This window comes from Oncorhynchus mykiss, chromosome 2 (assembly GCF_013265735.2).
Source record: "Oncorhynchus mykiss isolate Arlee chromosome 2, USDA_OmykA_1.1, whole genome shotgun sequence".
In the NCBI taxonomy this organism is placed as follows: domain Eukaryota; kingdom Metazoa; phylum Chordata; class Actinopteri; order Salmoniformes; family Salmonidae; genus Oncorhynchus; species Oncorhynchus mykiss.
The window spans coordinates 102,395,317-102,467,405 of NC_048566.1; the positions used below are offsets into that span (position 1 = coordinate 102,395,317).

The 72,089-nt window shown below is 46.1% G+C and overlaps 1 protein-coding gene across 1 annotated transcript; it reads right to left on the reverse strand.

Moving 5' to 3' along the window:
* Positions 1–30,740: 30,740 nt before the first annotated feature.
* On the reverse strand, positions 30,741–48,943 carry LOC110501505 (cholesterol side-chain cleavage enzyme, mitochondrial-like). The gene is made up of 9 exons (XM_036961269.1): positions 46,975–48,943; positions 44,287–44,442; positions 43,207–43,406; positions 40,659–40,862; positions 38,812–38,972; positions 38,336–38,502; positions 35,356–35,434; positions 35,049–35,240; positions 30,741–30,944 (listed from the first exon to the last, which is right to left on the reverse strand). Exons 1-9 carry the CDS (start codon positions 47,235–47,237, stop codon positions 30,822–30,824), a joined length of 1,545 nt encoding a protein of 514 aa, XP_036817164.1. The 5' UTR covers positions 47,238–48,943; the 3' UTR covers positions 30,741–30,821.
* Positions 48,944–72,089: the final 23,146 nt, after the last annotated feature.

Genomic DNA, 72,089 nt, shown 5'->3' on the forward strand with positions numbered 1-72,089 from the left:
AGGGAAGACATATTGAGACGCAGGTCTCTTTAACAGCGAAGACATATTGAGACCCAGGTCTCTTTAACAGGGAAGACATATTGAGACACAGGTATCTTTAACAGGGAAGACATATTGAGACACAGGTCTCTTTAACAGGGAAGACATATTGAGACACAGGTCTCTTTAACAGGGAAGACATATTGAGACCCAGGTCTCTTTAACAGGGAAGACATATTGAGAAACAGGTCTCTTTAACAGGAAAGACATATTGAGACACAGGTCTCTTTAACAGGGAAGACATATTGAGACCTAGGTCTCTTTAACAGGGAAGACATATTGAGACACAGGTCTCTTTAACAGGGAGGCCATATTGAGACACAGGTCTCTTTAACAGGGAAGACATATTGAGACACAGGTCTCTTTAACAGGGAAGACATATTGAGACACAGGTCTCTTTAACAGGAAAAACATATTGAGACACAGGTCTCTTTAACAGGGAGGACATATTGAGATAGAGGTCTCTTTAACAGGGAAGACATATTGAGACACAGGTCTCTTTAACAGGGAAGACATATTGAGACACAGGTCTCTTTAACAGGGAGGACATATTGAGATAGAGGTCTCTTTAACAGGGAAGACATATTGAGACACAGGTCTCTTTAACAGGGAAGACATATTGAGACACAGGTCTCTTTAACAGGGAAGACATATTGAGACACAGGTCTCTTTAACAGGGAAGACATATTGAGACCCAGGTCTCTTTAACAGGGAAGACATATTGAGACGCAGGTCTCTTTAACAGGGAAGACATATTGAGACCCAGGTCTCTTTAACAGGGAAGACATATTGAGACACAGGTATCTTTAACAGGGAAGACATATTGAGACACAGGTCTCTTTAACAGGGAAGACATATTGAGACACAGGTCTCTTTAACAGGGAAGACATATTGAGACCCAGGTCTCTTTAACAGGGAAGACATATTGAGAAACAGGTCTCTTTAACAGGAAAGACATATTGAGACACAGGTCTCTTTAACAGGGAAGACATATTGAGACCTAGGTCTCTTTAACAGGGAAGACATATTGAGACACAGGTCTCTTTAACAGGGAGGCCATATTGAGACACAGGTCTCTTTAACAGGGAAGACATATTGAGACACAGGTCTCTTTAACAGGGAAGACATATTGAGACACAGGTCTCTTTAACAGGAAAAACATATTGAGACACAGGTCTCTTTAACAGGGAGGACATATTGAGATAGAGGTCTCTTTAACAGGGAAGACATATTGAGACACAGGTCTCTTTAACAGGGAAGACATATTGAGACACAGGTCTCTTTAACAGGGAGGACATATTGAGATAGAGGTCTCTTTAACAGGGAAGACATATTGAGACACAGGTCTCTTTAACAGGGAAGACATATTGAGACACAGGTCTCTTTAACAGGGAAGACATATTGAGACACAGGTCTCTTTAACAGGGAAGACATATTGAGACCCAGGTCTCTTTAACAGGGAAGACATATTGAGACGCAGGTCTCTTTAACAGGGAAGACATATTGAGACCCAGGTCTCTTTAACAGGGAAGACATATTGAGACACAGGTATCTTTAACAGGGAAGACATATTGAGACACAGGTCTCTTTAACAGGGAAGACATATTGAGACACAGGTCTCTTTAATAGGGAAGACATATTGAGACCCAGGTCTCTTTAACAGGGAAGACATATTGAGAAACAGGTCTCTTTAACAGGAAAGACATATTGAGACACAGGTCTCTTTAACAGGGAAGACATATTGAGACCTAGGTCTCTTTAACAGGGAAGACATATTGAGACACAGGTCTCTTTAACAGGGAGGCCATATTGAGACACAGGTCTCTTTAACAGGGAAGACATATTGAGACACAGGTCTCTTTAACAGGGAAGACATATTGAGACACAGGTCTCTTTAACAGGAAAAACATATTGAGACACAGGTCTCTTTAACAGGGAGGACATATTGAGATAGAGGTCTCTTTAACAGGGAAGACATATTGAGACACAGGTCTCTTTAACAGGGAAGACATATTGAGACACAGGTCTCTTTAACAGGGAGGACATATTGAGATAGAGGTCTCTTTAACAGGGAAGACATATTGAGACACAGGTCTCTTTAACAGGGAAGACATATTGAGACACAGGTCTCTTTAACAGGGAGGACATATTGAGATAGAGGTCTCTTTAACAGGGAAGACATATTGAGACACAGGTCTCTTTAACAGGGAAGACATATTGAGACACAGGTCTCTTTAACAAGGAGGACATATTGAGACCCAGGTCTCTTTAACAGGGAAGACATATTGAGACCCAGGAGTCTTTAACAGGGAAGACATATTGAGACACAGGTCTCTTTAACAGGAAAAACATATTGAGACACAGGTCTCATTAACAGGGAAGACATATTGAGACACAGGTCTCTTTAACAGGGAGGCCATATTGAGACGCAGTTCTCTTTAACAGGGAAGACATATTGAGACCCAGGTCTCTTTAACAGAGAAGACATATTGAGACACAGGTTTCTTTAACAGGGAAGAAATATTGAGATAGAGGTCTTTTTAACAGGAAAGACATATTGAGACCCAGGTCTCTTTAACAGGGAAGACATATTGAGACCCAGGTCTCTTTAACAGGGAAGACATATTGAGACCCAGGTCTCTTTAACAGTGAAGACATATTGAGATAGAGGTCTCTTTAACAGGTAAGACATATTGAGATAGACGTCTCTTTAACAGGGAAGACATATTGAGACACAGGTCTCTTTAAAAGGGAAGACATATTGAAACCCAGGTCTCTTTAACAGGGAAGACATATTGAGATAGAGGTATATTTAACAGGGAAGAGATATTGAGACACAGGTCTCTTTAACAGGGAAGACATATTGAGACCCAGGTCTCTTTAACAGGGAAGACATATTGAGACCCAGGTCTCTTTAACAGGGAAGACATATTGAGATAGAGGTCTCTTTAACAGGGAAGACATATTGAAACTCAGGTCTCTTTAACAGGGAAGACATATTGAGATAGAGGTCTCTTTAACAGGGAAGACATATTGAGACCCAGGTCTCTTTAACAGGGAATACATTTTGAGATAGAGGTCTCTTTAACAGGGAAGATATATTGAGACACAGGTCTCTTTAACAGGGAATACATATTGTAACCCAGGTCTCTTTAACAGGGAAGACATATTGAGACACAGGTGTCTTTAACAGGGAAGACATATTGAGACCCAGGTCTCTTTAACAGGGAAGACATATTGAGACCCAGGTCTCTTTAACAGGAAAGACATATTGAGACACAGGTCTCTTTAACAGGGAAGACATTTTGATACCCAGGTCTCTTTGACAGGGAAGACATATTGAGACCCAGGTCTCTTTAACAGGGAAGACATATTGAGACCCAGGTCTCTTTCACAGGGAAGACATATTGAGATAGAGGTCTCTTTAACAGGGAAGACATATTGAGACCCAGGAGTCTTTAACAGGGAAGACATTTTGAGATCCAGGAATCTATAACAGGGAAGACATATTGAGACACAGGTCTCTTTAACAGGGAAGACATATTGAAACCCAGGTCTCTTTAAAAGGGAAGACATATTGAGACCCAGGTCTCTTTAACAGGGAAGACATTTTGAGACCCCGGTCTCTTTAACAGGAAAGACATATTGAGACACAGGTCTCCTTAACAGGGAAGACATATTGAGACCCAGGTCTCTAAAGCCTCTCTGGGATATGCGGGACGCTTGCGTCCCACTTGACCAATTGCCAGGGAAAATTCATAGCACCAAATTTAAATAAAATACTATAAAAATCAAACTTTCATTAAATCACACATGCAAGATAGCAAGTTAAAGCTACATTCGTTGTGAATCCAGCCAAACATGTCAGATTTCAAAAAGGCTTTTCGGCGAAAGCATAAGATGCCATTATCTGATCATAGCACAACAGTCAACAAAGAGGGTAGCATATTTGAACCCTGCAGGCGCAACACAAAACGCAGGAATAAAATATAAAACATGTCTTACCTTTGATGAGCTTCTTTTGTTGGCACTCCAACATGTCCCATAAACATCACAATTGGTCCTTTTGTTCGATTAATTCCGTCGATATACAGTGGGGCAAAAAAGTATTTAGTCAGCCACCAATTGTGCAAGTTCTTCCACTTAAAAAGATGAGAGAGGCCTGTAATTTTCATCATAGGTACACTTCAACTATGACAGACAAAATGAGAAAACAAATCCAGAAAATCACATTGTAGGATTTTTTATTAATTTATTTGCAAATTATGGTGGAAAATAAGTAAATGTCCATTTATTTGGCGCTTTTGATCCACAAAAATACAGCTTCCAATTTGCGCAACGTCACTACAAAATATCTCAAAAATTACCTGTAAACTTTGCCAAAACATTTCAAACTACTTTTGTAATACAACTTACAAAACTAGGTATTTTTAAACGTTAATAATTGATCAAATTGAAATTGTGTTCAATACAGGAAGACAACAATTTGACGCTACTTTTCGATTCAGGCACCTCTCTCAAAAAGTACACTTCAAATGACACCCCTTCAAGATGGCCGTACTTCCTCATTACACAAAGGAATAACATCAACCAATTTCTAAAGACTGGTGACATCCAGTGGAAGCGGTAGTCTCTTAGAAATCAACAAGTCTCTTAGAAATCCAGTTTCCCAATGAAATTTCATTGAATAGACAGTGACCGCAACAACAACAAAAAATCTGAATGGTTTGTCCTCTAGGTTTTGCCAACTACATAAGTTCTGTTACACTCACAGACATGATTCAAACAGTTTTAGAAACTTCGGAGTGTTGTCTATCCAAATATACTAATAATATGCATATCTTAAATTCTGGGGATGAGTAGCAGGAAGTTGATTTTGGGCACGCTATTTATCCAAAAGTGAAAATGCTGCCGCCTATCCCGAATAAGTTTTTAACAGGGAAGACATAGTGAGACACAGGTCTCTTTAACCTTTTATAACTAGGGGGCGCTATTTTAATTTTTGGATGAAAAACATTCCCGTTTTAAACAAGATATTTTGTCATGAAAAGATGCTCGACTATGCATATAATTGACATCTTTGGAAAGAAAACACTCTGACGTTTCCAAAACTGCAAAGATATTGTCTGTGAGTGCCACAGAACTGATGTTACAGAAAAAACCCAGATAAAAATACAATCAGGAAGTGCCGCATTTTTTAAAACCGTCTCATGGCAATGACTCCTTATATGGCTGTGGAGGAGCTAGAAGTCAGCTTACGTTTTCCACGTTTTCCCTAAGGTGTCTGCAGCATTGTGACGTATTTGTAGGCATATCATTGGAAGATTGACCATAAGAGACTACATCTACCAGGTGGTCGCTTGGTGTCCTCCGTCGCAATTATTGCGTAATCTTCAGCTGCAGTATTTTTCCGTTTGCCTCTGATGAGAAACCAACTGCCACGAATGATTTATCATCGAATAGATATGTGAAAAACACCTTGAGGATTGATTCTAAACAACGTTTGCCATGTTTCTGTCGATATTATGGAGCTAATTTGGAAAAAAGTTTGGCGTTGTAGTGACTGCATTTTCGTTTTTTTTTCTTAGGCAAACGTGATGAACAAAACGGAGCTATTTCTCCTACACAAATAATATTTTTGGAAAAAATGAACATTTGCTATCTAACTGAGAGTCTCCTCATTGAAAACATCCGAAGTTCTTCAAAGGTAAATGATTTTATTTGAATGCTTTTCTTGTTTTTGTGAAAATGTTGCCTGCTGAATGCTAGGCTTACTGCTATGCTAGGCTATCAATACTCTTACACAAATGCTTGTGTAACTTTGATTGAAAAGCATATTTTGAAAATCTGAGATGACAGTGTTGTTAACAAAAGGCTAAGCTTGTGTTTTAATATATTTATTTCATTTCATTTGCGATTTTCATGAATAGGAAACGTTGCGTTATGGTAATGAGCTTGAGGCTATGATTACGCTCCCGGATACGGGTTTGGAGTCGCAAGAAGTTGACTTCTTAGTAATCCCTTCGCGCGCCGTTAACGGGATTGATTTGACAACACCCAATGAAATAGAGGTGCGCCAAATTCAAAAACAGAAATACTCATAACAATAATTCATATACAAGTGTTATACATCAGTTTAATGATTAACTTCTTGTTAATCCAGCCACAGTGTCAGATTTCAAAAAGGCTTTACGGCGAAACCAAACCATGCTATTCTCTGAGGACAGCACCCCATCATACAAACACATGACAATCATATTTCAACCCGCCAGGCGCGACCTTTGAAGATCTTCTTCTGTTGGTACTCCAATATGTCCCATAAACATCACAAATTGTCCTTTTTTTCAGTAAATTCCTTTGTTATATCCCCAAAATGTCAATTTATTTGTCATGTTTGATTGAGAAAATACACTGGTTCCAACTCCCCCAACATGACAACAAAGTATCTAATAAGTAACCTGTAAACTTGGTCCAAACATTTCAAACAACTTTCCTAATCCAACTTTAGGTATTTTTAAATGTAAATAATCGATCAAATTTAAGACGGAATAAAATGTGTTCAATACAGGACAAAAACAAAGTGGAGCGAGCTTTCAGGTCACGTGCCCCAACCACAACAGTACACTTGGCTATCCACCCAGATAGGAAATGGCTACTACTTAAAAACATCAACCAATTTCTAAAGACTGTTGACATCTAGTGGAAGTGATAGGAACTACAAGCAAGTGCCTTAGAAATCTAGATCCACATAGAAAACCCATTGAAATATTTTTTCCTGTTTGGTTTGTCCTTGGGGTTTCGCCTGTCAAATAGGTTATGTTATACTCACAGACATTTTAACAGTTTTAGAAACTTTAGAGTGTTTTCTATCTAAATCTACCAATTATATGCATATCCTAGCTTCTAGGCCTGAGTAGCAGGCAGTTTACTTTGGGCACACTTTTCATCCAGATGTGAAAATAGTGTCCCCTAGCCTTAAGAAGTTTAAACAGGGAAGACATATTGAGACACAGGTCTCTTTTTCAAATGCGCCCTGTATAATGCAACATAAACATACACATTATACATAATATATATACACTGAACCAGGTGTGGCAGACTGTAAAGGACAGTGGCGGCTCAGGTGATACATTATCAAGGGCCATCCACTTTGAAACGCCAGGAAAGGAGGATCGAGTGCCGGGAGGGAGGGCGCTGGTCAACCGTGTCCGTAATTGATTTAGGCTTATCCACGTTTATTTGGGGTATCAGGTGGATTGTGGAGGTCTGCACACTGCAAAATGTATAGTAATTTAGACTAAGAATGCATTGAGATACCGATCTGTCATTACCGCAAGTGATGAGAAAGGTTCATGCTAGAAATGATGAGATAATACTGTAAGTCAATGTAAATATACATTCTGCCAGTATCGGCGTGTGCTAAGTTAAGGGTCTTAAATTAAAGTGATAGAACCAAAGTGAAGCCCTAAGGACTGTCATTCTAAATTTGGATTCACACACATACACATGGATTTAGTACTGTAGATACAGTGCCTTGCGAAAGTATTCGGCCCCCTTGAACTTTGCAACCTTTTGCCACATTTCAGGCTTCAAACATAAAGATATAAAACTGTATTTTTTTGTGAAGAATCAACAACAAGTGGGACACAATCATGAAGTGGAACAACATTTATTGGATATTTCAAACTTTTTTAACAAATCAAAAACTGAAAAATTGGGCGTGCAAAATTATTCAGCCCCCTTAAGTTAATACTTTGTAGCGCCACCTTTTGCTGCGATTACAGCTGTAAGTCGCTTGCGGTATGTCTCTATCAGTTTTGCACATCGAGAGACTGAAATTTTTTCCCATTCCTCCTTGCAAAACAGCTCGAGCTCAGTGAGGTTGGATGGAGAGCATTTGTGAACAGCAGTTTTCAGTTCTTTCCACAGATTCTCGATTGGATTCAGGTCTGGACTTTGACTTGGCCATTCTAACACCTGGATATGTTTATTTTTGAACCATTCCATTGTAGGTTTTGCTTTATGTTTTCGATCATTGTCTTGTTGGAAGACAAATCTCCGTCCCAGTCTCAGGTTTTTTGCAGACTCCATCAGGTTTTCTTCCAGAATGGTCCTGTATTTGGCTCCATCCATCTTCCCATCAATTTTAACCATCTTCCCTGTCCCTGCTGAAGAAAAGCAGGCCCAAACCATGATGCTGCCACCACCATGTTTGACAGTGGGGATGGTGTGTTCAGGGTGATGAGCTGTGTTGCTTTTACGCCAAACATAACGTTTTGCATTGTTGCCAAAAAGTTCCATTTTGGTTTCATCTGACCAGAGCACCTTCTTCCACATGTTTGGTGTGTCTCCCAGGTGGCTTGTGGCAAACTTTAAACAACACTTTTTATGGATATCTTTAAGAAATGGCTTTTTTCTTGCCACTCTTCCATAAAGGCCAGATTTGTGCAATATACGACTGATTGTTGTCCTATGGACAGAGTCTCCCACCTCAGCTGTAGATCTCTGCAGTTCATCCAGAGTGATCATGGGCCTCTTGGCTGCATCTCTGATCAGTCTTCTCCTTGTACGAGCTGAAAGTTTAGAGGGACGGCCAGGTCTTGGTAGATTTGCAGTGGTCTGATACTCCTTCCATTTCAATATTATCGCTTGCACAGTGCTCCTTGGGATGTTTAAAGCTTGGGAAATCTTTTTGTATCCAAATCCGGCTTTAAACTTCTTCACAACAGTATCTCGGATCTGCCTGGTGTGTTCCTTGTTCTTCATGATGCTCTCTGCGCTTTTAACGGACCTCTGAGACTATCACAGTGCAGGTGCATTTATACGGAGACTTGATTACACACAGGTGGATTGTATTTATCATCATTAGTCATTTAGGTCAACATTGGATCATTCAGAGATCCTCACTGAACTTCTGGAGAGAGTTTGCTGCACTGAAACTAAAGGGTCTGAATAATTTTGCACGCCCAATTTTTCAGTTTTGGATTTGTTAAAAAAGTTTGAAATATCCAATAAATGTCGTTCCACTTCATGATTGTGTCCCACTTGTTGTTGATTCTTCACAAAAAAATACAGTTTTATATCTTTATGTTTGAAGCCTGAAATGTGGCAAAAGGTCGCAAAGTTCAAGGGGGCCGAATACTTTCGCAAGGCACTGTATGTGGTAGTGGTGGAGTAGTGAAATCTGTTCATGTATTGTAATATTTTTAAAATTGTATAAACTGCCTTAATTTTGCTGGACCCCAGAAAGATGGGATCCATAATATATACAGATACAATTACCCTTCTTACACCCACACACCCTTTCATCATAAAGCCTCCCATGGCACAGGGTGACAGCCATCTGTTTGTGATTTGATTGTCCTGGAGCTACAGAGAGGTGTGTCGCAGACAGGCCCCATCATGACATCAAAGATGGAGGGAGAAAAGAAGATCCCCAATAGGGGGAGGGAGAAGAGAAGATCCCCAATAGGAGGAGGGAGAAGAGAAGATCCCCAATAGGGGGAGGGAGAAGAGAAGATCCCCAATAGGGTGAGGGAGAAATATAGGGGGAGATGGGAGAGATATAGGGGGAGATGGGAGAGATATAGGGGGAGATGGGAGCGAGAGAAAGGGTCAAAAAGAGCAAGGGAGGGAGGGCCTCTATTTGACCCAGATGGGTTTTCCGGTGTACAGGACCCCTTCCCCCTGCCTCCCTCTCTCTACACCCCCTCACTATCTCCCGTCCCCCTGCCTCCATCCCTCATCACCCCCTCCATATCTCCCTTCCTCCTGCCTCCCTCCCTCTACACCCCCTCCCTATCTCCCTTCCCCCTGCCTCCCTCCCTCTTCACCCCCTCCCTATCTCCCTTCCCCTTGCCTCCCTCCCTCTACACCCCCTCACTATCTCCCTTCCCCCTGCCTCCCTCCCTCATCACCCCCTCCCTATCTCCCTTCCCCCTGCCTCCCTCCCTCTACACCCCCTCCCTATCTCCCTTCCCCTTGCCTCCCTCCTCTACACCCCCTCACTATCTCCCTTCCCCCTGCCTCCATCCCTCTACACCCCCTCCCTATCTCTCTTCCCCCTGCCTTCCTCCCTCTACACCCCCTCCCTATCTCCCTCCCTCTACACCCCCTCCCTATCTCCCTTCCCCCTGCCTCCCTCCCTCATCACCCCCTCCCTATCTCCCTTCCCCCTGCCTCCCTCCCTCTACACCCCCCTCACTATCTCCCTTCCCCCTGCCTCCCTCCCTCTACACCCCCTCCCTATCTCCCTTCCCCTTGCCTCCCTCCCTCTACACCCCCTCCCTATCTCCCTTCCCCCTGCCTCCCTCCCTCTACACCCCCTCCCTATCTCCCTTCCCCCTGCCTCCCTCCCTCTACACCCCCCTCACTATCTCCCTTCCCCCTGCCCCCCTCCCTCTACACCCCCTCCCTATCTCCCTTCCCCCTGCCTCCCCACCCCCTAACTATCTCCCTTCCCCTGCCTCCCTGCCTCTACACCCCCTCCCTATCTCCCCTCCCCCCTGCCTTCACACCCATCCTCCCATTGTCCCCTGTCTCATCTACAATATGATTGTCACCTTGTGCGTGTCCTTTCAATTAGACGCTCAATTTCATCCCCAGGTCCCAGGAGGCCACTACCTCCTCACATCTCCCCTCCCCCATATCCCACCTCCTTCTGCCTTCTCCTCGTTACTCATTGTGTATTTTTTCCTGGTATAATTACACAAGGGATCCTCCCTTTGCTGCTATAACAGCCTCCACTCTTCTGGGAAGGCCTTCCACTAGATGTAGGAACATTGCTGCTATAACAGCCTCCACTCTACTGGGAAGGCTTTCCACTAGATGTTGGATTATTGCAGTGGGGACTTGCTTCCATTCAGCCACAAGAGCATTAGTGAGGTCGGGTACTAATGTTGGGCGAGTAGGCCTGGCTCGTGTACAGCTTTTCAATTCATCCCAAACGAGTTCGATGGGGTTGAGGTCAAGACTCTGTGAAGACCTTGCACACTGATGTCAACAAACCATTTCTGTATGTCTCTCGCTTTGTGCACTGGGGCATTGAAATGCTGAATCAGGAAACGACCTTTGCCAAACTTTTGCCACAAAGTTGGAAGCACAGAATCGTCTGGAATTGCATTGTATGCTGTAGTGTTAAGATTTCCATTAAATGGAACCAAGGGGCTTAGCCCAAACCATGAAAAACAGCCCCAGACCATTATTCATCCTCCACCAAACTTTACAGTTGCCACTATGCATTCGGGCAGGTAGTGTTCTACTGGCAACAGCCAAACCCAGATTTGTCAGTCGGACTGACAGTTGGTGAAGCGTGATTCATCACTCCAGAGAATGCATTTTCACTGCTCCAGAGTCAAATGGCGGTGAGCTTTACACCACTCCAGTCAACGCTTGGCATTGCGCATTGTGATCTTAAGCTTGTGTGCGGCTGCTTGGCCATGGAAACCCATTTCATGAAGCTCCTGACGAACACATTGTGCTGACGTTGCTTCCAGAGGCAGTTTGGACCTCGGTAGTCAGTCTTGCAACGAGGACAGATTATTTTTACGCGCTGCATGCCTCAGTACTCGGTGGTCCCTCTCTGTGAGCCTCTGAGGCCTACCACTTAGTGGCTGATCCGTTGTTGGTCCTAGACATTTATTTTCATTTTTAAGATGCTTCATTCACATTAACAGAGGAAAGATGCTGCATTTACACTAACAGAGGAAAGATGCTGCATTCACAATAACAGAGGAAAGATGCTGTATTCACACTAACAGAGGAAAGATGCTGCATTCACACTAACAGAGGAAAGATGCTGCATTCACAATAACAGAGGAAAGATGCTGCATTCACACTAACAGAGGAAAGATGCTGCATTCACACTAACAGAGGAAAGATGCTGCATTCACACTAACAGAGGAAAGATGCTGCATTCACACTAACAGAGGAAAGATGCTGCATTCACACTAACAGAGGAAAGATGCTGCATTCACACTAACAGAGGAAAGATGCTGCATTCACACTAACAGAGGAAAGATGCTGCATTCACACTAACAGAGGAAAGATGCTGCATTCACACTAACAGAGGAAAGATGCTGCATTCACACTAACAGAGGAAAGATGCTGCATTCACACTAACAGAGGAAAGATGCTGCATTCACACTAACAGAGGAAAGATGCTGCATTCACACTAACAGAGGAAAGATGCTGCATTCACACTAACAGAGGAAAGATGCTGCATTCACACTAACAGAGGAAAGATGCTGCATTCACACTAACAGAGGAAAGATGCTGCATTCACACTAACAGAGGAAAGATGCTGCATTCACACTAACAGAGGAAAGATGCTGCATTCACACTAACAGAGGAAAGATGCTGCATTCACACTAACAGAGGAAAGATGCTGCATTCACACTAACAGAGGAAAGATGCTGCATTCACACTAACAGAGGAAAGATGCTGCATTCACACTAACAGAGGAAAGATGCTGCATTCACACTAACAGAGGAAAGATGCTGCATTCACACTAACAGAGGAAAGATGCTGCATTCACACTAACAGAGGAAAGATGCTGCATTCACACTAACAGAGGAAAGATGCTGCATTCACACTAACAGAGGAAAGATGCTGCATTCACACTAACAGAGGAAAGATGCTGCATTCACACTAACAGAGGAAAGATGCTGCATTCACACTAACAGAGGAAAGATGCTGCATTCACACTAACAGAGGAAAGATGCTGCATTCACACTAACAGAGGAAAGATGCTGCATTCACACTAACAGAGGAAAGATGCTGCATTCACACTAACAGAGGAAAGATGCTGCATTCACACTAACAGAGGAAAGATGCTGCATTCACACTAACAGAGGAAAGATGCTGCATTCACACTAACAGAGGAAAGATGCTGCATTCACACTAACAGAGGAAAGATGCTGCATTCACACTAACAGAGGAAAGATGCTGCATTCACACTAACAGAGGAAAGATGCTGCATTCACACTAACAGAGGAAAGATGCTGCATTCACACTAACAGAGGAAAGATGCTGCATTCACACTAACAGAGGAAAGATGCTGCATTCACACTAACAGAGGAAAGATGCTGCATTCACACTAACAGAGGAAAGATGCTGCATTCACACTAACAGAGGAAAGATGCTGCATTCACACTAACAGAGGAAAGATGCTGCATTCACACTAACAGAGGAAAGATGCTGCATTCACACTAACAGAGGAAAGATGCTGCATTCACACTAACAGAGGAAAGATGCTGCATTCACACTAACAGAGGAAAGATGCTGCATTCACACTAACAGAGGAAAGATGCTGCATTCACACTAACAGAGGAAAGATGCTGCATTCACACTAACAGAGGAAAGATGCTGCATTCACACTAACAGAGGAAAGATGCTGCATTCACACTAACAGAGGAAAGATGCTGCATTCACACTAACAGAGGAAAGATGCTGCATTCACACTAACAGAGGAAAGATGCTGCATTCACACTAACAGAGGAAAGATGCTGCATTCACACTAACAGAGGAAAGATGCTGCATTCACACTAACAGAGGAAAGATGCTGCATTCACACTAACAGAGGAAAGATGCTGCATTCACACTAACAGAGGAAAGATGCTGCATTCACACTAACAGAGGAAAGATGCTGCATTCACACTAACAGAGGAAAGATGCTGCATTCACACTAACAGAGGAAAGATGCTGCATTCACACTAACAGAGGAAAGATGCTGCATTCACACTAACAGAGGAAAGATGCTGCATTCACACTAACAGAGGAAAGATGCTGCATTCACACTAACAGAGGAAAGATGCTGCATTCACACTAACAGAGGAAAGATGCTGCATTCACACTAACAGAGGAAAGATGCTGCATTCACACTAACAGAGGAAAGATGCTGCATTCACACTAACAGAGGAAAGATGCTGCATTCACACTAACAGAGGAAAGATGCTGCATTCACACTAACAGAGGAAAGATGCTGCATTCACACTAACAGAGGAAAGATGCTGCATTCACACTAACAGAGGAAAGATGCTGCATTCACACTAACAGAGGAAAGATGCTGCATTCACACTAACAGAGGAAAGATGCTGCATTCACACTAACAGAGGAAAGATGCTGCATTCACACTAACAGAGGAAAGATGCTGCATTCACACTAACAGAGGAAAGATGCTGCATTCACACTAACAGAGGAAAGATGCTGCATTCACACTAACAGAGGAAAGATGCTGCATTCACACTAACAGAGGAAAGATGCTGCATTCACACTAACAGAGGAAAGATGCTGCATTCACACTAACAGAGGAAAGATGCTGCATTCACACTAACAGAGGAAAGATGCTGCATTCACACTAACAGAGGAAAGATGCTGCATTCACACTAACAGAGGAAAGATGCTGCATTCACACTAACAGAGGAAAGATGCTGCATTCACACTAACAGAGGAAAGATGCTGCATTCACACTAACAGAGGAAAGATGCTGCATTCACACTAACAGAGGAAAGATGCTGCATTCACACTAACAGAGGAAAGATGCTGCATTCACACTAACAGAGGAAAGATGCTGCATTCACACTAACAGAGGAAAGATGCTGCATTCACACTAACAGAGGAAAGATGCTGCATTCACACTAACAGAGGAAAGATGCTGCATTCACACTAACAGAGGAAAGACAGAATAATATAATAATATTAGAAACGGTGAAGATAATCTGGTACAGTCAATCTGTTTGTATCGTATTCATACCTAGATTGGAGAAATGTAGCTCTGACAGAAAAGGGAGGACATCTTCATTTTCTTTTCAGCTCTTTGACATGCTCAGACTAATTGACCTTTACAGTGTTCTGAATAGGCTTGTTGAGGAAAGACGTGTGTGTGTGACTGTGAACTGAGGTGGAGAAGGGGGATTATTTTGTGTCTGCCATGTGAGCCGTGTCTCTCTCGGGTTTTGAGAGGCTCCATGCATGATGCAACATGAGGGTTTATCTCAATGCCCAAAAGGTACAGGATGGGGTTTAACAATCCCCCTACACCAGAGGTGTAACGGGGAGGGTTACATTGTACCTCAGCCAGCCTGGCATTTAACACAATTCTTCATGCGTAAAGACATCAAGGACCCTGAGAAAAGTTATATTAATTATGCAGAACTTAAGCCTTGTGACAAATTGTTTTTCTGTCTGTAGCTGGTCTGGTTGTTTTGTTTGGTGCAGTGAGACCAGAGAACACAGAGAGACTTGCTGTTACTTCATACTGTAGGCTGTTGCAGTCTGACTGCAGAAACCGTCACTCTGGTGACACCTACTTGTGGTGAATGGCATTACACATAGCAACATGGTACTCTGAAGACATCTAGTGGTGGTGAATGGGATTACACATAGCAACATGGTACTCTGAAGACATCTAGTGGTGATGAATGGGATTACACATAGCAACATGGTACTCTGAAGACATCTAGTGGTGGTGAATGGGATTACACATAGCAACATGGTACTCTGAAGACATCTACTGGTGGTGAATGGGATTACACATAGCAACATGGTATACTACTCTAGTGGTGAATGGTATTGCACATAGCAACATGGTACTCTGAAGACATCTAGTGGTGGTGAATGGGATTACACATAGCAACATGGTACTCTGAAGACATCTAGTGGTGGTGAATGGGATTACACATAGCAACATGGTATACTACTCTAGTGGTGAATGGTATTGCACATAGCAACATGGTACTCTGAAGACATCTAGTGGTGGTGAATGGGATTACACATATAAATTATGATGACATTCAGAGCATGTGTAGACAGCTGGCTGGAGTGGTAATGGCAAGGGGTTGGAACCAGTTCAGGGAACAGAACCGAAAACCAGAACATACCAAAATGACCTGAGGAACAGAACCGAACCTGAAACAAAAGTGATCTATGCTATTCCGGGAAAAGAACCATGAGAACTGGTTAATAACATCAGCCAGCAGCAGACCACCCTGCATCCCACTGCTGGCTTGCTTCTGAAGCAAAGCAGGGTTGGTCCTGGATGAGGGACCAGATGCTGCTGGAAGTGGTGTTGGAGGGCCAATAGGCCCTCTTTCCTCTGGTCTAAAACAATATCCCAATACCCCAGGGCAGTGTTTGGGGACATTGTCCTGTGTAGGGTGCTGTCTTTCAGATGGGACGTTAAACAGGTGTCCTGACTCTCTGTGGTCACTGAATATCCCATGGCTCTTATTGTAAGAGTAGGGGTGTTAACCCCGGTGTCCTGGCTAAATTCCCAAGCTGTCCCTCAGACCATCATGGTCACCTAATCATCCCTGCATTACAACTGGCTCATTCATCCCCTGTAACTATTCCACAAGTTGTTGCTGTAAATGAGAATATGTTCTCAGTCAACGTATTTATATAACCTGTGTTTTCTGTCTCTCTGTGCCAATTCGTCATGTTTCCCAAGTCAACCAGCGGTTTTCCATGCTCCTATTTTTTACCAGTCTCTTTTGGTTCTAGTCTTCCTGTTTTCGACCCTTGCCTGTCCTGACTCCGAATTCATTTCCAGCAATATTTCCCCCCATCTGTCTGTGTGGTGCATGAGTTTGTCTATCACTCTGTGCGTAGACAGTTGATGTGATAACAGTCTTGTGGGTTGACAGAAATACTTTTCCCAAATACTTCTCAATTAAATGTTAACACCAAAGTATGCTTACTTGGCAGAAGTATATAATGAGGAAGTATAGAATTTGTATTTATTATTTATTATTTGCAAACTTTGCCATGAAATGAGCATCAGCAGTAGAGAACCATTAACATAAGACAGGACATTAACATTAGACAGCACATTAACATTAGACAGGACATTAACATTAGACAGGACATTAACATTAGACAGGACATTCCTCACTTGCAATTAAAGGGTAGATGCAGAAATTACACTCAAAATATATATAATTTTTATTTGATTAGAAGCATGTAAACATGTGCACGAGCTAGGCATGCGTATGTTCATCTAGTGCGCCTGCTTCAGGTGCTAGGAATCTGAACGTACTACCAGCGCTTTCAACATGTGATGTAATTATACTTCCTGTGGTTAACCGATACCATGAAAGTGGCTCACTTTTTAGCTAGGACATTTCTATGGCAACGAATCCTTCAGAACTAACCTGCTCCGGGGTAGGCTAACTAAGGGGTAACTCCATTTATCCTAAATGAAGTGCCTGAGCCACAAGGACCACTAAAATCAGATACCCTCCCACTCACAAAGATTGAGTCATCATCCCCTTCATTTGAAGAACACATCTGATTCAATATTTTATTAATCTAATGTTTTTTGTGTGTAAATGTTTTTAAATTCTAAAATAACTATAACATTACACATTTAGTAATGACAGCATTTACTTTCCAAACTGTATATTGTTTTGCATTGGTTGCATTTCGAAATTTGCATAAGGCAAACTGACAGCCGCAACCCACCATAGACATGTCCATAGATCCATCAATCTACAATCTACAATGGATCTACAATCCATAGATGGTAGTTCCCATTCAAGTCAAGACTGGCAGCAATTGCTAGTGTACCCATGAGTGTAGCCCTTTCCTGCAGTCTATAACCAAAAGCGCCCTCTTTGGCCTCATGGGTGGAATGTTATTAATATGTGTCGTCATCTGAGCGCAACTTATGTTTATTGTTGAACACTGTTGAACGCCGAAAGCTGAACACTGAACGAGAGACCTCGGTTTATTGTTGAACACTGTTGAACGCTGAAAGCTGAACACTGAACGAGAGACCACAGTTTATTGTTGAACACTGTTGAACGCCGAAACCTGAACACTGAACGAGAGTCCTCTGTTTATTGTTTTTGTAAAGCTGGCAGTGTTTTTATATACTTTAATATTATTTTGAATCCTGCGGCTCTGTTGGGCTAAACGAGTTAGTTGCTGTGAGCGCTGCTGTCTGTCCCGGGATCCCTCCAGATTCCGTACAGGGGGAGAGACACGGAAGCCCAGCTAGCCTAGCTGGCTCGGCGATTTCAAATGGAACCAAAATAAAAATGTATTGGTCACATACACATGGTTAGCAGATGTTAATGCGAGGGTAGCAAAATGCTTGTTCTTCTAGTTCTGACAGTGCCGTGGAAATATGTCGTGGAAATTTCCTCTATTTACCAAATCATGGGAGCAAACCACACACAAGTCAGAGTTAGTTATCAAAGTCCATCTTTAATTATATCATCTCTATCACAATCCTGTGACTCTCAGATAAATTCAGTGTCTCTCAATGAATTCTCTGAGAGCCCCTTCTGCATTGCAACTGCCATCCTTCAACAGCAAAGAACACACATAGTCAGACAGCATAGACTGAATAAATCGTTCAGCTTTGTCTCCTTACTCAAACCCCAGAACCATAAACCAATCCTCCATATCAACAGGCATATATCAAATTGTCATTTAGATACAACCAACTCTAAATACAACCAATCCTATCTTGACAAGATCACAGAGACACACTGATTGGCACACAGACATTGTGGAGCCAAGAGATACACGCTTGACCTCTCCCCTCTCTCTAGCCCAAACAACTTAGTCTTGACATAGAACAGATACTGCAAACCCTGCCACAGTATTATATAAAAATAACATTCTTGATGAGAAGTAATTTACAAACATATGATGAACATAAAACATCTTACATATGTTACCAACAAATTCTGATTATTCCATGAAAAATATCTAAGTAATCTAACAATTCCACAACAACTACCTTATACACACAAGTGTAAAGGGATGGAATAAGAATATGCAGATATAAAAATATGAATGACGAAGGCCGAGTGGCATAGGCAAGATGCAATAGATGGTATAAAATGGAGGACTGGAGGTCGCTTTTGGAAATGGAGATCGCTATTGAATGTTTCCATAGCTGTGTTTACTTTGCTTTGTTCTGGGACAATGTGGACTGAGCTGATTTTCAATGTAGCAACTGCTTGCTGCAGAGGACTATAGGAGCGAAGTAGCTACTCTTAGCAAGCAAGTACCAAACCTACACAAGCTACTGGGGAATCCCGCCTACTTTTATTTTTTTCCAGCCCAGTAGCCGGACGCAGCTCTGGTCTGGTGGAAGTGTCGCCGCCGTGTCGGCTCTCTGTAGCTGACTGGTCGGTGTTCAGCAATTTGGGAGAGGTATTGACATGCTGAATGCACCGAGCTGTTTGTTTGAACTACTGGCACACAGCTCTGACACCCATGCATACCCCACAAGAGGTCTCTTCACAGAACAGACTATGGAAGGTACATGGTACTAAAAAGAGCCAACAGTACATGGAACTATTCCACATCAAGTAACTCATGCAAGCAGTAAAATGTTATTTAGAAAACAGATTAAATTACACCTAACCGAACAGAGGGGACTGGGAAGCAACACAAACATAGGCACAGACACATGCATAAACACACACACACACATGATAACATACGCACTATACACACATGATAACATGGATTTAGTACTGTATATACAGTTGAAGTCGAAAGTTTAGATACACCTTAGCCAAATACATTTAAACTCAGTGTTTCACAATTCCTGACACTTAATCCCAGTACAAATTCCCTGTCTGAGGTCCGTTAGGATCACCACTTTATTTTAAGAGTGTGAAATGTCAGAATAATAGTAGAGAGAATGATTTATTTCAGCTTCTATTTCTTTCATCACATACCCAATGGGTCAGAAGTTTACATACACTCAATTAGTATTTGGTAGCATTGCCTTTAAATTGTTTAACTTGGTTCAAACGTTTCGGTGCGCCTTCCACAAGCTTCCCACAATAAGTTTGGTGAATTTTGGCCCATTCCTCCTGACAGAGCTGGTGTAACGGAGTCAGGTTTGTAGGCCTCCTTGCTCGCACATGCTTTTTCAGTTCTGCCCATAAATGTTCTATAGGATTGAGGTCAGGACTTTGTGATTGCCACTCCAATACCTTGACATTGCCCCTTAAGACATTTTGCCACAACTTTGGAAGTATGCTTGGGGTCATTTTCCATTTGGAAGACCCATTTGCAACCAAGCTTTAAATTCCTGACTGATGTCTCAAGATGTTGCTTCAATATATCCACATAATTGTCCTCTCTCATGATGCCATCTATTTTGTGAATTGCACCAGTCCCTCCTGTAGTAAAGCACTCCCAAAACATGATGCTGCCACCCCCGTGCTTCACGGTTGGGATGGTGTTCTTCGGCTTGCAAGCCTCCCTCTTTTTCCTCCAAACATAACGATGGTCATTATGGCCAAATAGTTATATTTTTGTTTCAACAGACCAGAGGACATTTCTCCAAAAAGTATGATCTTTGTCCCCATGTGCAGTTGCAAACCGTAGTCTGGCTTTTTTATGGTAGTTTTGGAGTAGTGGCTTCTTCCTTGCTGAGCAGCCTTTCAGGTTGTCGATATAGGACTCATTTTACTGTGGATATAGATACTCTTCTACCTGTTTTCTCCAGCATCTTCACAAGGGAGATGTTTACTTCCAGAGTCCGTAGCTTAGTGATGAGCTTGGTGGGCACTATGGTGTTGAACGCTGAGCTGTAGTCAATGAACACATAGGTGTTCTTTTTGTCCAGGTGAGAAAGGACAGTGTGGAGTGCGAGTGCGATTGCGTCATCTGTGGATCTGTTGGGGCGGTATGTGAATTGGAGTGGGTCTAGGGTGTCCGGGAGGATGCTGTGATGTGAGCCATGACCAGCCTTTCAAAGCACTTCATGGCTACCGACGTGAGTGTGAATATAGATACTTTTGTACCTGTTTCCTCCAGCATCTTCACAAGGTTCTTTGCTGTTGTTCTGGGATTGAATTGCACTTTCGTACCAAAATACGTTCATCTCTAGGAGACAGAACATGTCTCCTTTCTGAGAGGTATGACGGCTGCGTACTATTGTTTGTACAGATTAACGTGGTACCTTCAGGCGTTTGGAAATTGCTCCCAAGGATGCACCAGATAAATGAAACCCTGGGTTCAATAAAAGTTGAATAAAAAACACACACCCTAGGCCTTGGACCTGATAAGGGACGGTCAGCCACTGTGCTTATCATCTGAAGGACAGTCTGTAACCCTCACTAAAGGACGGCTGACTGGAAGGACACACAGTCTCCACTGGAAGGACGCTTCAAAACGCCCATTTGAGGCCATCTAAAAGCAAACACCAGATTTGTTTCCTTCTTAATAAGAAGTCTGAGTCCCAAATGGCACCGTACTGTTGTAGACAGACAGGAAGTGGGCTTAGATAATACACACGTATTAAGCATTATTGTAAAGTGTTTCTCAGTCTAGAAATGTGTTGAAATCTCACTGAGTTTCTGAAGCCTTTACTTTAGATCAAACAGCAGCTTTGTAGATGTCATGTGGCTCTGATCTGGCCATGACAGGGACTCAGCAGAAACTTGTTTTTAATGTTAACATGACATAGTTATGGATGTTTTGCTGTAGCGCAGTGTGTGTGTTGACAGTTTGTGTTGTGTATCTCCAGCCCCTATGATGTTTAAGCTGGCCAGTAATTTGCTCCAGAGGCAGCATACTATTATGGCTGACCCTGTAAAACAACACATTTTACTGCACCTATCCGGTGTGTGACAAAACATTTATAAAACATTTTTTGCATGTATATGCGACTGTGGAACACTAGTCACTTTAATAATGTTTACATATCTTGCATTACTCATCTCATATGTATATACTGTATTCTATTCTATTCTACTGTATCTTAGTCTATGTATTACTCATCTCATATGTATATACTGTATTCTATTCTATTCTACAGTATCTTAGTCTATGTATTACTCATCTCATATGTATATAGTGTATTCTATACTATTCTACAGTATCTTAGTCTATGCATTACTCATCTCATATGTATATACTGTATTCTATACTATTCTACAGTATCTTAGTCTATGCATTACTCATCTCATATGTATATACTGTATTCTATACTATTCTACTGTATCTTAGTCTATGTATTACTCATCTCATATGTATATAGTGTATTCTATACTATTCTACTGTATCTTAGTCTATGTATTACTCATCTCATATGTATATACTGTATTCTATACTATTCTATCTTAGTCTATGTATTACTCATCTCATATGTATATACTGTATTCTATACTATTCTACTGTATCTTAGTCTATGTATTACTCATCTCATATGTATATAGTGTATTCTATACTATTCTACTCTATCTTAGTCTATGTATTACTCATCTCATATGTATATACTGTATTCTATACTATTCTACGCTATGCCGCTCAGACATTGCTCATCCAAATATTTATTTATTCTTAATTCCACTCCTTTACTTTAGATTTGTGTGTATTGGGTATATGTTATGAAATTGTTAGATATTACTGCACTGTCGGAGCTAGAAACACAAGCATTTCGATACACCCGCAATACATTTAAATGTAACCTTTTCTTCAGTGAAGAACAAATTCTTATTTACAATGACGGCCTACCCTGGCCAAACCCGGATGACACTGGGCCAATTGTGCGCCGCCCAATGGGACTCTCAATCACGGCTGGATGTGATACAGCCTGAATTCAAACCAATGACTGTAGTGACGCCTCTTGCACTGAGACACAGTGCCTTAGACCGTTGCGCCACTCGTGAGCATCTGCTAAACACGTGTATGTGACCAATATAATTAGATTTCATTTGATGTGAAACGTAGGCTAACAGATATTTAGTCATCAGTTGTTGATGTGGAATGTAAGATAACAGACATCCTTCAGAAAGTATTCACACCTCTTGACTTTTGTCACCATTTGTGTTATGGCTGGTTTACAGTTGGCCTATCAACATGTCTGTAGAGTTGTCTCAGTGACATCATGAACATTCTATTGTCGTCCGACGTCAAACTAGTCATTTTCATTATAAAAAAGGTATCATAAAACGACAACCTCTGCGTGACATCAGCAGCCCGGTGGTCCAAACAGCATTTTCTCAATTTTAACACCAGTAAACCCATCAGTTTAAAATTGTATTTAGTGCATGTTAACCTAGCATGCCAGGCAACTAAAAGCAACTCTTCTAAACAAAGTTTTGGTTTGTTGCTACCTTGCTAGTGAGCCATTTCAAATAATGAGAATAGCTGACAAAGTCTGAACTTGAATGAAGAAAAAGTAGCTAAAAGGAAAATAAGCCCACAACATAATTTGAGGTAATGATGGTGAGCTTACAGAAAATAGCTTACAGTTGTGTAACAAAATAAAAGTCAGTCATTCAGATTTTTTTTTTAAACTCTTGTCACAGATTTGGTCAAGTTGCTGTAGCATTCCAATAACCATGGAAACGGACATTGCAGATACATTAACTTTTTTCATGAGTTTAAGGACCAGACATGAAATGGATGTGAGAGGGAGGATTCAGTGGAGAAATTAGATGGAACTGGATGAAGTCGTAGGTTGCAGATGAGGGGTTGACTCTGCTTGGTAGTTAGGCTGTTGTAGTTATGCTCCTGTGGTGAAAGCAATCCCCCCCAGAAGACCCTTGAAAAAATCTAAGTAAAAGAAAGGTGGAGGAGGGGAGGAGGAAGGTGCAATGGTTGATAGGATGGAGTGGGAAGGGAAGGCAGGGAGGATGCCTGGGAGAGAAGGTGGGACAAGCAGCCTGAGGGATGAAGTTTGTTGAGGCAGGGAGGATGCCTGGGAGAGAAGGTGGGACAAGCAGCCTGAGGGATGACGTTTGTTGAGGCAGGGAGGATGCCTGGGAGAGAAGGTGGGACAAGCAGCCTGAGGGATGACGTTTGTTGAGGCAGGGAGGATGCCTGGGAGAGAAGGTGGGACAAGCAGCCTGAAGGATGAAGTTTGTTGAGGCAGGGAGGATGCCTGGGAGAGGTGGGACAAGCAGCCTGAGGGATGAAGTTTGTTGAGGCAGGGAGGATGCCTGGGAGAGAAGGTGGGACAAGCAGCCTGAAGGATGAAGTTTGTTGAGGCAGGGAGGATGCCTGGGAGAGAAGGTGGGACAAGCAGCCTGAGGGATGAAGTTTGTTGAGGCAGGGAGGATGCCTGGGAGAGAAGGTGGGACAAGCAGCCTGAGGGATGACGTTTGTTGAGGCAGGGAGGATGCCTGGGAGAGAAGGTGGGACAAGCAGCCTGAGGGATGAAGTTTGTTGAGGCAGGGAGGATGCCTGGGAGAGAAGGTGGGACAAGCAGCCTGAGGGATGAAGTTTGTTGAGGCAGGGAGGATGCCTGGGAGAGAAGGTGGGACAAGCAGCCTGAGGGATGAAGTTTGTTGAGGCAGGGAGGATGCCTGGGAGAGAAGGTGGGAAAAGCAGCCTGAGGGATGAAGTTTGTTGAGGCAGGGAGACCTGAAAAGAGACTGTCCAGTATGAGGCAGGTAGAGAGGCCTCCTGTCTTCTCAGAGGTACGCCAAGGCAGCTGAAGGTGGAGAGGCCTCCTGTCTTCTCAGAGGTACGCCAAGGCAGCTGAAGGTATAGAGGCCTCCTGTCTTCTCAGAGGTACGCCAAGGCAGCTGAAGGTGGAGAGGCCTCCTGTCTTCTCAGAGGTACGCCAAGGCAGCTGAAGGTGGACAGGCCCAGGGCGGGAGGGGATGAAGGGATGCCAATAGTGAGGAAATTGGCGAGGAGATGGACAACATAAAGAAGCCTGTTGACATTCAGCTAGACCCAACAGAGGTGTTGAATATTCCAGGGCTCCTCTTACAGCAGGCAGACAGAAGTAGTACCGTCCCTCCCAGCAGACTCCGAAGAGATGCCAGGTGTCAGGATGGAGGAGCAGCACCTTGAAGGCGAAGATGATGTCGGCTTTGGCAGGCCAAGCTACATGGCCAGCAAGTTTAATGACAGTGATGGCATGGTTGACTGTGGCATATTGCAAGGGGAAGACAAGACTGGGTATGAGGCTGTTGATGCTGGAGACAGAAGATTCGTGGGGGGTGGAGAGATTGATTATACGATTCTTGACATAATACTTTCGGGTAGCAATTCCTAGGGGACTGATGTGGTAGGTGGAGAATGGAAGGGAGGAGAAGGGACAAATCAAAAAACCCTGCTTCACCTCTTTGGCCAGGAGGCAGGAGACAACTTCTGGCTCGTCAAGTGCAGAAGTGAGGAGTGCAAGGACTATAGATGAGACGGAGAAAACCCAATTCAGGCCGTCAAGCAAATCGGACAAAGGAGGGGTCAGGGTGAAGGTCCAAGTCCACAGCCACGGCGGTGACATTGTTGGGGGGGCAAGGATTGCCAGCAGTCATTGATCAGCAGAAGAGTGGGTTTGAGGGCAGGAGATGTGGGCGGCAGGACATAGTGCAATGGAAGGCCCTCTGCGGGGCGGAGCCATGGCATCCAATATGTTTATGCTACTGGGCGGAAGCTCTGTGTTCACCACCCCGACCCCCCAATCCGGGATCCCACGTACAGGTGGAACATCTCAGCCTTGTCATCATTACGATGAACAGGATCCCTTTTCCCAGTGCTTCTTCTGTAGGTTGGAGATGGTCCAATCCGACAAGACTAGAGGCCTGGTTTTACATGCCTCGACATGCCGAGACAACAGACCTCAGCCATCTGGTTAGAGTGTCTGGAATTTGGTCTGAAAACATCTCAGAATCCAAGGCTGTGAAATCAATCTCCATTGTACATGAAGCAAGTAAGCTAACTTAAAGTATCACTTTTGATAAGTCAAACGCAGTGTCTTGCATGCAATGCAAAACAGAGAGGAGGAATGACTTAAGTAGGGTGGTACTGGTGATTAAAGAAGTATTGAGGTATTGCTCGCCTGAGGTAGAGTACCTCATGATAATTTGTAGACCACACTATCTACCAAGAGAGTTCTCATATATATTATTCGAAGCCATCTTTTTACCACCCCAGAATGAAGCTGGCACCAAGACCACTCTCAACCAACTCTATAAGGACATAAGCAAATAAGAAAATGCTCAGCCAGAAGTGGCGCTCCTAGTGGCCAGTGACTTTAATGCAGGGAAACTTAAATCAGTTTAACCACATTTTTTAACCAGCATGTCACATGTGCAAACAGAGGGAAAACAATCCTAGACCACCTTTACTCCACACACAGAGATGCATACAAAGCTCTCCCTGCCCTCCATTTGGCAAATCTGACCATAATTCTATCCTCCTGATTCCTGCTTACAAGCAAAAACTAAAGCAGGAAGTACCAGTGACTCGCTCAATGCAGAAGTGGTCAGATGATGCTGATGCTACACTACAGGACTGTTTGGCTAGCACAGACAGGAATATGTTCCAAGATTCATCCAATGGCATTGAGGAGTACACCACCTCAGTCATTGACTTCATCAATAACTGCATCAACGACATCGTCCCCACAGTGACAGTACGTACATATCCCAACCAGAAGCCTTGGATTACAGGCAACATCTGCATCGAGCTACAGGATTAAAATGGAATCCTACTACGCCGGCTCTGGACTACTATTATGGACTACAAAGGGAAGCCAAGACGCGAGCTGCCCAGATGAGCTACATGTCTTTCATGCTCGCTTCGAGGCAAACAGTACTGAAGCATGCACGAGAGCACCAGCTGTTCTGGATGACTGTGTGATAACGCTCTCGGTAGACGATGTAAACAAAACCTTTTAAACAGGTCAACATTCACAAAGCCTCAGGGCCAGACGGATGACCAGGACGTGTACTCAAGGCATGCGTGGAGAAACTGTCAAGTGTCTTCGCTGACATTTTCAACCTCTCCCTGACCGAGTATTTAATACCTACATGTTTCGAGCAGACCACCATAGTCCCTGTGCCCAAGGAAGCAAAGGTAACCTGCCTAAATTATTACCACCCCATGGTACTTACGTCGGTAGCCATGAAGTGCTTTGAAAGGCTGGTCATGGCTCACATCAACAGCATCCTCACGGACACCCTAGACCCACTCCAATTCGCATACCGCCCAAACAGATCCACAGATGACACAATCACACTCGCACTCCACACTGTCCTTTCTCACCTGGACAATAGGAACACCTATGTGAGAATGCTGTTCATTGACTACAGCTCAGCGTTCAGCACCATAGTTCCCATTAAGCTCATCACTAAGCTACGGACCCTGGGACTAAACACCTCCCTCTGCAACTGGATCCTGGACTTCCTGACGGGCCGCCACCAGGTGGTAAGGGTAGTTAACAACACGTCTGCCACCCTGATCCTTAACACTGGGGCCCCTCAGGGGTGTGTACTTAGTCCCCTCTTGTATTCCCTCCAACACCATCATTAAGTTTGCTGACAACACAACAGTGGTAGCCCTGATCACCAACAACGATGAGACGGCCTACAGGGAGGAGGTCAGAGAACTGGCAGTGTGGTGCCAGAACCTCTCCCTCAATGTGAGCAAGGCAAAGGAACTGATCATGGACTACAGGAAACGCGAGCCGAACAGTTCCCCATTAACATTGACGCGGCTGTAGTGGAGCGTGTCGAGAGTTTCAAGTTCCTTGGTATCCACATCACCAACGAACTATCATGGTCCTAACATACCAAGACAGTTGTGAAGAGGGCACGACAAAACCTTTTCCCCCCCACGAGGCTGACCAGTTGCATCATCGCCTGATATGGCAAATGCTTGGCATCTGGTCATAAGCCACTACAGAGGTAGTGCAAACGGCCCAGTACATCACTGGGGCCAAGCTTCCTGCCATCCAGGAACTATATAATAGGAGGAAAGCCTTTCATTATGTTACTTTATATTCTTACTTTTTTACTTAAATATTTTCATAGCTCTTCTTGAACTGCAATATTGGTTAAGGGCTTGTAAGTAAGCATTTCACGGTAAGGTCTACACTTGTTGTATTCGGCACATGTCACAATTACAGTTTGATTTGATTTAGCAGCTGGTGCTTGTTGAATTGCTAGGGAGCTGCGTTCAAGGCAACTAGTTAAGTATTACATTCAAGTCGGGTCCTGTGCAACAAGGAAACTGACAGTCGCAGCAACAGTCTACAGACATTCCACCGAGTATAAATTGAATGACGTGGTTTTGACCAGCGACACACTAAGTTCAGGAGTAAAAACGTGCTTAGCAAGTCACATAATAAGTTGCATGGACTCACTTTGTGTGCAATAATAGTTTTTAATATGATTATCTAATGACTACCTCATCTCTGTACCCCACACATACAATTATCTGTAAGGTCCCTCTATCGAAATTCATGCACAGATTTAACCCCAAAGACCAGGGAGGTTTTGAAAGGGTTGAAAAGAAGGTAGATGGGTAAACAAAAAAAAGCAGACATTGAATATCCCTTTGAGCATGGTGAAGTTATTAATTACACTGTGGATGGTGTATCAATACACCCAGTCACGACAAAGGCTCAGGCGTCCTTCCTAACTCAGTTACCGGAGAAGAAGGAAAGCCAGGGATTTCTCCATGAGGCCAATGATGATTTAACTGAGGATGGATCAACAACATTGTAGTTACTCCACAACATTAACATAAATGACGGAGTGAAAAGAAGGAAGACTGTACAGAATAAAAATATTCCAGATTTTTTTGGGGGGCAAAGAAATTAACTTTTTGTCCTGAATGTTAAGCATTATGTTTGGGGCAAATCCAATACAACACATGACACATTGACTCTGTACCGGTACCTCCTGTATATAGCCTCCACATTGACTCTGTACCGGTACCCCATGTATATAGCCTCCACATTGACTCTGTACCATTACCACCTGTATATAGTCTCCACATTGACTCTGTACCGGTACCCCCTGTTAATAGCCTCCACATTGACTCTGTACCAGTACCACCTGTATATAGCCTCCACATTGACTCTGTACCGGTACCCCCTGTATATAGCCTCCACATGTGACAAATAACATTTGATTTGATACGGAGTACCACGCTCAATATTTTCAAGCATGTTGGTGGTTGCATCATGTTATGGGCATGCTTGTCATTGGCAAGGACTAGGGAGTTTTGTAAGGATAAAAAACTAATGGAATGGAGCTAAGCATGAACAAAATCCTAGAGGAAAACCTGGTTCTGTCTGCTTTCCAACAGACACTGCAAGACAAATTCACCTTTCAGCAGGACAATTACCTAAAACACAAGGCCAAATAGACACTGGAGTTGCTTACCGAGATGACATTGAATGTTCCTGAGTGGCCTAGTTACAGTTTTGACTTAAATTGTCTTGAAAGTCTGTGGCAAGACTTGAAAATGGCTGTCTAGCAATGATCAACAACCAAGATGACAGAGCTTGAAATCTTTTTAATGACAAATTGGCAAATAATGTACAGTCCATGTGTAGAAAGTAGGGTTGAATGGAGGGGACCCAGTTACAGAGATTTCCAGCCCAAAACCACTCCCTATTTCCGGTATAATGAACAGCATTAGAATGATTAGAATGATGAAGATAAGGACACTGGATAAGGTCCTACAGAACTTTCATTTTTCTACCCGCAGCCCTGTTTTGTAAGCTCGCAATGAGTCACTCAGCAGGAGGGGAGGGCTGAGCCAGCAGGCAGGAAAGGGCACCATGCGGAGAGAGAAGAGACTACGGTCAATGAGGCAGAATCAGGAGATAGGAAGGAGAAGGATTTAGCAGAAGGGAGAATAGTGGGAGAGACAGAGTGAATATTGTGGCGGCACATGACCATCTGGGTAGTGGCTGAGTGGTTAGAGATGATAGGATAGAAGAAGAGAGAGTAGTGGGAGAGAGAGAGACCATCTGGGTAGGGGCTGAGTGGTTAGAGATGATAGGATAAAAGAGGAGAGAGTAGTGGGGGAGAGAGAGAGACCATCTGGGTCGGGGCTGAGTGGATAGAGATGATAGGATAGAAGAGGAGAGAGTAGTGGGGGAGAGAGAGACCATCTGGGTCAGGGCTGAGTGGGCAGGGTTGGAGGAAAGGGAGACAGAAAAGGAAACATAGTAGTGATCAGAGTTGCAGTTAGATTAGCAGGAGAACAGCCTCCAGTAAAGATGAGGTAAAGCATATTGCCTGCCTTGTGAGTGGGATTGGACTGAGAAAGGGCGAGGAGGGAAAAGAGAGAGTTGGAAAGAAATTAATCGAAGGCAGATATCGGGAGGTTGAAGTCACCAAGTACGAAGAGCAGTGAGCCATTGCCAGGAAATTAGATTATCAAGGTGTAGAGCTCATTGAGGAACTCTCTAAGGACACCTGGTGGGCGATAGATGACAATAATGTTAAGCTTGAGTGGTCAAGTGACAGTGACAGCATGGAATTCAAATGAGAAGATGGACAGGTGAGAGAGAGGGATAAAATACAAAATCTCCACTTAGGAGAATTGAGTAGACCTGTGCCACCACCGCAATGACCAGATTCTCTCAGACTGAGAGAAAACGTAGTTTGATGAAAATAATATTACTTTTGCTAAGAGACTGCCACTGACACAGCTGCCCCTGAGAAAACAGGGGAGACTGAATTGTTAATACCAATTGCCTTGCAAAGGTGAAGAGCACACCTTCCGGTACTAATTGATGATTGCCTAGGAGAGGAGAAACCACTCCCCCTCCAAGACAGCCACTGATTCCGAAAACAACAACAGTCAAATTTCCCTTCCCCTTAATCCTGGTTGATCATCTGCAAATGATGAGCAATCAGCAGTTCACATACCAATTAGGCTCCTGGCAAGACAGGCAGCACTTAAAGTAGATGGCCCTAGCTAGTTAGAAAGTACCAGACAACCACAAAATAAAGATAAACTAATCAAGTTATATTATTGTTTTATTAAAACAATGTTAGAATTTTTCTTACGCTTTGACCTTACAGAGTAGAGGCTTCATGATGTCACTGGCCGCTCTTTAGAGGCTTCAGGGTCAGAAGAATGGGTTTCTCTGGCAACAAGATCAACTCGAAGGTACTGTGCACCTCCACTTGACGCTGTTTATCTACTCTGAAGTTCTCCAGCATCTGCAGTGGCAGAGAAAAAGGCACAGTGTTACAACCATATGACTGTTCTGTCTTCCTGTGACATTGTACTATTGAAAGGAAAAATTATAGCTGAATAAAAAAAGTAGTTTAAACTAAATGAAAGTTAAATCAAAACTAAATAAGTTGTTTGAACAAAGTTTTTAAAAAATATTTTGAATTGTTTTAAGATGATCATACCATGGATCATTTAGCTATTTGATTTAGAATTTTAGGACCCATTTAAGTATAAAAAATTGAAACAATTATTTGATAAAATATAGAATTTGTCTTTCACTACTATAGCCCATAGAAACGCATTGAATAACACATAAATGGCAAAAAAGACAGTAAAAATATACGTCATAAGGAATACGATTTTTTTAAGTGTCTGTCCTACCTATGTGACTTGTTTCAGGAAACTAGGACTATGTCACACATCACTTCACAGGAGAGGCATTTGAATGTAAACATAATTTTTTTTATCAAAATGCATTTTTTTGGCGGAAATTACTTCTGGAACATGTCAACTTTCATCTGCCTTAACCTCTTAATATTATTTGGGAACCCTTTTAGATTTGCATTTATTTAATTCAGTCTTGTATGAGAACGGTAGCCCCTATCTGCAAAAGCAGGGTGTCTGCAGAAAGCTGAGTATCTTGGCTATTGATCTGTGCCTTCAACTCTTTGGTGTGACTTACTACCATATATGAGCATACGAATTTATAAGGGCAGGGCGTGTTGATGACTTAATTTCAAGATGGCTGCTACCTACATTCTGGTTAGCGTTGTGAAGCATAAACAATGTAAACATGGAATACGTTGATACACACCAAAAGCCAGGACTCCACAGATCATGAGGATATCTTATTTGTCTGCCTGTGACCTACCGTTATTGATCACCAGCCCCGAGAGTCCCGAAAATGTTTATTTTACACAAGGTTTTAACCAAACAGCAAACTTCAAACTTCAGTAAGCTTCAATTTGTCTGTTTGAGATATAGCTAGATGTGGGGGTATCAGATTAATCTTTAGGTTGGTAGGAACAAATCTAGTCAATGCTATCTGATGACGTATGATGTATGGGAACATCGAATGTCCACCGAGTGCCCATCAAAAATATGATGTTGCCTGCTCACGCGCTGTAGGCATCTATTACACAGAGGACTGGCTACTATGGCACCTTGACAGTCTTGTAGCCAATGAGATACGCTTTCCAGGGATATGCAGTTGACCTGGGTGGGACGAAGCAAGGCCTAGAACCTTTTTATGCGTAATGTGAACTATTGCTACCTGGCGCAGAGACGAGACGCACAGAGCATGCTACATTACATTGCAAACAGATTTCATCGCTTTAGCATAAAATATGGCTCCTCAAGGGAGAAAAAAATGTAAAAATGAAGAGTATCAAACAGGAACCTAAAAAGAAAGCAGCTATGAATAAGCATACCGACATAGAAGCTTTGAATAAAATACTTGAATTGGGATCAGGGGATCGATATGGACAATGAGAATTTTGACTAGGCAGACGAAGATTGCTTTCTAGAAGGACTGGATCTACTTTAAGGTCTGTAAATAAATTATTTTGAGGACTTTGTATAGCTCATTTACTATATGCATTTCATTTTTTATAAATTGTCAAGCAGATGGCCAAAGGAAAAGGTCAAACCCCTCTCTCCCAGTTGGCCTTCTGAGAGCACCTGGTGTTGGAAATGGTTGAATTGTGGGCCCAAAGCAACCTCACAACCATCACAAGAGACCCCTCACTCAAGGTGAGCGCCACTATCCAAAGCACATACCAAAAGACAAAAGGAAGAACTGCAAGCATTGCACAAAACACAGGGGATGTCTGAAATGCCAGTTCACCTTTTGTTTCCTGGTCAGCCCATCACGACATGCACAAGCTACGGTGAAAGTGCAATCTAATCATCTTTACCTGGGATGTAAAACGAACACCAAAGCCATTTGTAAATAGTTCAGCTTATTAATATTTAAGCACTTTTTTTGTGAGGACACGTGTGTAACCAAGTTTGTGGTTCATAAAACATGTTTATATATGTTTTAATAACAAACTTGTATTCCATCTGTAAATACAAATAAAATTGTTAAATTACGAGCCTATTTTGTTTAGCCTTGGAAAAAGGCAGAAACCTTCCCGCTAGCCATGATTGCCTGAGATAATTGATGGGCTGGACATGCCGAGAGATGAGTTTGGATTGGGCTGCCATGTAGCATGCAGACCAATGTTGATAGTCCTTTCGACAGCACCATTTTGTTAAGATATAACGTCAGCCATTAAGAACTACAAAAGTTTTGATGCTTTTCTAAACAACATTTATGTCCTGAATTTAGCAGGTTCTGTCGACAGATCAGTTGAAAAAAGTGATTTGCTTCTTTCTGCACACGCCACGGTCAGTGTGAACTGGAGTGACTTGAGACAACGCTGGCGGAACAAGATGTAGCTACAAACAGAACGCAGTTAAATGATTCCAGTCTGCCATGAAGCATTTATCTATGTAAGAGTCCAGCTACATTTTCAGATATTATAAGTTTCTAAGTTTGTCAGAAAGTCATTTTCATTGCAAGTTAAAGTGTACTGTTAGCTAGCTAGCGAACGTTAGCTTGCCAGCTCGCTAGCTAAAGTTACATGTTTGATCTGTGTAGTAATATTATTCAAATCAGATATTAATTTGCATTCTTCATTATAACCTAATATTATCTAGCTAACATTGAACCTGGTAGATTAGCTTTAGCTACCTGGACATTTAGACTACAGCTATGACAATGTTTGTATTGGTTGGTAGTGGTATGAGTTGGGACTATGCCATTTCATTATTTAGCTAGCTAGCTACATGTCTAAACAAAACACTTTGCCAGATGACGACATGACCCATCAAGTTAGCCAGGTGTGTCTGGGGGTGATTACAGCCATGCATTGTATTTCATGAACATGTGTACATGTCTAGACAACAGTGACCCATCCACTTAGATGTGGTTGGGGGTTACAGCATTTCTTTCACGTGACTCATCAATTTAGACAAGTGTGTCGGGTAAGTGTCATCTAATATTTATAAGATATGTTTATCTGGACACTTTCTGCTTTTGATATTGCTACTATAGTAACCATTTCACTGTACTGTTTACATATTCTGTATCCTGTGCAAGTGACAAATCAACTTTTTATTTTATTTTATATAGTGTGTGTTTACCAGAGACGGTAATGTGAAGAACAACATGACCTGCACCAAAGTCAGATTAGTATATTGGCCAAGGACGAGATGAAGTGTATTTTTACCTGGAGTTTTTCCTTGTAGTAGGCTACTACTTTTACCACTTTTAGTCTTGAAATCTTTGGTTGATTAATAAACAAATCACTCTGTTTAGCAAATATCTTAAAGAGATGGGTGGGGCTAAGGTTTAAGAGGGTGTGAATGATGCTGAACGGGTGTAGACAAAGAAGAGGTCTCCAGTAGTACCAAAAGATTCAAGGGCCATTTTCTCAAAAGTGGGGTTACAAGTTTATCAACTTTCAAAGCAGATTTAATTTCCCATTGTTCTTCAACTGTAGTGTGTGATATACCATTTTCTAGCTCTAGGTTTCTACTTTTATCCAATGAAAAAAACACAATTTCAAAGGTTGCTACTAATCCAGGTGGCCAGTCACATATTTAACCACTAACTTCTGTTGTTTCAAAACTACCTCCATATTTCCATGTGTTTGTATGACCTTCAGATGAGTCCCCTGACACTTCTGGGGGTCGTAGAGAGCACAACTGTGTTTGTGAGAGTCTTTCCATAGATGGGTCATATTAGTATTCGGACGCTACAAAAATTTTCGGGATGTCTCATGGTCTGACAAACATCGCTGTAGCTCGGCCACCTTCCACCGCAGATGGGATGTCTCATGGTCTGACAAACATCGCTGTAGCTCGGCCACCTTCCACCGCAGATGCGGAAGGCCGACATGGATTAAGATGCCGCCCATGCAACAAAACTGATATCTCTAGCTTAAACTGACAGATTTTGATCTAATTATTTTTAATATGTTACTTAGATTGACTCTTAAGGATTTGAATCAGTCATTCAAACGTTGAGCTGTGAACCTCACATGTATAAGGAAGAGCTGCATCTCCGTCTCAGCTATGCGCCGTCCAAGACACTGTCTGGGTCCAAATCCGAAGCCCAAGCTCCTGAAGTACTGGTTCTCTGTCCGCAGCCAGCGGGACGGGAGGTACTTCTCAGGTCTGGGGAACACATCTGGGTCTCTACCCATCGCATAGAGACCCAACTGGACCAGAGTCTAGAGAGAGTGAGAACACACCACATAACATACTGCCCTCCCAAACCATCAACCAAAGTCTCTGATCAAATGTAAATACAGTAGCAACTATATGTCATTGGTTGTCTCCTCTTACCCCACAAGGTATGTGATAGTTCTGAATGACGATTTCCTCTGTAATGTATCTCTGTAAACTGACTGCAACTGGATGAAGCCTGACGGACAGAAGAAGATGGTGACTTGACTTAATGCTTAACCAGTAGGTGGCCCAGGCATCTCAACATATGAAGAGTATAGATGTTTAAGCTATATTTGAAATTCATCTCTAAAAGTGATCATTGTGACTTCACTTCTAATGTCTAACCAGTAGTTTGCACCATTGCAATGACATAAAACATATTCATGATCAGTAATGACATGATATATACTGTGACTAATGCCTTGTCCATTGCTGTTCTGGTTAGTGATTCTTGCCTTTTTTCACTGTAGAGCCTCTAGCCCTGCTCAACACGCATTAGCCAACCCTTTAGTTCCACCTTCCACATATGCGGTGACCTCACCTGGTTTAACCTCTCTTGGGTAGGGGGCAGTATTTTCACGTCCGGATGAAAAGCGTTCCCAAAGTAAACTACCTGTTACTCAGGCCCAGAAGCTAGGATATGCATTAAATTGGTAGATTTGGAAAGAAAACACTAAAGTTTCTAAAACTGTTAAAATAACGTCTGTGAGTATAACGGAACTTATATGGCAGGCGAAACCCCGAGGACAAACCATCCCCCAAAAACAAAATTGAGCCTACCACTATTTTCATTGGCTGACACTTTTATTATAAGGCGAAGTCCTCCCAGATTGCAGTTCCTAGAGCTTCCACTAGATGTCAACATTCTTTAGAAAGAGTTTCAGGCTGGCCAGTTCTTATAGCCTTTAGCTGTACCCTTATCCTACTCCTCCTCTGTTCCTCTGGTGATGTAGAGGTTAATCCAGGCCCTGCAGTGCCTAGCTCCACTCCCATTCCCCAGGCACTCTCATTTGTTGACTTCTGTAACCATAAAAGCCTTGGTTTCATGCAAGTTAACATTAGAAGCCTCCTCACTAAGTTTGTTTTATTCACTACTTTAGCACACTCTGCCAACCCGGATGTCCTAGCCACGTCTGAATCCTGGCTTAGGAAGACCAACAAAAACCCGGAAATTTCCATCCCTAACTATAACATTTCTGACAAGATAGAACTGCCAAAGGGGGCGGAGTTAGCCTGCAGAGTTCTGTCATACTATCCAGGTCTGTGCCCAAACAATTTGAGCTTCTACTTTTAAAAATCCACCTCTCCAGAAACAAGTCTCTCACCGTTGCCGCTTGCTAAAGACCACACTCTGCCCCCAGCTGTGCTCTGGAAACCATATGTGAACTGATTCCCCCCCATCTATCTTCAGAGCGCGTGCTGCTAGGTGACCTAAACTGGAACATGCTTAACACCCCGGCCACCCTATAATCTAAGCTTGATGCCCTCAATCTCACACAAATTATCAATGAACCTACCAGGTACAACCTGGTACAAGTTCGTAAACACAGGCACCCTCACAGATATCATCCTAACCAACCTGCCCTCCAAATACCCCTCTGCTGTTTCAACCAGGATGTCAGCGATCACTGCCTCTCTTTCTAAAATTATCCACCGAAATTGTTGCAACCCCTATTACTAGCCTGTTCAACCTCTCTTTCGTATCGTCTGAGATCCCCAAAGACTGGAAAGCTGCCGCGGTAATCCCCCTCTTCAAAAGGGGAGAAACTCTAGACCCAATCTGCTACAGACCTATATCTATCCGACCCTTCCTTTCTAAGGTCTTCGAAAGCCAAGTTAACAAACAGATGACCGACCATTTCAAATCCCACCGTACCATCTTCGCAATGCAATCTTGTTTCCGAGCTGGTCATGGGTGCATCTCAGCCACGCTCAAGGAACTAAACGATATCATAATCACCATTGATACGAGACAATACTGTGCAACTGAAGTCATTGAACTGGCCAAGGCTTTCAACTCTGTCAATCACCACATTCTTGTCACCAGACTCAACAGCTTTTTGGCTTCTGAAATGACTGATGGAGGGCCTGTTGTCCGGACCTCTGGCAGTCTGTATGGGGGTGCCACAGGGTTCAATTCTCGGGCCGACTCTTTTCTCTGTATACATCAATGATGTCGCTCTTGCTGCTGGGGATTCTCTGATCCACCTCTACGCAGACGACACCATTTTGTATACTTCTGGCCCTTCTTTGGGCACTGTGTTAACAACCCTCCAGATGAGCTTCAATGCCATACAACTCTCCTACCGTGGCCTCCAACTGCTCTTAAATGCAATTAAAACAAAATGCATGCTCTTCAACCGATCACTGCCTGCACCTGCCCGCCCATCCAGCATCACTACTCTGGACGGTTCTGACTTAGAATATATGTGGACAACTGCAAATACCTAGATGTCTGGTTAGACTGTAAACTCTCCTTCCAGACTCACATTAAACATCTCCAATCCAAAGTTAAATCTAGAATCGGCTTCCTATTTCGCAACAAAGCATCCTTCGCTCACGCTGCCAAACGTACCCTCGTAAAACTGACTATCCTACCGATCCTTGACTTCAACAATGTCATTTACAAAATAGCCTCCAACACTCTACTCAGCAAACTGGATGCAGTCTATCACAGTGCCATCCGTTTTGTCACCAAGGCCCCTTGTACTATCCACCACTGCGATCTGTATGCTCTCTTTGGCTGGCCCTCGCTTCATACTTGTCGCCAAACCCACTGGCTCCAGGTCATCTATAAGTCTTTGCTAGGTAAATCCCTGCCTAATCTCAGCTCACTGGTCACCATAGCAGCACCCACCCATATTCCATGTGTAACTCTGTGATGTTGTTTGTTATGCACTGCTTTACTTTATCTTGGCCAGGTCGCAGTTGTAAAAGAGAACTTGTTCTCAACTAGCCTACCTGGTTAAATAAAATTTATAAAACTGTATACTGGTTTTGTGGGTTTATAATAATTGGTATTGTAGTTATTGTCTTGTTTAGGTAGTCATTGTCGTTAACATCAGCTATCGTTTGTCAATCATCTTGTCTGTCCGACCTCAGCGTTTCCTTCAGCGCTCCTTTGACCAGCGGTATCATCTTCAGCATCTGTAGCATGTCTCCCTGGGTAGACTGTCTGGCTACAGCCACCTCAGCCCTCAACTCTTCCTGGAGGTCAGGGTGTCTGGCAAGCTCATATAGAGTCCACAGCAGGGTGATAGATGTCTGAAATACATTACAGAGCAGAATGATAACTACTAGAGGCAACTGTTCATGAACTGATCCCAAAGGGTTGAAATATGGCTGGTTGTCTACCCTTTCTGGTAGTTAACTAATCAGTTGACTTGGATATCTCTCATACAGCCTCACAGAACCAGGCCTAAACAACAGGATAAGGTGATTACTGTTGGAAGTCATTATCAAGTTTTTTACCGTGTCTACCCCTTCAGCCATCAGTTCAGTGACGCTGGCCTTGATGTCCTCTAAAGACAGCTTGTTATAGATGTTTTATAGAGGTTATATACAGGTTATTACCGTGTCTACCCCTCCAGCCATCAGTTCAGTGACGCTGGCCTTGATATCCTCTATAGACAGCTTGTCTAACATCAGAAGGCTGGCCAGGACTCCTGGATACTTCCCGTGGGTGTTAGTGTCCTGACGCATCGTCCTGTAGATGTTCTGGATGCAGCGGTCCGCTGGGGGCCGTAATGTAATCAGGACAGTATAACAGTGAACCAACAGAGGTACTGATACAGACACAGCACCAACACAGTGTTATCTGGGATCTTAAATGCATCATACAGATCACAGACAACTGTCTTCTTCCTGGCTTTACTTTTTTGGTTTCCCTAAATAGATGACAGCGCTAACACTTCCCACTGGCCCTAACACTTCCCACTGGCCCTAACACTTCCCACTGGCCCTGACACGTCCCACTGGCCCTGACACGTCCCACTGACCCTGACACTTCCCACTGGCCCTGACACTTCCCACTGGCCCTGACACTTCCCCCTGGCCCTGACACTTCCCCCTGGCCCTGACACTTCCCCCTGGCCCTGACACATCCCCCTGGCCCTGACACATCCCCCTGGCCCTGACACATCCCCCTGGCCCTGACACTTCCTGACACATCCCCCTGGCCCTGACACTTCCCCCTGGCCCTGACACTTCCCCCTGGCCCTGACACTTCCCCCTGGCCCTGACACTTCACCCCTGGCCCTGACACTTCACCCCTGGCCCTGACACTTCACCCCTGTCCCTGACACTTCACCCCTGTCCCTGACACTTGACCCCTGTCCCTGACACTTCAACCCTGTCCCTGACACTTCACCCCTGTCCCTGACACTTCACCCCTGTCCCTGCCACTTCACCCCTGTCCCTGCCACTTCACCCCTGTCCCTGCCACTTCACCCCTGGCCCTGCCACTTCACCCCTGGCCCTGACACTTCCCCCCTGGCCCTGACACTTCCCCCTGGCCCTGACACTTCCCCCTGGCCCTGACACTTCCCCCTGGCCCTCACGCTTCCCCCTGGCCCTCACGCTTCCCCCTGGCCCTGACACATCCCACTGGCCCTGATCCTCCCCCCTGGCCCAGATCCATCCCACTGGCCCTAACACTTCCCACTGGCCCTAACACATCCCACTGACCCTGACACATCCCACTGACCCTGACACATCCCACTGGCCCTGACACATCCCACTGGCCCTGACACTTCCCCCTGGCCCTGACACATCCCCCTGGCCCTCACACTTCCCACTGGCCCTGACACTTCCCACTGGCCCTGACACTTCCCACTGGCCCTGACACTTCCCCCTGGCCCTGACACTTCCCCCTGGCCCTGACACTTCCCCCTGGCCCTGACACTTCCCCCTGGCCCTGACACTTCCCCCTGGCCCTGACACTTCCCCCTGGCCCTGACACATCCCACTGGCCCTGATCCTTCCCCCTGGCCCAGATCCTTCCCACTGGCCCTAACACATCCCACTGGCCCTAACACATCCCACTGGCCCTAACACATCCCACTGGCCCTAACACATCCCACTGGCCCTAACACATCCCACTGGCCCTAACACATCCCACTGGCCCTAACACATCCCACTGGCCCTGACACATCCCACTGGCCCTGACACTTCCCCCTGGCCCTGACACTTCCCACTGGCCCTGACCCTTCCCACTGGCCCAGATCCTTCCCCCTGGCCCAAATCCTTTCCCCTGGCCCAGATCCTTCCCCTTAAGTCTTCCCCTTGACCCTATCCCATCCCCTGGCCCTGACCCTTCCCCTTGGCCCTGTTCCTTCCCCCTTGGCCCTGACTCTTCCCCTTGACCCTAACCCTTCAATGTTTTCAGATATCACAGGGATATGCTATGAGTATTGTCCTACCCTGGTTGAAGATGCCATCCCAGGCCTCTACGTGATCTCTCCAGATCTTGGCTCCTACCCTCCTCAGCATGGCCGGGGGGATGTACAGCATGGGAGAGGTAGTCTTGAACATCAGAGAGATGCAGTCAATGAAGTGTTGGGCCTCAGGGTTGATGTAGTCCAACATCAGGCCCAGACGTTCCCCATACAGAACTGAACCCACCGCTGTAGAGGAGAGAACACAGGTTAGACACAGACTCACATACAGCATCGAACCCACAGCTGTAGAGGAGAGAACACAGGTTAGACACAGACTCACATACAGCATCGAACCCACAGCTGTAGAGGAGAGAACACAGGTTAGACACAGACTCACATACAGCATCGAACCCACCGCTGTAGAGGAGAGAACACAGGTTAGACATAGACTCACATACAGTATCGAACCCACAGCTGTAGAGGAGAGAACACAGGTTAGACACAGACTCACATACAGCATCGAACCCACAGTTGTAGAGGAGAGAACACAGGTTAGACACAGACTCACATACAGCATCGAACCCACAGCTGGAGAGGAGAGAACACAGGTTAGACACAGACTCACATACAGCATCGAACCTACAGCTGGAGAGGAGAGAACACAGGTTAGACATTCCATACAGAACAGAACCTACCGCGTTACAGCACAGCAAATGTGAGACATTGTACAATACTGAACTTAGTGTACATGCAATAATATCAGGTAAATATAGTATAATATACAGTAGAGGAGTGTACATTACAACAGCCTAAGACACCAGTTGTCGATGTCCTATGACCCCTAAGGAGTGATGGGCCTAATTAAGGAAGTAAGATATTAGTTGTCATCATCGATGTCCTATGACCCCTAAGGAGTGATGGGCCTAATTAAGGAAGTAAGATATTAGCAGAAATATAAGATGTTAACCTTACAGTATTTGAGACAATCAGGTACAGTGGCTTGACAAAGTATTCACCCCCTTGACATTTTTCCTATTTTATTGCCTTACAACCTGGAACTAACATTGATTTTTGTGGGGGGTTTGTATCATTTGATTTACACAACATGCCTATCACTTTGAAGATGCAAAATATTTTATATTGTGAAACAAACAAGAAATAAGACAAAAGAACAGAACTTGAGCTTGCGTAACTATTCACCCCCCTAAAGTCAATACTTTGTAGAGCCACCTTTTGCAGCAATTACAGCTGCAAGTCTCTTGGGGTACGTCTCTATAAGCTTGGCACATCTAGCCACTGGGATTTTTGCCCATTCTTCAATACAAAACTGCTCCAGCTCCATCAATTTGGATGGGTTCCGCTGGTGTAAAGCAATCTTTAAGTTGCACCACAGATTCTCAATTGGATTGAGGTCTGGGCTTTGACTAGGCCATTCTAAGACATTTAAATGTTTCTCCTTAAACCACTCGAGTGTTGCTTTAGCGGTATGCTTAGGGTCATTGTCCTGCTGGAAGGTGAACCTCCGTCCCAGTCTCAAACCTCTGGAAGACTGAAACAGGTTTCCCTCAAGAATTTCCCTGTATTTAGTGACATCCATCATTACTTCAATTTCCTTACATTTCTCAGTCCCTGCCGATGGAAAATAATCCCCATAGCATGATGCTGCCACCACCATGCTTTACTGTGGGGATGAAATTCATGGGGTGATGAGAGGTGTTGGGTTTGCTCCAGACATAGCATTTTCCTTAAAAAATGCTCAATTTTCATCTCATCTGACAAGAGTACCGTCTTCCATATTTTTTGGGAGTCTCCTACATACCTTTTGGCGAACACCAAATGTGTTTTCTTATTTTTTTCTTTAAGCAATGGCTCTTTCTGGCCACTCTTCTGTAAATCCCAGCTCTGTGGAGTGTACTGCTTAAAGTGGTCCTATGGGCAGATACTCCAATCTCAGAATTTGAGCTTTGCAGCTCCTTCAGGGTTGTCTTTGGTCTCTTTGTTGCCTCTCTGATTACTAATGCCCTCCTTGCCTGGTCCGTGAGTTTTGGTGGGCGACCCTCTCTTGGGAGGGTTTGTTGTGGTGCCATATTCTTTCAATTTTTTAATAATGGTGCTCCGTGGGATGTTCAAAGGTTTGGATATTTTTTTATAACCCAACCCTGATCTGTACTTCTCCACAACTTTCTGTTTGGAGAGCTCCTTGTTCTTCATGGTGCCGCTTGCTTGGTGGTGCCCCTTGCTTAGTGGTGTTGCAGACTCTGGGGCATTTCAGAACAGATGTATACAGTGGGGCAAAAAAGTATTTAGTCAGCCACCAATTGTGCAAGTTCTCCCACTAAAAAAGATGAGAGAGGCCTGTAATTTTCATCATATGTACACTTCAACTATGACAGACAAAATGAGAAGAAAAAAATCCAGAAAATCACATTGTAGGATTTTTTATGAATTTATTTATTTTTACAATGCAACAAAATAGGAGAAACACGGGATGAAGACTTTTGCAAGGCACTGTGCTGGTATGAGTCAGTGTATAAGACATGGTCATCACAGGTTTCAAGACAGAAGTAAATATTAGGTGAAACAGACTTACATTCCAGAGCGTATTTGAAGAGTTCTTGAGAAAGATCGGTGGTCCATTTGTCCTGTCCACTCCTTTCTATCTTCTTATGTACTCGGGCCACAAAGTCCTGCCCAACCTCATCCAACAGAGGAACAAAGTTCCCCAACACCTTGGGAGAGATCACCTCTCTATTCAGAATCACCCTGTTGGACCGCCAGTCCTCCCCATTCCTACAGGGAGAAAAAGACCAAACCTTGTTGTGAATTGTTTTGTTTTGGAATGTCACAGAACCAGCAAAACTAAATCTCAATAACTAAGTGTCAATAACTAAATCTCAATAACTAAGTGTCAATAACTAAATCTCAATAACTAAGTGTCAATAACTAAATCTCAATAACTAAGTGTCAATAACTAAATCTCAATAACGCAGTGTCAATAACTAAATCTCAATAACTAAATCTGTCAATAATGCCTGATTCACACAATAGGGCCACACCTGGCCTGGTTACCATCTACCACGCTATAGGGCCACACCTGGCCTGGTTACCATCTACCACGCTATAGGGCCACACCTGGCCTGGTTACCATCTACCACGCTATAGGGCCACACCTGGCCTGGTTACCATCTACCACGCTATAGGGCCACACCTGGCCTGGTTACCATCTACCACGCTATAGGGCCACATCTGGTCTGGTTACCATCTACCATGCTATAGGGCCACACCTGGCCTGGTTACCATCTACCACACTATAGGGCCACACCTGGTCTGGTTACCATCTACTATGCTATAGGGCCATACCAAGCCAAGCTGTACTGGGCTGGCCTGTAGATATGGCAATGTAAAAAGATATCTGAGATAGCAGAGTAGAGTTTGGGTAAAGCCTAAACTGTTAGCCAGGGTACCGGTCTCTTTAGCTAACATTCCACTTCTTGTCATTGCCAAATGCATGGCAAGGAGTGGAATGATGGGTCAAGAGACTGTTGCCCAGGCTACAATACCGTAGTGTGAATAGTCAAAACATCACAAAAAGGAAAGCTTATGATGACATTGATTTGAAAGTCCTTATTTAAACAACTGTTTGACAGATATAACAGAACAGTGTACATACTTGAGCAGGACTCCATATTTCCTGTTCCTGTAGTCTCTGTATGAGGTCCATGCCTCCACCGTTAACCTCTTGGGGTAGTGTCCTTCTGCCTTGAACAAGATGGCTGCATCCTCCGGCTTTATAATGTTTACACTATCATAGTAGCCTATCTTCTCCCTGTCAGGAACAATGACAGAGAACAGCAGATCGTCTAATTTATGTTCAAAGATTTTGTTGGTAAAATACACCTATTTTGGTTTTGTTCACACTCATAGTAGTCCATCTTCTCCCTGCAGGACAATGAAGCATGTTTGAACCGCAGTAAATATAGCAGACTGTACCTTTGTTACAATCAAACATATTTTGCTCGTAGAAATCCCATTCTAAATGTTAATGATGGCTAGTTTCATATTGTATTTGTCTGATAGAAAAGTTTGCTCCCCTCAACAAACCGTATTGAAGCGTTGTGTTGAAGTGGGTTCCAGCTATAACTATGGTTCACTGCAGAGCTGAAACGTTTAGTTGTGAATAATAACAATACAGTATTCACTGCATCACTAGTTTGGTATTTTATTAAAAGCAGCAACAACTCTTCCTGGGGTAGACAAAGGTTAATACTATTATAACGTTGTCCCCGTTGACACCATAAATGAATGACATTTTGATTCTTACCGTAGGCCTGTCCAATTTTATGCAATTTGGCAGATGCTTTTAGCCAAAGCCACTTAGTATTTAGTGAATACATTTTTACATATATGTGGTCCTGAGTATTGAACCCACTATCCTAGCGTTTCAAGGCCCATGTTCTGCTAACTGTTCTACAGAGGACCATGTTCTACTGACTGTTCTACAGAGGACCATGTTCTACAGAGGACCATGTTCTACTAACTGAACTACAGAGGACCATGTTCTGCTAACTGTTCTACAGAGGACCATGTTCTACTAACTGAACTACAGAGGACCATGTTCTGCTAACTGTTCTACAGAGGACCATGTTCTACTAACTGAACTACAGAGGACCATGTTCTGCTAACTGTTCTACAGAGGACCATGTTCTACTAACTGAACTACAGAGGACCATGTTCTACAGAGGACCATGTTCTACAGAGGACCATGTTCTACTAACTGAACTACATAGGACCATGTTCTACTAACTGAACTACAGAGGACCATGTTCTACTAACTGAACTACAGAGGACCATGTTCTACTAACTGATCTACAGAGGACCATGTTCTACTAACTGAACTACAGAGGACCATATTCTACTATCTGAACTACAGAGGACCATGTTCTGCTAACTGTTCTACAGAGGACCATGTTCTACAGAGGACCATGTTCTACAGAGGACCATGTTCTACTAACTGAACTACATAGGACCATGTTCTACTAACTGAACTACAGAGGACCATGTTCTACTAACTGAACTACAGAAGACCATGTTCTACAGAGGACCATGCTCTACTAACTAAACTACAGAATACCATGTTCTACAGAGGACCATGTTCTACTAACTGAACTACAGAGGACCATGTTCTACTAACTGAACTACATAGGACCATGTTCTACTAACTGAACTACAGAGGACCATGTTCTACTAACAGAACTACAGAGGACCATGTTCTAATAACTGAACTACAGAGGACCATGTTCTACTAACTGAACTACAGAGGACCATGTTCTACTGTCTGAACTACAGAGGACCATGCTCTACTAACTGAACTACAGAGGACCATGCTCTACTAACTGATCTACAGAGGACCATGTTCTACTGTCTGAACTACAGAGGACCATGTTCTACTGTCTGAACTACAGAGGACCATGCTCTACTAACTGAACTACAGAGGACCATGTTCTACTAACTACAGATGACCATGTTCTACTAACTGAACTACATAGGACCATGTTCTACTGTCTGAACTACAGAGGACCATGCTCTACTAACTGAACTACAGAGGACCATGTTCTACTAACTGAACTACATAGGACCATGTTCTACTAACTGAACTACAGAGGACCATGTTCTACTAACAGAACTACAGAGGACCATGTTCTAATAACTGAACTACAGAGGACCATGTTCTACTAACTGAACTACAGAGGACCATGTTCTACTGTCTGAACTACAGAGGACCATGTTCTAATAACTGAACTACAGAGGACCATGTTCTACTAACTAAACTACAGAAGACCATGTTCTACAGAGGACCATGTTCTACTAACTGAACTACAGAGGACCATGTTCTAATTAGTGAACTACAGAGGACCATGTTCTACTAACTGAACTACAGAGGACTATGTTCTAATAACTGAACTACAGAGGACCATGTTCTACTAACTGAAATACAGAGGACCATGTTCTACTAACTGACCAACAGAGGACCATGCACTGATTGGCCACCTATAATAATGTGTAGGCAGGTAGCTTTGTGGTTAGAGCGTTGTTCCAGTAATCGACAGGTCCCCGAGCTGACAAGGTAAAAATCTGTCGTTCTTCCCCTTAACATGGCAGTTTACACACTGTTCCCTCGTAGGCTGTAAATTGTAAATACGAATTTGTTCTTAACTGACTTGCCTAGTTAAATAAAAAATGCAAATACAGTTGTAGAGAATATCATTACTAACCTCAATCTGTCTATGGGTCTGACTGTGACTGACGGTGTTGAAGTTGCACGGTCTCTTACCTGTTTATAGATCTGACTGTATCATACCTGTATATTGGACCGAAGGTGTTGAAGTTGTGCACCATGACTCTGTGGATGTTCCTGAATCCGTCTAGTTTCCAGAAACTGTAGAGGTTGGCGAGTCCGTTTCTCCAGAGACCTGGGATCTCACTGAAGTTCTGGACCGTACTGCTGTTGTCTGGGGACAGAGCCTGGCGCACCACCGGCATACTGGAGTTGTGGCGGGCACTGGGTAGTCCACATGCTGGCAGAGCCAGGGAACTGCGACACACACTCCACCTCACCATCATAGCAGCGTCTCTATCCTACCTCACTTCTTCCAACTCTTCTTCTGTCTGTTTCTTTTTCTCCTCCGGCTCTATGCTCTCTCTGTCTCCCTCTCCACTGTGTCTCTCCTCCCCTGTATCCTTGAATGTTTCTTTCGGGGACAACTTGTGTGTTGTGATGGTGTCAGCCTATGGCAGGTCAAGGCTCCCCTCATCCAGACACACACTTTGGGTTAGTCTTCTGTTTACTGTGGGACTTTCATAGAATGCTGAAATATCCAACTTCCTAACATAAGATGTCATAGCTGGGGATTTAATTGCTGGGATTGTGTGTTAGTTGAATAGTCTTGTTTAATCTTGTTTTCTAAGAAAATACCCAAAAAGTACTAAGTTGGTTGTTCTTCAATTACGGTGGCATTTGGGCATAGCATTTTGGAAAACATTTAATCATTTTTCTAGATTTGTATTGATTGTAATGGATGTGGGTATATCTTCCCATTGTAAATAATGTGGTAGCTTAATTACTTTAAATCATTTTTACCATTATGATAATAGCGAGCCATCAGTAGAAGTAGTGATGCTTACACCAATAACACATTTTAAGTAAATTAGTAGTTTTTGAAATGGAGACCACAGATTCTCAAATCTAAGGTCATCAATCATTGAAAAAGTGTTTAGAATGTTATTTCCTGTCAATTAAATTGACTAACACCAAGTGACATTTTGAATTTAGACACACCAAATTAACAATAAATCATTGAATGTATGATCTACTAAAAGGTTGTTATTAGCTAATATTGTTATTTAATATAGACCTCTCCCCAGATAAAAGTTAGGAGAGAATGCTCAAGGTCCTCGTATATCTTTGTAATCAGTGATTTTTCAAGGCGGTAACACCAATGACAAACTGAGGGTCACACATTATACTATTAAAACTAAATTGTATTTTAATACCCTTCCTTGTTTTTATTGACCGATGCAATATATGAAATACTTTTGTTCTCAATCTAGTATTCAAAATAATAAATATATATTTCTAAAATATATGTTTCTAAACCCCCTCAGTTCACCTCTAAACATCTCCAGTGGGACAAGACAATTTGCCCCAGTAGTTTCTACATATAGATGCATTGCAGAATAAAGAACTGTCGTATGTTTTCTTATTAAATAATAGTTCAATAAAATACATTTTTTATTATTTATCATGTCCTTTTAACGTATTTTTATATGGTGCCAATGTCAAGAGACAACATTTACAAACGCAATTGAAGAATAAACCAAAAGTCAAAAATGTTTGAATTCTCACATTGCTCTACATCTCATCTGAGTGTAATGTTTAAGATCATTCCATTGTTAGATCCTCGTGTCCTAGCCCTGAGACCTTGGGAGTGTTTTCTCCCTAAACAGATGTAGAGGAGGGAGGCTACAGGAACACATCGTTCTCACATAATCACTAAGGTAAACAAAACTTACAACACAAATTGCAAAAAATATATCAACTTAAGAAAAACATTCAATACATTCTACACGATTATAATCCAGAAATGTTACTTTAATATCATAAAACATCAATAAATAATTGAAATGTCAAGATAAAACAGAAGACCACATCATAGTCACTGTTGGACTGAAATAAATTAAACGTACAAAACAGTGGAAGGCAGGATGAGCTTGGCCTTGCATCACGTGTTAATGGAAGGCAGGATGAGCTTGGCCTTGCATCCTGTGTTTATGGAAGGCAGGATGAGCTTGGCCTTGCATCACGTGTTAATGGAAGGCAGGATGAGCTTGGCCTTGCATCCTGTGTTAATGGAAGGCAGGATGAGCTTGGCCTTGCATCCCGTGTTAATGGAAGGCACGATGAGCTTGGCCTTGCATCCTGTGTTTATGGAAGGCAGGATGAGCTTGGCCTTTCATCCTGTGTTAATGGAAGGCAGGATGAGCTTGGCCTTGCATCACGTGTTAATGGAAGGTAGGATGAGCCTGGCCTTTCATCCTGTGTTAATGGAAGGCAGGATGAGCTTGGCCTTGCATCCCGTGTTAATGGAAGGCAGGATGAGCTTGGCCTTGCGTCCTGTGTTAATGGAAGGCAGGATGAGCTTGGCCTTGCATCCTGTGTTTATGGAAGGCAGGATGAGCTTGGCCTTGCATCCTGTGTTAATGGAAGACAGGATGAGCTTGGCCTTGGAAGGCAGGATGAGCTTGGCCTTGCATCCCGTGTTAATGGAAGGCAGGATGAGCTTGGCCTTGCATCACGTGTTAATGGAAGGCAGGATGAGCTTTGCCTTGCATCACGTGTTAATGGAAAGCAGGATGAGCTTGGCCTTGCATCCTGTGTTAATGGAAGACAGGATGAGCTTGGCCTTGGAAGGCAGGATGAGCTTGGCCTTGGAAGGCAGGATGAGCTTGGCCTTGCATCCTGTGTTAATGGAAGGCAGGATGAGCTTGGCCTTGCATCCCGTGCTAATGGAAGGTAGGATGAGCTTGGCCTTGCATCACGTGTTATTGGAAGGCAGGATGAGCTGGGCCTTGGAAGGCAGGATGAGCTTGGCCTTGCATCACGTTTTAATGGAAGGCAGGATGAGCTTGGCCTTGCATCACGTGTTAATGGAAGGTAGGATGAGCTTGGCCTTGCATCACGTGTTATTGGAAGGCAGGATGAGCTGGGCCTTGGAAGGCAGGATGAGCTTGGCCTTGCATCACGTTTTAATGGAAGGCAGGATGAGCTTGGCCTTGCATCCTGTGTTAATGGAAGGCAGGATGAGCTTGGCCTTGCATCCTGTGTTAATGGAAGGCAGGATGAGCTTGGCCTTGCATCCTGTGTTAATGGAAGGCAGGATGAGCTTGGCCTTGCATCCCGTGTTAATGGAAGGCAGGATGAGCTTGGCCTTGCATCCTGTGTTAATGGAAGACAGGATGAGCTTGGCCTTGGAAGGCAGGATGAGCTTGGCCTTGCATCCTGTGTTAATGGAAGGCAGGATGAGCTTGGCCTTGCATCCCGTGTTAATGGAAGGCAGGATGAGCTTGGCCTTGCATCACGTGTTAATGGAAGGCAGGATGAGCTTGGCCTTGCATCACGTGTTAATGGAAGGCAGGATGAGCTTGGCCTTGGAAGGCAGGATGAGCTTGGCCTTGCATCCCGTGTTTATGGAAGGCAGGATGAGCTTGGCCTTGCATCCCGTGTTAATGGAAGGCAGGATGAGCTTGGCCTTGCATCCCGTGTTAATGGAAGGCAGGATGAGCTTGGCCTTGCATCCCGTGTTAATGGAAGGTAGGATGAGCTTGGCCTTGCATCATGTGTTAATGAAAGGCAGGATGAGCTTGGCCTTGCATTCCGTCTTAATGGAAGGCAGGATGAGCTTGGCCTTGCATCCCGTGTTAATGGAAGGCAGGATGAGCTTGGCCTTGCATCCCGTGTTAATGGAAGGCAGGATGAGCTTGGCCTTGCATCCAGTGTTAATGGAAGGCAGGATGAGCTTGGCCTTGCATCATGTGTTAATGGAAGGCAGGATGAGCTTGGCCTTGCATCCTGTGTTAATGGAAGGCAGGATGAGCTTGGCCTTGCATCCTGTGTTAATGGAAGGCAGGATGAGCTTGGCCTTGCATCCTGTGTTAATGGAAGGCAGGATGAGCTTGGCCTTGCATCCCGTGTTAATGGAAGGCAGGATGAGCTTGGCCTTGCATCCTGTGTTAATGGAAGACAGGATGAGCTTGGCCTTGGAAGGCAGGATGAGCTTGGCCTTGCATCCTGTGTTAATGGAAGGCAGGATGAGCTTGGCCTTGCATCCCGTGTTAATGGAAGGCAGGATGAGCTTGGCCTTGCATCACGTGTTAATGGAAGGCAGGATGAGCTTTGCCTTGCATCACATGTTAATGGAAAGCAGGATGAGCTTGGCCTTGCATCCGTGTTAATGGAAGGCAGGATGAGCTTGGCCTTGCATCCTGTGTTAATGGAAGGCAGGATGAGCTTGGCCTTGCATCCCGTGTTAATGGAAGGCACGATGAGCTTGGCCTTGCATCCTGTGTTTATGGAAGGCAGGATGAGCTTGGCCTTTCATCCTGTGTTAATGGAAGGCAGGATGAGCTTGGCCTTGCATCACGTGTTAATGGAAGGTAGGATGAGCCTGGCCTTTCATCCTGTGTTAATGGAAGGCAGGATGAGCTTGGCCTTGCATCCCGTGTTAATGGAAGGCAGGATGAGCTTGGCCTTGCGTCCTGTGTTAATGGAAGGCAGGATGAGCTTGGCCTTGCATCCTGTGTTTATGGAAGGCAGGATGAGCTTGGCCTTGCATCCTGTGTTAATGGAAGACAGGATGAGCTTGGCCTTGGAAGGCAGGATGAGCTTGGCCTTGCATCCCGTGTTAATGGAAGGCAGGATGAGCTTGGCCTTGCATCACGTGTTAATGGAAGGCAGGATGAGCTTTGCCTTGCATCACGTGTTAATGGAAGGCAGGATGAGCTTGGCCTTGCATCCTGTGTTAATGGAAGACAGGATGAGCTTGGCCTTGGAAGGCAGGATGAGCTTGGCCTTGGAAGGCAGGATGAGCTTGGCCTTGCATCCTGTGTTAATGGAAGGCAGGATGAGCTTGGCCTTGCATCCCGTGCTAATGGAAGGTAGGATGAGCTTGGCCTTGCATCACGTGTTATTGGAAGGCAGGATGAGCTGGGCCTTGGAAGGCAGGATGAGCTTGGCCTTGCATCACGTTTTAATGGAAGGCAGGATGAGCTTGGCCTTGCATCACGTGTTAATGGAAGGTAGGATGAGCTTGGCCTTGCATCACGTGTTATTGGAAGGCAGGATGAGCTGGGCCTTGGAAGGCAGGATGAGCTTGGCCTTGCATCACGTTTTAATGGAAGGCAGGATGAGCTTGGCCTTGCATCCTGTGTTAATGGAAGGCAGGATGAGCTTGGCCTTGCATCCTGTGTTAATGGAAGGCAGGATGAGCTTGGCCTTGCATCCTGTGTTAATGGAAGGCAGGATGAGCTTGGCCTTGCATCCCGTGTTAATGGAAGGCAGGATGAGCTTGGCCTTGCATCCTGTGTTAATGGAAGACAGGATGAGCTTGGCCTTGGAAGGCAGGATGAGCTTGGCCTTGCATCCTGTGTTAATGGAAGGCAGGATGAGCTTGGCCTTGCATCCCGTGTTAATGGAAGGCAGGATGAGCTTGGCCTTGCATCACGTGTTAATGGAAGGCAGGATGAGCTTGGCCTTGCATCACGTGTTAATGGAAGGCAGGATGAGCTTGGCCTTGGAAGGCAGGATGAGCTTGGCCTTGCATCCCGTGTTTATGGAAGGCAGGATGAGCTTGGCCTTGCATCCCGTGTTAATGGAAGGCAGGATGAGCTTGGCCTTGCATCCCGTGTTAATGGAAGGCAGGATGAGCTTGGCCTTGCATCCCGTGTTAATGGAAGGTAGGATGAGCTTGGCCTTGCATCATGTGTTAATGAAAGGCAGGATGAGCTTGGCCTTGCATTCCGTCTTAATGGAAGGCAGGATGAGCTTGGCCTTGCATCCCGTGTTAATGGAAGGCAGGATGAGCTTGGCCTTGCATCCCGTGTTAATGGAAGGCAGGATGAGCTTGGCCTTGCATCCCGTGTTAATGGAAGGCAGGATGAGCTTGGCCTTGCATCATGTGTTAATGGAAGGCAGGATGAGCTTGGCCTTGCATCCTGTGTTAATGGAAGGCAGGATGAGCTTGGCCTTGCATCCTGTGTTAATGGAAGGCAGGATGAGCTTGGCCTTGCATCCTGTGTTAATGGAAGGCAGGATGAGCTTGGCCTTGCATCCCGTGTTAATGGAAGGCAGGATGAGCTTGGCCTTGCATCCTGTGTTAATGGAAGACAGGATGAGCTTGGCCTTGGAAGGCAGGATGAGCTTGGCCTTGCATCCTGTGTTAATGGAAGGCAGGATGAGCTTGGCCTTGCATCCCGTGTTAATGGAAGGCAGGATGAGCTTGGCCTTGCATCACGTGTTAATGGAAGGCAGGATGAGCTTTGCCTTGCATCACATGTTAATGGAAAGCAGGATGAGCTTGGCCTTGCATCCGTGTTAATGGAAGACAGGATGAGCTTGGCCTTGGAAGGCAGGATGAGCTTGGCCTTGGAAGGCAGGATGAGCTTGGCCTTGCATCCTGTGTTAATGGAAGGCAGGATGAGCTTGGCCTTGCATCACGTGTTAATGGAAGGTAGGATGAGCTTGGCCTTGCATCACGTGTTATTGGAAGGCAGGATGAGCTGGGCCTTGGAAGGCAGGATGAGCTTGGCCTTGCATCACGTGTTAATGGAAGGCAGGATGAGCTTGGCCTTGCATCACGTGTTAATGGAAGGCAGGATGAGCTTGGCCTTGCATCACGTGTTAATGGAAGACAGGATGAGCTTGGCCTTGCATCACGTGTTAATGGAAGGCAGGATGAGCTTGGCCTTGCATCACGTGTTTATGGAAGGCAGGATGAGCTTGGCCTTGCATCCCCTGTTAATGGAAGGCAGGATGAGCTTGGCCTTGCATCCCGTGTTAATGGAAGGCAGGATGAGCTTGGCCTTGCAGCCCGTGTTAATGGAAGGCAGGATGAGCTTGGCCTTGCATCCTGTGTTAATGGAAGGCAGGATGAGCTTGGCCTTGCATCACATGTTAATGGAAGGCAGGATGAGCTTGGTCTTTCATCCCGTGTTTATGGAAGGCAGGATGAGCTTGGCCTTGCATCCCGTGTTAATGGAAGTCAGGATGAGCTTTGCCTTGCATCCTGTGTTTATGGAAGGCAGGATGAGCTTGGCCTTTCATCCTGTGTTAATGGAAGGCAGGATGAGCTTGGCCTTGCATCACGTGTTAATGGAAGGTAGGATGAGCCTGGCCTTTAATCCTGTGTTAATGGAAGGCAGGATGAGCTTGGCCTTGCATCCTGTGTTTATGGAAGGCAGGATGAGCTTGGCCTTTCATCCTGTGTTAATGGAAGGCAGGATGAGCTTGGCCTTTCATCCTGTGTTTGTGGAAGGCAGGATGAGCTTGGCCTTGCATCACGTGTTAATGGAAGGCAGGATGAGCTTGGCCTTGCATCCTGTGTTTATGGAAGGCAGGATGAGCTTGGCCTTGCATCACGTGTTAATGGAAGGCAGGATGAGCTTGGCCTTGCATCCTGTGTTAATGGAAGGCACGATGAGCTTGGCCTTGCATCCTGTGTTTATGGAAGGCAGGATGAGCTTGGCCTTGCATCCCGTCTTTATGGAAGGCAGGATGAGCTTGGCCTTGCATCACGTGTTAATGGAAGGCAGGATGAGCTTGGCCTTGCATCCCGTGTTTACGGAAGGCAGGATGAGCTTGGCCTTGCATCCCGTGTTTATGGAAGGCACGATGAGCTTGGCCTTGCATTCCGTGTTTATGGAAGGCAGGATGAGCTTGGCCTTGCATCACGTGTTAATGGAAGGCAGGATGAGCTTGGCCTTGCATCCTGTGTTTATGGAAGGCAGGATGAGCTTGGCCTTTCATCCTGTGTTAATGGAAGGCAGGATGAGCTTGGCCTTGCATCACGTGTTAATGGAAGGCAGGATGAGCTTGGCCTTGCATCCTGTGTTAATGGAAGGCAGGATGAGCTTGGCCTTGGAAGGCAGGATGAGCTTGGCCTTGGAAGGCAGGATGAGCTTGGCCTTGGAAGGCAGGATGAGCTTGGCCTTTACATCCCGTGTTAATGGAAGGCAGGATGAGCTTGGCCTTGCATCCCGTGTTAATGGAAGGCAGGATGAGCTTGGCCTTGCATCCCGTGTTAATGGAAGGCAGGATGAGCTTGGCCTTGCATCCCGTGTTAATGGAAGGCAGGATGAGCTTTTCCTTGCATCCCGTGTTAATGGAAGGCAGGATGAGCTTGGCCTTGCATCCTGTGTTTATGGAAGGCAGGATGGGATTGGCCTTGCATCTCGTCTTTATGGAAGGCAGGATGAGCTTGGCCTTGCATCACATGTTAATGGAAGGCAGGATGAGCTTGGCCTTGCATCACGTGTTAATGGAAGGCAGGATGAGCTTGGCCTTGCATCACGTGTTAATGGAAGGCAGGATGAGCTTGGCCTTGCATCCTGTGTTTATGGAAGGCAGGATGAGCTTGGCCTTGCATCACGTGTTAATGGAAGGCAGGATGAGCTTGGCCTTGCATCCTGTGTTAATGGAAGGCAGGATGAGCTTGGCCTTGCATCCCGTGTTAATGGAAGGCACGATGAGCTTGGCCTTGCATCCTGTGTTTATGGAAGGCAGGATGAGCTTGCCCTTTCATCCTGTGTTAATGGAAGGCAGGATGAGCTTGGCCTTGCATCACGTGTTAATGGAAGGTAGGATGAGCCTGGCCTTTCATCCTGTGTTAATGGAAGGCAGGATGAGCTTGGCCTTGCATCCCGTGTTAATGGAAGGCAGGATGAGCTTGGCCTTGCGTCCTGTGTTAATGGAAGGCAGGATGAGCTTGGCCTTGCATCCTGTGTTAATGGAAGGCAGGATGAGCTTGGCCTTGCATCCTGTGTTTATGGAAGGCAGGATGAGCTTGGCCTTGCATCCCATCTTTATGGAAGGCAGGATGAGCTTGGCCTTGCATCACATGTTAATGGAAGGCAGGATGAGCTTGGTCTTTCATCCCGTGTTTATGGAAGGCAGGATGAGCTTGGCCTTGCATCCTGTGTTTATGGAAGGCAGGATGAGCTTGGCCTTGCATCACGTGTTAATGGAAGGCAGGATGAGCTTGGCCTTGCATAATGTGTTTATGGAAGGCAGGATGAGCTTGGCCTTGCATCACGTGTTAATGGAAGGCAGGATGAGCTTGGCCTTGCATCCTGTGTTAATGGAAGGCAGGATGAGCTTGGCCTTGCATCCCGTGTTAATGGAAGGCAAGATGAGCTTGGCCTTGCATCCTGTGTTTATGGAAGTCAGGATGAGCTTGGCCTTTCATCATGTGTTAATGGAAGGCAGGATGAGCTTGGCCTTGCGTCCTGTGTTAATGGAAGGCAGGATGAGCTTGGCCTTGCATCCTGTGTTAATGGAAGGCAGGATGAGCTTGGCCTTGCATCCTGTGTTTGTGGAAGGCAGGATGAGCTTGGCCTTGCATCCCGTCTTTATGGAAGGCAGGATGAGCTTGTCCTTGCATCACATGTTAATGGAAGGCAGGATGAGCTTGGTCTTTCATCCCGTGTTTATGGAAGGCAGGATGAGCTTGGCCTTGCATCCTGTGTTTATGGAAGGCAGGATGAGCTTGGCCTTGCATCACGTGTTAATGGAAGGCAGGATGAGCTTGGCCTTGCACAATGTGTTTATGGAAGGCAGGATGAGCTTGGCCTTGCATCACGTGTTAATGGAAGGCAGGATGAGCTTGGCCTTGCATCCTGTGTTAATGGAAGGCAGGATGAGCTTGGCCTTGCGTCCTGTGTTAATGGAAGGCAGGATGAGCTTGGCCTTGCATCCTGTGTTAATGGAAGGCAGGATGAGCTTGGCCTTGCATCCTGTGTTTATGGAAGGCAGGATGGGATTGGCCTTGCATCCCGTCTTTATGGAAGGCAGGATGAGCTTGGCCTTGAATCACATGTTAATGGAAGGCAGGATGAGCTTGGTCTTTCATCCCGTGTTAATGGAAGGCAGGATGAGCTTGAACTTGCATCCTGTGTTTATGGAAGGCAGGATGAGCTTGGCCTTGCATCACGTGTTAATGGAAGGCAGGATGAGCTTGGCCTTGCATAATGTGTTTATGGAAGGCAGGATGAGCTTGGCCTTGCATCACGTGTTAATGGAAGGCAGGACGAGCTTGGCCTTGCATCCTGTGTTAATGGAAGGCAGGATAAGGTTGCCTTGCATCCCGTGTTAATGGAAGGCACGATGAGCTTGGCCTTGCATCCTGTGTTTATGGAAGGCAGGATGAGCTTGGCCTTTCATCCTGTGTTAATGGAAGGCAGGATGAGCTTGGCCTTGCATCACGTGTTAATGGAAGGTAGGATGAGCCTGGCCTTTCATCCTGTGTTAATGGAAGGCAGGATGAGCTTGGCCTTGCATCCTGTGTTAATGGAAGGCAGGATGAGCTTGGCCTTGCATCCCGTATTAATGGAAGGCAGGATGAGCTTGGCCTTTCATCCTGTGTTTGTGGAAGGCAGGATGAGCTTGGCCTTGCATCACGTGTTAATGGAAGGCAGGATGAGCTTGGCCTTGCATCCTGTGTTTCTGGAAGGCAGGATGAGCATGGCCTTGCATCACGTGTTAATGGAAGGCAGGATGAGCTTGGCCTTGCATCACGTGTTAATGGAAGGCAGGATGAGCTTGGCCTTGCATCCCGTGTTTATGGAAGGCAGGATGAGCTTGGCCTTGCATCCCGTGTTTATGGAAGGCAGGATGAGCTTGGCCTTGCATCCCGTGTTTATGGAAGGCAGGATGAGCTTGGCCTTGCATCACGTGTTAATGGAAGGCAGGATGAGCTTGGCCTTGCATCCTATGTTTATGGAAGGCAGGATGAGCTTGGCCTTTCATCCTGTGTTAATGGAAGGCAGGATGAGCTTGGCCTTGCATCACGTGTTAATGGAAGGTAGGATGAGCCTGGCCTTTCATCCTGTGTTAATGGAAGGCAGGATGAGCTTGGCCTTGCATCCTGTGTTAATGGAAGGCAGGATGAGCTTGGCCTTGCATCCCGTGTTAATGGAAGGCAGGATGAGCTTGGCCTTGCATCCTGTGTTTGTGGAAGGCAGGATGAGCTTGGCCTTGCATCACGTGTTAATGGAAGGCAGGATGAGCTTGGCCTTGCATCCTGTGTTTATGGAAGGCAGGATGAGCTTGGCCTTGCATCACGTGTTAATGGAAGGCAGGACGAGCTTGGCCTTGCATCCTGTGTTAATGGAAGGCAGGATAAGCTTGGCCTTGCATCCCGTGTTAATGGAAGGCACGATGAGCTTGGCCTTGCATCCTGTGTTTATGGAAGGCAGGATGAGCTTGGCCTTTCATCCTGTGTTAATGGAAGGCAGGATGAGCTTGGCCTTGCATCACGTGTTAATGGAAGGTAGGATGAGCCTGGCCTTGCATCCTGTGTTAATGGAAGGCAGGATGAGCTTGGCCTTGCATCCTGTGTTAATGGAAGGCAGGATGAGCTTGGCCTTGCATCCCGTGTTAATGGAAGGCAGGATGAGCTTGGCCTTGCATCCTGTGTTTGTGGAAGGCAGGATGAGCTTTGCCTTGCATCACGTGTTAATGGAAGGCAGGATGAGCTTGGCCTTGGATCCTGTGTTTATGGAAGGCAGGATGAGCTTGGCCTTGCATCACGTGTTAATGGAAGGCAGGATGAGCTTGGCCTTGCATCCTGTGTTAATGGAAGGCAGGATGAGCTTGGCCTTGCATCCCGTGTTAATGGGAGGCACGATGAGCTTGGCCTTGCATCCTGTGTTTATGGAAGGCAGGATGAGCTTGGCCTTGCATCCCGTCTTTATGGAAGGCAGGATGAGCTTGGCCTTGCATCACGTGTTAATGGAAGGCAGGATGAGCTTGGCCTTGCATCCCGTGTTTATGGAAGGCAGGATGAGCTTGGCCTTGCATCCCGTGTTTATGGAAGGCAGGATGAGCTTGGCCTTGCATCCCGTGTTTATGGAAGGCAGGATGAGCTTGGCCTTGCATCACGTGTTAATGGAAGGCAGGATGAGCTTGGCCTTGCATCCTGTGTTTATGGAAGGCAGGATGAGCTTGGCCTTTCATCCTGTGTTAATGGAAGGCAGGATGAGCTTGGCCTTGCATCACGTGTTAATGGAAGGTAGGATGAGCCTGGCCTTTCATCCCGTGTTAATGGAAGGCAGGATGAGCTTGGCCTTGCATCCTGTGTTAATGGAAGGCAGGATGAGCTTGGCCTTGCATCCCGTGTTAATGGAAGGCAGGATGAGCTTGGCCTTGCATCCTCTGTTTGTGGAAGGCAGGATGAGCTTGGCCTTGCATCACGTGTTAATCGAAGGCAGGATGAGCTTGGCCTTGCATCCTGTGTTTATGGAAGGCAGGATGAGCTTGGCCTTGCATCACGTGTTAATGGAAGTCTGGATGAGCTTGGCCTTGCATCCTGTGTTAATGGAAGGCAGGATGAGCTTGGCCTTGCATCCCGTGTTAATGGGAGGCACGATGAGCTTGGCCTTGCATCCTGTGTTTATGGAAGGCAGGATGAGCTTGGCCTTGCATCCCGTCTTTATGGAAGGCAGGATGAGCTTGGCCTTGCATCACGTGTTAATGGAAGGCAGGATGAGCTTGGCCTTGCATCCTGTGTTAATGGAACGCAGGATGAGCTTGGCCTTGCATCCAGTGTTTATGGAAGGCAGGATGAGCTTGGCCTTGGAAGGCAGGATGAGCTTGTCCTTGCATCACGTGTTAATGGAAGGCAGGATCAGCTTGGCCTTGTAAGGCAGGATGAGCTTGGCCTTGCATCCCGTGTTAATGGAAGGCAGGATGAGCTTGGCCTTGGAAGGCAGGATGAGCTTGGCCTTGGAAGGCAGGATGAGCTTGGCCTTGGAAGGCAGGATGAGCTTGGCCTTTACATCCCGTGTTAATGGAAGGCAGGATGAGCTTGGCCTTGCATCCCGTGTTAACGGAAGGCAGGATGAGCTTGGCCTTGCGTCCTGTGTTAATGGAAGGCAGGATGAGCTTGGCCTTGCATCCTGTGTTAATGGAAGGCAGGATGAGCTTGGCCTTGCATCCTGTGTTAATGGAAGGCAGGATGGGATTGGCCTTGCATCCCGTCTTTATGGAAGGCAGGATGAGCTTGGCCTTGCATCACATGTTAATGGAAGGCAGGATGAGCTTGGTCTTTCATCCCGTGTTTATGGAAGGCAGGATGAGCTTGGCCTTGCATCCCATGTTTATGGAAGGCAGGATGAGCTTGGCCTTGCATCCCGTGTTTATGGAAGGCAGGATGAGCTTGGCCTTGCATCACGTGTTAATGGAAGGCAGGATGAGCTTGGCCTTGCATCCTGTGTTAATGGAAGACAGGATGAGCTTGGCCTTGCATCCTGTGTTAATGGAAGGCAGGATGAGCTTGGCCTTGCATCACGTGTAAACGGAAGACAGGATGAGCTTGGTCTTGCATCCCGTGTTAATGGAAGGCAGGATGAGCTTGGCCTTGGAAGGCAGGATGAGCTTGGCCTTGGAAGACAGGATGAGCTTGGCCTTGCATCCCGTGTTAATGGAAGGCAGGATGAGCTTGGCCTTTCATCCCGTGTTAATGGAAGGCAGGATGAGCTTGGCCTTCCATCCCGTCTTTATGGAAGGCAGGATGAGCTTGGCCTTCCATCACGTGTTAATGGAAGGCAGGATGAGCTTGGCCTTGCATCCCGTGTTTATGGAAGGCAGGATGAGCTTGGCCTTGCATCCCGTGTTAATGGAAGGCAGGATGAGCTTGGCCTTGCATCCCGTGTTAATGGAAGGCAGGATGAGCTTGGCCTTGCATCCCGTGTTAATGGAAGGCAGGATGAGCTTGGCCTTGCATCACGTGTTAATGGAAGGTAGGATTAGCTTTTCCTTGCATCATGTGTTAATGGAAGGCAGGATGAGCTTGGCCTTTCATCCCGTGTTAATGGAAGGCAGGATGAGCTTTGCCTTGCATCCCGTGTTGATGGAAGGCAGGATGAGCTTGGCCTTGCATCATGTGTTAATGGAAGGCAGGATGAGCCTGGCCTTGCATCCTGTGTTAATGGAAGGCAGGATGAGCTTGGCCTTGCATCCCGTGTTAATGGAAGGCAGGATGAGCTTGGCCTTGCATCACGTGTTAATGGAAGGCAGGATGAGCTTGGCCTTGCATCACGTGTTAATGGAAGGCAGGATGAGCTTGGCCTTGCATCCTGTGTTAATGGAAGGCAGGATGAGCTTGGCCTTGCATCCTGTGTTAATGGAAGGCAGGATGAGCTTGGCCTTGCATCCTGTGTTAATGGAAGGCAGGATGAGCTTGGCCTTGCATCCCGTGTTAATGGAAGGCAGGATGAGCTTGGCCTTGCATCCCGTGTTTATGGAAGGCAGGATGAGCTTGGCCTTGCATCACGTGTTAATAGAAGGCAGGATGAGCTTGGCCTTGCATCCTGTGTTAATGGAAGGCAGGATGAGCTTGGCCTTGCATCCTGTGTTAATGGAAGGCAGGATGAGCTTGGCCTTGCATCACGTGTTAATGGAAGGCAGGATGAGCTTGGCCTTGGAAGGCAGGATGAGCTTGGCCTTGCATCCCGTTTTTATGGAAGGCAGGATGAGCTTGGCCTTGCATCCCGTGTTTATGGAAGGCAGGATGAGCTTTGCCTTGCATCCCGTGTTTATGGAAGGCAGGATGAGCTTGGCCTTGCATCCCGTGTTAATGGAAGGTAGGATGAGCCTGGCCTTTCATCCTGTGTTAATGGAAGGCAGGATGAGCTTGGCCTTGCATCCTGTGTTAATGGAAGGCAGGATGAGCTTGGCCTTGCATCCAGTGTTAATGGAAGGCAGGATGAGCTTGGCCTTGCATCCTGTGTTTATGGAAGGCAGGATGAGCTTGGCCTTGCATCACGTGTTAATGGAAGGCAGGATGAGCTTGGCCTTGCATCATGTGTTAATGGAAGGCAGGATGAGCTTTGTCTTGCATCCCGTGTTAATGGAAGGCAGGATGAGCTTGGCCTTGCATCACGTGTTAATGGAAGGCAGGATGAGCTTGGCCTTGGAAGGCAGGATGAGCTTGGCCTTGCATCCCGTGTTTATGGAAGGCAGGATGAGCTTTGCCTTGCATCCCGTGTTTATGGAAGGCAGGATGAGCTTGGCCTTGCATCCCGTGTTAATGGAAGGTAGGATGAGCCTGGCCTTTCATCCGTGTTAATGGAAGGCAGGATGAGCTTGGCCTTGCATCCTGTGTTAATGGAAGGCAGGATGAGCTTGGCCTTGCATCCAGTGTTAATGGAAGGCAGGATGAGCTTGGCCTTGTATCCTGTGTTTATGGAAGGCAGGATGAGCTTGGCCTTGCATCACGTGTTAATGGAAGGCAGGATGAGCTTGGCCTTGCATCCTGTGTTTATGGAAGGCAGGATGAGCTTGGCCTTGCATCACATGTTAATGGAAGGCAGGATGAGCTTGGCCTTGCATCCTGTGTTAATGGAAGGCAGGATGAGCATGGCCTTGCATCCCGTGTTAATGGAAGGCAGGATGAGCTTGGCCTTGCATCCTGTGTTTATGGAAGGCAGGATGAGCTTGGCCTTGCATCCCATCTTTATGGAAGGCAGGATGAGCTTGGCCTTGCATCACGTGTTAATGGAAGGCAGGATGAGCTTGGCCTTGCATGCCGTGTTTATGGAAGGCAGGATGAGCTTGGCCTTGCATCCCGTGTTTATGGAAGGCAGGATGAGCTTGGCCTTGCATCCCGTGTTTATGGAAGGCAGGATGAGCTTGGCCTTGCATCACGTGTTAATGGAAGGCAGGATGAGCTTGGCCTTGCATCCTGTGTTTATGGAAGGCAGGATGAGCTTGGCCTTGCATCACATGTTAATGGAAGGCAGGATGAGCTTGGCCTTGCATCCTGTGTTAATGGAAGGCAGGATGAGCATGGCCTTGCATCCCGTGTTAATGGAAGGCAGGATGAGCTTGGCCTTGCATCCTGTGTTTATGGAAGGCAGGATGAGCTTGGCCTTGCATCCCATCTTTATGGAAGGCAGGATGAGCTTGGCCTTGCATCATGTGTTAATGGAAGGCAGGATGAGCCTGGCCTTGCATCCTGTGTTAATGGAAGGCAGGATGAGCTTGGCCTTGCATCCCGTGTTGATGGAAGGCAGGATGAGCTTGGCCTTGCATCATGTGTTAATGGAAGGCAGGATGAGCCTGGCCTTGCATCCTGTGTTAATGGAAGGCAGGATGAGCTTGGCCTTGCATCCCGTGTTAATGGAAGGCAGGATGAGCTTGGCCTTGCATCACGTGTTAATGGAAGGCAGGATGAGCTTGGCCTTGCATCACGTGTTAATGGAAGGCAGGATGAGCTTGGCCTTGCATCCTGTGTCAATGGAAGGCAGGATGAGCTTGGCCTTGCATCCTGTGTTAATGGAAGGCAGGATGAGCTTGGCCTTGCATCCTGTGTTAATGGAAGGCAGGATGAGCTTGGCCTTGCATCCCGTGTTAATGGAAGGCAGGATGAGCTTGGCCTTGCATCCCGTGTTTATGGAAGGCAGGATGAGCTTGGCCTTGCATCACGTGTTAATAGAAGGCAGGATGAGCTTGGCCTTGCATCCTGTGTTAATGGAAGGCAGGATGAGCTTGGCCTTGCATCCTGTGTTAATGGAAGGCAGGATGAGCTTGGCCTTGCATCACGTGTTAATGGAAGGCAGGATGAGCTTGGCCTTGGAAGGCAGGATGAGCTTGGCCTTGCATCCCGTTTTTATGGAAGGCAGGATGAGCTTGGCCTTGCATCCCGTGTTTATGGAAGGCAGGATGAGCTTTGCCTTGCATCCCGTGTTTATGGAAGGCAGGATGAGCTTGGCCTTGCATCCCGTGTTAATGGAAGGTAGGATGAGCCTGGCCTTTCATCCTGTGTTAATGGAAGGCAGGATGAGCTTGGCCTTGCATCCTGTGTTAATGGAAGGCAGGATGAGCTTGGCCTTGCATCCAGTGTTAATGGAAGGCAGGATGAGCTTGGCCTTGCATCCTGTGTTTATGGAAGGCAGGATGAGCTTGGCCTTGCATCACGTGTTAATGGAAGGCAGGATGAGCTTGGCCTTGCATCATGTGTTAATGGAAGGCAGGATGAGCTTTGTCTTGCATCCCGTGTTAATGGAAGGCAGGATGAGCTTGGCCTTGCATCACGTGTTAATGGAAGGCAGGATGAGCTTGGCCTTGGAAGGCAGGATGAGCTTGGCCTTGCATCCCGTGTTTATGGAAGGCAGGATGAGCTTTGCCTTGCATCCCGTGTTTATGGAAGGCAGGATGAGCTTGGCCTTGCATCCCGTGTTAATGGAAGGTAGGATGAGCCTGGCCTTTCATCCGTGTTAATGGAAGGCAGGATGAGCTTGGCCTTGCATCCTGTGTTAATGGAAGGCAGGATGAGCTTGGCCTTGCATCCAGTGTTAATGGAAGGCAGGATGAGCTTGGCCTTGTATCCTGTGTTTATGGAAGGCAGGATGAGCTTGGCCTTGCATCACGTGTTAATGGAAGGCAGGATGAGCTTGGCCTTGCATCCTGTGTTTATGGAAGGCAGGATGAGCTTGGCCTTGCATCACATGTTAATGGAAGGCAGGATGAGCTTGGCCTTGCATCCTGTGTTAATGGAAGGCAGGATGAGCTTGGCCTTGCATCCCGTGTTAATGGAAGGCAGGATGAGCTTGGCCTTGCATCCTGTGTTTATGGAAGGCAGGATGAGCTTGGCCTTGCATCCCATCTTTATGGAAGGCAGGATGAGCTTGGCCTTGCATCACGTGTTAATGGAAGGCAGGATGAGCTTGGCCTTGCATGCCGTGTTTATGGAAGGCAGGATGAGCTTGGCCTTGCATCCCGTGTTTATGGAAGGCAGGATGAGCTTGGCCTTGCATCCCGTGTTTATGGAAGGCAGGATGAGCTTGGCCTTGCATCACGTGTTAATGGAAGGCAGGATGAGCTTGGCCTTGCATCCTGTGTTTATGGAAGGCAGGATGAGCTTGGCCTTGCATCACATGTTAATGGAAGGCAGGATGAGCTTGGCCTTGCATCCTGTGTTAATGGAAGGCAGGATGAGCATGGCCTTGCATCCCGTGTTAATGGAAGGCAGGATGAGCTTGGCCTTGCATCCTGTGTTTATGGAAGGCAGGATGAGCTTGGCCTTGCATCCCATCTTTATGGAAGGCAGGATGAGCTTGGCCTTGCATCACGTGTTAATGGAAGGCAGGATGAGCTTGGCCTTGCATGCCGTGTTTATGGAAGGCAGGATGAGCTTGGCCTTGCATCCCGTGTTTATGGAAGGCAGGATGAGCTTGGCCTTGCATCACGTGTTAATGGAAGGCAGGATGAGCTTGGCCTTGCATCCTGTGTTAATGGAACGCAGGATGAGCTTGGCCTTGCATCCCGTGTTAATGGAAGGCAGGATGAGCTTGGCCTTGGAAGGCAGGATGAGCTTGGCCTTGCATCACGTGTTAATGGAAGGCAGGATGAGCTTGGCCTTGGAAGGCAGGATGAGCTTGGCCTTGCATCTCGTGCAAACGGAAGACAGGATGAGCTTTGCCTTGCATCCCGTGTTAATGGAAGGCAGGATGAGCTTGGCCTTGGAAGGCAGGATGAGCTTGGCCTTGGAAGGCAGGATGAGCTTGGCCTTGGAAGGCAGGATGAGCTTGGCCTTGCATCCCGTGTTAATGGAAGGCAGGATGAGCTTGGCCTTGCATCACGTGTTAATGGAAGGCAGGATGAGCTTGGCCTTTCATCCCGTGTTTATGGAAGGCAGGATGAGCTTGGCCTTGCATCCCGTGTTTATGGAAGGCAGGATGAGCTTGGCCTTGCATCCCGTGTTAATGGAAGGTAGGATGAGCCTGGCCTTTCATCCTGTGTTAATGGAAGGTAGGATGAGCCTGGCCTTTCATCCTGTGTTAATGGAAGGCAGGATGAGCTTGGCCTTGCATCGCGTGTTAATGGAAGGCAGGATGAGCTTGGCCTTGCATCCCGTGTTAATGGAAGGCAGGATGAGCTTTGCCTTGCATCCCGTGTTAATGGAAGGCAGGATGAGCTTGGCCTTGCATCCCGTCTTTATGAAAGGCAGGATGAGCTTGGCCTTGCATCCTGTGTTTATGGAAGGCAGGATGGGGTTGGCCTTGCATCCCGTCTTTATGGAAGGCAGGATGAGCTTGGCCTTGCATCACGTGTTAATGGAAGGCAGGATGAGCTTGGCCTTGCATCCTGTGTTAATGGAAGGCAGGATGAGCTTGGCCTTGCATCCCGTGTTAATGGAAGGCAGGATGAGCTTGGCCTTGCATCACGTGTTAATGGAAAGCAGGATGAGCTTGGCCTTGGAAGGCAGGATGAGCTTGGCCTTGCATCCCGTTTTTATGGAAGGCAGGATGAGCTTGGCCTTGCATCCCGTGTTTATGGAAGGCAGGATGAGCTTTGCCTTGCATCCCGTGTTAATGGAAGGCAGGATGAGCTTGGCCTTGCATCCCGTGTTAATGGAAGGTAGGATGAGCCTGGCCTTTCATCCTGTGTTAATGGAAGGCAGGATGAGCTTGGCCTTGCATCCTGTGTTAATGGAAGGCAGGATGAGCTTGGCCTTGCATCCCTTGTTAATGGAAGGCAGGATGAGCTTGGCCTTGGATCCCGTCTTTATGTAAGGCAGGATGAGCTTGGCCTTGCATCACGTGTTAATGGAAGGCAGGATGAGCTTGGCCTTGCATGCCGTGTTTATGGAAGGCAGGATGAGCTTGGCCTTGCATCCCGTGTATATGGAAGGCAGGATGAGCTTGGCCTTGCATCCCGTGTTTATGGAAGGCAGGATGAGCTTGGCCTTGCATCCTGTGTTAATGGAAGGCAGGATGAGCTTTGCCTTGCATCCCGTGTTTATGGAAGGCAGGATGAGCTTGGCCTTGCATCCCGTGTTTATGGAAGGCAGGATGAGCTTGGCCTTGCATCCTGTGTTAATGGAAGGCAGGATGAGCTTGGCCTTGCATCCTGTGTTAATGGAAGGCAGGATGAGCTTGGCCTTGCATCCCGTGTTAATGGAAGGCAGGATGAGCTTGGCCTTGCGTCCCGTGTTTATGGAAGGCAGGATGAGCTTGGCCTTGCATCCCGTGTTAATGGAAGGCAGGATGAGCTTGGCCTTGGAAGGCAGGATGAGCTTTGCCTTGCATCACGTGTTAATGGAAGGCAGGATGAGCTTGGCCTTGGAAGGCAGGATGAGCTTGGCCTTGCATCTCGTGTTAACGGAAGACAGGATGAGCTTTGCCTTGCATCCCGTGTTAATGGAAGGCAGGATGAGCTTTGCCTTGCATCCCGTGTTAATGGAAGGCAGGATGAGCTTGGCCTTGCATCCTGTGTTAATGGAAGGCAGGATGAGCTTGGCCTTGCATCCTGTGTTTATGGAAGGCAGGATGGGGTTGGCCTTGCATCCCGTCTTTATGGAAGGCAGGATGAGCTTGGCCTTGCATCACGTGTTAATGGAAGGCAGGATGAGCTTGGCCTTTCATCCCGTGTTTATGGAAGGCAGGATGAGCTTGGCCTTGCATCCCATGTTTATGGAAGGCAGGATGAGCTTGGCCTTGCATCACGTGTTAATGGAAGGCAGGATGAGCTTGGCCTTGCATCCTGTGTTAATGGAAGGCAGGATGAGCTTGGCCTTGCATCCCATGTTAATGGAAGGCAGGATGAGCTTGGCCTTGCATCACGTGTTAATGGAAAGCAGGATGAGCTTGGCCTTGGAAGGCAGGATGAGCTTGGCCTTGCATCCCGTTTTTATGGAAGGCAGGATGAGCTTGGCCTTGCATCCCGTGTTTATGGAAGGCAGGATGAGCTTTGCCTTGCATCCCGTGTTAATGGAAGGCAGGATGAGCTTGGCCTTGCATCCCGTGTTAATGGAAGGTAGGATGAGCCTGGCCTTTCATCCTGTGTTAATGGAAGGCAGGATGAGCTTGGCCTTGCATCCTGTGTTAATGGAAGGCAGGATGAGCTTGGCCTTGCATCCCTTGTTAATGGAAGGCAGGATGAGCTTGGCCTTGCATCCCGTCTTTATGGAAGGCAGGATGAGCTTGGCCTTGCATCACGTGTTAATGGAAGGCAGGATGAGCTTGGCCTTGCATCCCGTGTTAATGGAAGGCAGGATGAGCTTGGCCTTGCATCCTGTGTTTATGGAAGGCAGGATGAGCTTGGCCTTGCATCCCGTCTTTATGGAAGGCAGGATGAGCTTGGCCTTGCATCCCGTGTTAATGGAAGGCAGGATGAGCTTGGCCTTGGAAGGCAGGATGAGCTTGGCCTTGCATCACGTGTTAATGGAAGGCAGGATGAGCTTGGCCTTGGAAGGCAGGATGAGCTTGGCCTTGCATCCCGTGTTAACGGAAAACAGGATGAGCTTGGCCTTGCATCCCGTGTTAATGGAAGGCAGGATGAGCTTGGCCTTGGAAGGCAGGATGAGCTTGGCCTTGCATCCCGTGTTAATGGAAGGCAGGATGAGCTTGGCCTTGCATCCCGTGTTAATGGAAGGCAGGATGAGCTTGGCCTTGCATCCCGTGTTAATGGAAGGCAGGATGAGCTTGGCCTTGCATCCCGTGTTAATGGAATGCAGTATGAGCTTCGCCTTGCATCCCGTGTTAATGGAAGGCAGGATGAGCTTGGCCTTGCATCATGTGTTAATGGAAGGCAGGATGAGCTTGGCCTTGCATCCTGTGTTTATGGAAGGCAGGATGGGGTTGGCCTTACATCCCGTCTTTATGGAAGGCATGGTGAGCTTGGCCTTGCATCACGTGTTAATGGAAGGCAGGATGAGCTTGGCCTTGCATCCCGTGTTTATGGAAGGCAGGATGAGCTTGGCCTTGCATCCCATGTTTATGGAAGTTAGGATGAGCTTGGCCTTGCATCCCGTGTTTATGGAAGGCAGGATGAGCTTGGCCTTGCATCACGTGTTAATGGAAGGCAGGATGAGCTTGGCCTTGCATCCTGTGTTAATGGAACGCAGGATGAGCTTGGCCTTGCATCCCGTGTTAATGGAAGGCAGGATGAGCTTGGCCTTGCATCCTGTGTTTATGGAAGGCAGGATTTGCTTGGCCTTGCATCCCGTCTTTATGGAAGGCAGGATGAGCTTTGCCTTGCATCCCGTGTTAATGGAAGGCAGGATGAGCTTGGCCTTGGAAGGCAGGATGAGCTTGGCCTTGCATCACGTGTTAATGGAAGGCAGGATGAGCTTGGCCTTGGAAGGCAGGATGAGCTTGGCCTTGCATCCCGTGTTAACGGAAGACAGGATGAGCTTTGCCTTGCATCACGTGTTAATGAAAGGCAGGATGAGCTTGGCCTTGGAAGGCAGGATGAGCTTGGCCTTGGAAGGCAGGATGAGCTTGGCCTTGCATCCCGTGTTAATGGAAGGCAGGATGAGCTTGGCCTTGCATCCCGTGTTAATGGAAGGCAGGATGAGCTTGGCCTTGCATCCTGTGTTAATGGAAGGCAGGATGAGCTTGGCCTTGCATCCCGTGTTAATGGAAGGCAGGATGAGCTTTGCCTTGCATCCCGTGTTAATGGAAGGCAGGATGAGCTTGGCCTTGCATCCTGTGTTAATGGAAGGCAGGATGAGCTTGGCCTTGCATCCTGTGTTTATGGAAGGCAGGATGGGGTTGACCTTGCATCCCGTCTTTATGGAAGGCAAGATGAGCTTGGCCTTGCATCACGTGTTAATGGAAGGCAGGATGAGCTTGGCCTTTCATCCCGTGTTTATGGAAGGCAGGATGAGCTTGGCCTTGCATCCCATGTTTATGGAAGGCAGGATGAGCTTGGCCTTGCATCCCGTGTTTATGGAAGGCAGGATGAGCTTGGCCTTGCATCCTGTGTTAATGGAAGGCAGGATGAGCTTGGCCTTGCATCCTGTGTTAATGGAAGGCAGGATGAGCTTGGCCTTGCATCCCGTGTTAATGGAAGGCAGGATGAGCTTTGCCTTGCATCCCGTGTTAATGGAAGGCAGGATGAGCTTGGCCTTGCATCCCGTGTTAATGGAAGGCAGGATGAGCTTTGCCTTGCATCCCGTGTTAATGGAAGGCAGGATGAGCTTGGCCTTGCATCACGTGTTAATGGAAAGCAGGATGAGCTTGGCCTTGGAAGGCAGGATGAGCTTGGCCTTGCATCCCGTTTTTATGGAAGGCAGGATGAGCTTGGCCTTGGAAGGCAGGATGAGCTTGGCCTTGGAAGGCAGGATGAGCTTGGCCTTGCATCCCGTGCTAACGGAAGACAGGATGAGCTTTGCCTTGCATCACGTGTTAATGAAAGGCAGGATGAGCTTGGCCTTGGAAGACAGGATGAGCTTGGCCTTGGAAAGCAGGATGAGCTTGGCCTTGGAAGGCAGGATGAGCTTGGCCTTGCATCCCGTGTTAATGGAAGGCAGGATGAGCTTGGCCTTGCATCCCGTGTTAATGGAAGGCAGGATGAGCTTGGCCTTGCATCCCGTGTTAATGGAAGGCAGGATGAGCTTGGCCTTGCATCCTGTGTTTATGGAAGGCAGGATGAGCTTGGCCTTGCATCACGTGTTAATGGAAGGCAGGATGAGCTTGGCCTTGCATCCTGTGTTAATGGAAGGCAGGATGAGCTTGGCCTTGCATCCTGTGTTTATGGAAGGCAGGATGGGGTTGGCCTTGCATCCCGTCTTTATGGAAGGCAGGATGAGCTTGGCCTTGCATCACGTGTTAATGGAAGGCAGGATGAGCTTGGCCTTCCATCCCGTGTTTATGGAAGGCAGGATGAGCTTGGCCTTGCATCCCATGTTTATGGAAGGCAGGATGAGCTTGGCCTTGCATCCCGTGTTTATGGAAGGCAGGATGAGCTTGGCCTTGCATCACGTGTTAATGGAAGGCAGGATGAGCTTGGCCTTGCATCCTGTGTTAATGGAAGGCAGGATGAGCTTGGCCTTGCATCCTGTGTTAATGGAAGGCAGGATGAGCTTGGCCTTGCATCCTGTGTTAATGGAAGGCAGGATGAGCTTGGCCTTGCATCCCGTGTTAATGGAAGGCAGGATGAGCTTGGCCTTGCATCACGTGTTAATGGAAAGCAGGATGGGCTTGGCCTTGGAAGGCAGGATGAGCTTGGCCTTGCATCCCGTTTTTATGGAAGGCAGGATGAGCTTGGCCTTGCATCCCGTGTTTATGGAAGGCAGGATGAGCTTGGCCTTGCATCCCGTGTTAATGGAAGGTAGGATGAGCCTGGCCTTTCATCCTGTGTTAATGGAAGGCAGGATGAGCTTGGCCTAGCATCACGTGTTAATGGAAGGCAGGATGAGCTTGGCCTTGCATCCCGTGTTAATGGAAGGCAGGATGAGCTTGGCCTTGCATCCTGTGTTCACGGAAGGCAGGATGAGCTTGGCCTTGCATCCCATCTTTATGGAAGGCAGGATGAGCTTGGCCTTGCATCCCGTGTTAATGGAAGGCAGGATGAGCTTGGCCTTGGAAGGCAGGATGAGCTTGGCCTTGCATCACGTGTTAATGGAAGGCAGGATGAGCTTGGCCTTGGAAGGCAGGATGAGCTTGGCCTTGCATCCCGTGTTAACGGAAGACAGGATGAGCTTGGCCTTGCATCCCGTGTTAATGGAAGGCAGGATGAGCTTGGCCTTGGAAGGCAGGATGAGCTTGGCCTTGGAAGGCAGGATGAGCTTGGCCTTGCATCCCGTGTTAATGGAAGGCAGGATGAGCTTGGCCTTGCATCCCGTGTTAATGGAAGGCAGGATGAGCTTGGCCTTGCATCCTGTGTTAACGGAAGGCAGGATGAGCTTGGCCTTGCATCCCGTGTTAATGGAAGGCAGGATGAGCTTGGCCTTGCATCACGTGTTAATGGAAAGCAGGATAAGCTTGGCCTTGGAAGGCAGGATGAGCTTGGCCTTGCATCCCGTGTTTATGGAAGGCAGGATGAGCTTGGCCTTGCATCACGTGTTAATGGAAGGCAGGATGAGCTTGGCCTTGCATCCTGTGTTAATGGAAGGCAGGATGAGTTTGGCCTTCCATCCTGTGTTAACGGAAGGCAGGATGAGCTTGGCCTTGCATCCCGTGTTAATGGAAGGCAGGATGAGCTTGGCCTTGCATCACGTGTTAATGGAAAGCAGGATGAGCTTGGCCTTGGAAGGCAGGATGAGCTTGGCCTTTCATCCCGTGTTTATGGAAGGCAGGATGAGCTTGGCCTTGCATCACGTGTTAATGGAAGGCAGGATGAGTTTGGCCTTCCATCCTGTGTTAACGGAAGGCAGGATGAGCTTGGCCTTGCATCCCGTGTTAATGGAAGGCAGGATG

Excerpts from the sequence above, each read along its gene's own strand:
- LOC110501505 (XM_036961269.1), bottom strand. The coding sequence starts at position 47,237 with ATGATGGTGAGGTGGAGTGTGTGTCGCAGTTCCCTGGCTCTGCCAGCA. Across the intron at positions 43,407-44,286 it reads AAATATGGAGTCCTGCTCAA|GAATGGGGAGGACTGGCGGT; the intron begins GTATGTACACTG and ends TTCTCCCTGTAG. Across the intron at positions 30,945-35,048 it reads TGCAGCTCTTCCTTATACAT|ATGCTGGAGAACTTCAGAGT; the intron begins GTGAGGTTCACA and ends CTGCCACTGCAG.